At 36.4% G+C, this 72,089-nt stretch overlaps 1 protein-coding gene across 1 annotated transcript; it reads right to left on the minus strand.

The window, feature by feature from the left end:
* Positions 1-32,525: 32,525 nt before the first annotated feature.
* On the minus strand, positions 32,526-42,295 carry LOC131164788 (adenine phosphoribosyltransferase 3). The gene is made up of 6 exons (XM_058122239.1): positions 41,676-42,295; positions 41,459-41,569; positions 38,777-38,869; positions 36,955-37,104; positions 36,153-36,211; positions 32,526-32,861 (listed from the first exon to the last, which is right to left on the minus strand). The coding sequence occupies exons 1-6, from the start codon at positions 42,028-42,030 to the stop codon at positions 32,805-32,807; spliced, it is 825 nt and encodes a 274-aa protein (XP_057978222.1). The 5' UTR covers positions 42,031-42,295; the 3' UTR covers positions 32,526-32,804.
* Positions 42,296-72,089: the final 29,794 nt, after the last annotated feature.

The raw sequence follows: 72,089 nt of genomic DNA on the forward strand, positions 1-72,089 counted from the left end.
GTAATAGTAATATAGGAACGGTCTATAATTATTAATGCATGGCATGCATGTAGGATCTATAAGCTCAGTAAGATCGAATGACCTTAGGGAACACCCTTCGGTCTACCGACACCAGATTTTTTTGGTAGGGTAAAAAGACCTTAGAAAATACCCTAGGTCCCAACACTAAGTGCACATAGTCCCCAACATCACTTATCATATCAGGGGAATTAACTGATGCAATTGGACATAAAATAAAAAACACTGTGAGAGGTCGGGTGACTAAAACCTTGGTGTTCAAAACACCTCGGGCACCTAAACCATTGAGAAGTCAACGAGTTGACATCGTTTTGGGCGACCAAACCTGTAATGAACGTATCGCCCTCGGGCGACTAAATGCATGTCAGAGTGCTTTTCACCAACCCGAGTGACCGAAGTGGACCGTTCAGTTAACCAAACTTAGTTTCGGGTACTTGAACCTCGGATAGAATGCTTCTAACTTTTGTTTAGCCAACCGAACTTGACTTCGGGCACCCGAACCGTTAAAAAATTGATTTTTTGATAGAGTTTATTCGGGCACTTAAACCTCAGACCGGGCACTCGAATCCCTATGTATATATATATATATATATATATATATATATATATATATATATATATATGTTCATTTGCAATAATATTAGCAAATTGATTAGGGCCAAAATTCTCTCAAAATCAAAAATCCCCTTTTAGCCTATACTACTCCCAAACACTCGTACACTCCATTCTCCTTAATCTTTTAAGTATTGTGAGTATATCTAAAGTGATTGTGCTTAATCTTCCTAGCTAGTACTCTCATTTGCTATATTGTTTGGTTGATTTTATTTGAGAGTATAGCATTAAGTTCTTCCACTAATTTTATTTGATAAATCTTGTGTGGGAAGACTTAGAAGGTTGTGGTGCTTGCATTGTCATTGCAAGACACCTAAGCCTATATTTTGTGTGCAAAATATTCTTTACAAGTTATATACTTCAAACTACTCTTGTGCTTATTTCATTGAAGGAAAATATTTTGAGTTAGTTTGAATATTTGATCAGCATATTTGAAACCCTAATCAAGTATTAAGATTTGTTATATCTAGTTTCAAAGAAATAGCTTGTTAGAACACTCTTGTGCTTGATTGTTTATAGACATAACTTTGAGTGTTTATTGTACACGTAGAGCACCGAGCTTATAGTTTATACATCATTAAGGTGCATTGATATTGTGCGTAGTGGTACATATCAGCTTGTGTAAGAGGCATTTGTTTGTACGTAAATTTTATATCATTGGTTGTATTCTAGGCATGGGCCTGAAGAGGGAGACTAGCCCTGTGGAATAGTCCCGGATTGGCTTAGGCCAGGTTAGGAAAGTTAGGTGCACCATCCTGGTAAGGTGTGTATTGGTTGAGGTCATCCCTATTAATTGACTTGGTTGTAACCGATGCCGCTCCACCCGTTAAGTGAGCATTAGTGGTAATCCTCTAGCTTGCGAGCTGAGGCGGGAACGTAGGCATAGTTGGTCGAACCTCGATAACATATCGTGTGTGCACTGTTTATATTTCCACAATTTATATTTCCGCACATGTATGTTATGTTGTGAAAGCTGCTCATGATTTAATTTCTACACATTATATTTATCTGTGCATATTGGAACTGTATAGACAGACCCTTTTGTGTAATATTGGTTGTTGGATTAGTTAAACCTAGGAAGGAAGTTTAAAATTCCAATTCACCCCCCCCCCCTTCTTGGGAATACATCAAAGCTAACAATTGGTATTAGAGCCTCGTAGCATTAACTTAAACGTTTTTGCTAAAAGATCGAGATGGCTCACATTGGTGTATTCTCATTTGGAAAGGGACGATCACCACCCAATCCTCCATTGTTTTGTGGTGTAAATTACACCCATTGAAAAATTTGAATGGGCATATTTGTAAAATTTATGAATTGGAGGGTCTGGCAGGTGATTGATAAGGGAATTTGTATGCCAGTAGAAAATGATATTAATTTGATGCATGCAAATTCACATGCCATGGATTTATTGTACTGTGCTTTGGATTCTAATATTCTACTTGAGATTATGACATGTTTTAGAGCAAAAAGAATCTAGGATGAGCTAGAAAATAAATATGGAGAGCCCAAAGAGAAGGAGATCACTCCTCCGAATGCTCCAAGCTCATATGATCAGGAGGAGGTAAATCATGAGCTAATAATCAGTGATGAGGTATTTGATTCTCACTCTAACTCGATTGATGATTCTTATACTGATTGTTGTATTGTGTCACATGCTGAATCATCTGTTGATAATATTGTTAATATTGTATGCAATGATTCTTATGAAAAGTATTGCAGCGTATCGTATGATGAATCATCTGATAATCTTTGTGATAGTCCTGTTGAACAAGCACGCAATGATTCATATAATTTGTGTGATATATTTTTTATGATGAATCATGTGATGAGCTAAATGTTAAAAGCATGCCCTCGTATGGAGAACTAGAAAAGGCTTCATTTAAAGTTCATAAGTTTCTAGTTAGATTATCTAAGCAAGAAATTGTGGTGAAAAATGAAAGTAAAAGATTGGCAAAACAATTAAGAGATTTGAAAAATAATTATGTCATCTTAGAAAAGAAAAAGATTGTGAAGATTTTGAAAATCATCTGCTTAGTGAAAGAGATAAATGATTATTCTAGAAATATAATTAAAACTGAAAATGACAAGAATAATCATAATGAATGCTTCTTAGTTAAAATGAAAAATATTTTCAAAAAGGGTTCATGTTTTGTTTATCAAACCCATAGTAATGCCTCAATGAGTAAAACCAGAATAAATAAGCATAATCCTTCACGCATATATAAAGTTTGCTTATCTTGTATAAGAAAATGGCACGTTTGGTTTAATTGTTTACTTAGATGTGCCAGAGGCTTGGACAAAGAAATGATGTGGATTATCATGAAGGCAAAGCCCATAGGACTTGAGGGAGATCAAGATCAAATAAGAATTAGATATGCATTTTAAATTCTTCCTTAAGTTCCTAGGTTTAAGGGGTAGTGATTTTCAAAAGGCTAGGAAGTGGTCTTTGCTTAAAATGTTAAATCTCAGTAGATGCATTCATTATACACTTTCACTATATGCTAAGAACATTAGAAAATATAATCATTATGTAGTCTTAGATAAAAATATCCAATTTAAATTTAACACACACATATATATATATATATATACCATAATGATTGGATAAAATATGAAAACATTGGTTATAGCATACTTGAATGAAAATCCACTTCAAAATGGACATGGCATCTTTGCTAGGTAAATAATTTGAATTGCTTAACTCACACACAAATATGAAAATCCTAAGTTAAGCATACATTGTCCATCGCACAAGTTTGCGGTTTAGAGGATCCATCTCATACTATATATCATTTAATCCTAAACCCATCCTTGTATATAAAATCCTTGACAAAGATAAATCATCACTCTAGGTATAAGCACCAATGATAATAAATTCCATATCTATTGAGTGCTAATAAAAAGTCATCCTCCTTGAAATCAAAATTTGAGGCATCCACCAGGGGAGTGTTCCTTTTAAGTTTAGACTATAAATCCTTTAACTTTGGTTCACTTCTTCCATAGGAAATCTTTAAAAGATCCATCCTCTCTTTGGTTCGTATCCTTGCTCCAAAACTGTGATCATAGTCGAAGGATATATTCCAAATTTCTAAAGAGCATTACTCAAAATACTCATATTCTCCTATATGCTCTTTGCCAAAATAGTTAGGACATTTCTTTTAGACTGCTTATCTTGTATAATGTCCTGGTACCATCAAAATACTCTTCTAAACATATTAATAATTTAACATTTAAGAGTATTTATCCCTGCTAACTTCATAAGCTCTCAAACATTAACATAATTTTTTTTTTTTTTTTTTTTTGCTTCATATCCTTAGAAATGAGTTGAGTAGCTAAGTTGATCGCCTAGGTCTCAATCTAGAAGAAGAAACATATTTTAAAGGAAACCTATGCACGGTCACAAAAAGTTCAAAGCCATTCAAATTTGTACCTCTCACACGTATTGAGATTCATAAGAAAAAAGGTAAGATAGGCTTAGCTCACAAAAAGGATATTCATTGTGACTTTTTGGTCCGTCAAGCTTATAATCAAAATGCCAAGTTTATGTCATTGAATACCCTTAAGTCACTTGGCCAAGAAACTTAAAGCATATGATGGCATAAAATGACTATAGTACATAATTGAGGGGGAGCATTACATGACTATAAAGATCAAATGCTCTCATTATCTTATAATATCTATGCCTATATGCCTTTATGAATTACAGCATTGCACTGAACTCATAACTATCCTCAACTCTTTACTACGCATATTCTTTGATGGATAGTTTATATTTCGTAAAGTGTTGATTACTACTGGATTGCATGTCTGTGTTGAAAGTCTCCTGCATAGCGGATGCAGTTGATATGTATTGCATTATGGTAGTAGATATAGGTTCTCGTGTGCCTTGAACTGAATCATATATTGCTTGTTTGAACCTATCAGGTACAGGTTTTATAGGAAAATGTCTGATTTACAGACGGGATGCTGCTGAAATTTCAATAGGATTTTTCCCAAAGTAAAGCCGTGTACAAAGATGATTATGATAGAATAAATGTTAAAATCTTTTTGAAAGGATGAGTGAAAACTGAATATAATAAATTTCATCCTAACATGATCATCGAATAGTCAGAGGACTTTAGCTCCATCCCTAGAAAAGACCATAAGAAACTTATATGCATCACTTTCATTTATTGAATATCGAGGCTCTTCTGAAATCCCTGAACATTATATCCTGCACTTGAAACTTTATGATTTGATGTGGAATGTTCTTAGGTCATGAACTCTATTGCATGCCTTAATATATATTTTCTAATGAATCTATGGTATATAGGGACAAATATACTGATAAGGATAAATGTAGTTGATTAATAATCAGTATGGTTGGTTTAAAGGATTCAAAATGATGGCTTATACTACTAGGCATAACAAAATAGTTCTCTATCTAGTATAAACTATTTACTACATCTAAGTTATAACTCAAATTGATAGGGGGAGCATCTTAGATTAAAATACTCATCTTATTATGCTCTCAAATACTTTTAGCTTGGATTTGTTATTGAATCAAGTGTGGCATGTGTTTGAATGAAATGCTTTATTGAAAATCTTAAGCTGAAATATGTTAATTTGTCACAATCATTTGTATTTGCCATATGATCTTACATATGAGTGTTAAGTTTTTATTTTTTTTATCATTATGGTTGTGGTTTTCTGGTTATATTTTGGTATGTGCTTCATTGACAAACCAGAAAATTTGTGCTTGCTTGTTTTAAATAAAGTGTCTTTTTCAGCAAGCATATGCCCCCAGTATTTATTGAAAATTTTAAGGGGATATATTTATATATATATATATATATATATATATATATATATACACACACACACACATTTATGAAAGCAAGAATTGAACTTATATAGAATACATTTTATGCTTTGCTTGTGTGCTTAAATACCTTCATGACTTGTGCTTTCTCTGTATTAAATTTTTAAGTCATGAAGTTATATTTTTTTTGTTTGTTTAAAAATTTACTAAGGGTGTTGCATTGCATAACTGGTTCATTGATAATACATGAAATGCATTTGCACTAGTTAGATCATTTTTATGCTCAAACCTTCTATTTGGTATCATATGTCGTGTGCTTTTAACTCAAATCTTTCACGAGTCATATGATATGATTTAAGTTGTTATGGTTTGTGGATAATTCTGGTCTAATTATGTTTGTTATGTCCTTTGAACTTTTTAAATGACTAGTTATACATTTTGTGTGCTTAATTACTATATTTCATACTTTATGAGGTTATCTCTGTCATTCATTTCATATTGTATGGCTATTCATATCTCTTGGATGATTGAGTGTTATACCTCTGCTTATTATATTGATCATACTAGACTGTTTGAGTTAAGTCAATTATTGTAAATTATTTGTTGAACTCAATCAGGTCATTTATATACAGATATTCTGTTGGAAAATGTTCTATTTACAAACGGCATGTTGTCCAAATTTTTAACGATTTCTCAAAACCATATTTGTATTTGAATGATAATTAAATGTTTATTTAGGCCCTTTTCGCTATTGCCAAAAGGGGAAGAAGTAGGCAAATATTTGTCATCATCAAAAAGAGAGAGATTGTTGACCCTATTAGTCATACCCGGTTTTGATAATGACAAATACTCTTTGTATTTGATGGCTTTCAAGTTTGTGTGCAGGATCATGCTAACTGGATCATATTGATGGCATGCGGCCTACAGTGGCTTGAAGTAAAAGAAGACCTAGAAGATTCATTGTTGTAATTTTATAAGTTTAATATTGGGTCCGCAATAGTAATATAGGAACGGTCTATAATAATTAATGCATGTAGGATCTATAAGCTCAGCAAGACCAAATGACCTTAGGGAACACCCTTCGGTCGACTGATGCCGGATTTTTTCGGTAGGGTAAAAAGACTTTAGAAAAGACCCTATGTCCCAACACTTAGTGCACATAGCCCCCAACATCACTTATCATATCAGGGGAATTAACTAAGGCAAAATTGGACTTACAGTGAAAAACATTATGAGAGGTTGGGTGATCGAACCCTTAATGTTTAGAACGCCTCAGGCGCCCGAACCGTTGAGAAGTCAGCGGGTTGACTAGGTTTCGGGAGACCAAACCTATAATGAACGTATCGCCCTCGGGCGATCAAACCCATATCAGAGTGCTTTTCACCAATCCAGGTGCTCGAACAATCACGTTCAAAAAGTCCTTGAGCAACTGAAGTGGACTGTTCAGTTAACCGAACTAAATTTCGGGCACCCGAACCTCGGATAGAATGCTTCTGACTTTTGTTTAGCCAACCGACCCTAACTTTGGGCACCCAAACCGTTAAAAAATTGATTTTTTTACTGAATATATTCTGGCACCAAACCTCAAACCGAGCACTTGAATCTCTCGAGTTAAATTATTTTTTATTGAAATTAAAGGGGGTAAACTGAGTTAATTTTTCTAAACTTGTTTTGAACTTTTCTAATTATCCCCATTGAGTCCCCAACAGTAAAAAATTTCCCCTTACCTATATATATATATATTTATGTTCATTTGCAATAATTAGCAAGGACTAGCAAATTGATTAGGGCCAAAATTCTCTCAAAATCAAAAATCCTCTTTCAGCCTATACTACTCCCAAACACTCATACACTCCATTCTCCTTGATCTTTTAAGTGTTGTGAGTATATCTAAAGTGATTATGCTTAATCTTTCTAGCTAGTACTCTTATTTGCTATATTATTTGGTTGATTTTTTTTGAAAGAATAGCATTAAGTTCTTCCACCGATTTTATTTAATAAATCTTTTGTGGGAAGACTTAGAAGGTTGTGGTTCTTGCATTGTCATTGCAAGACACCTAAGCTTATATTTTGTATGCAAAATATTCTTTACAAGCTATATACTTCAAACTACTCTTGCGGTTATTTCATTGAAAGAAAATATTTTGAGTTAGTTTGAATATTTGATTAGCATATTTGAAACCCAAATCAAGTATTGAGATTTGTTATATCTAGTTTCAAAGAAATAGCTTGTTAGAACACTCTTGTGCTTGATTGTTTATAGACATAACTTTGAGTGTTGATTGCACACATAGAGCCCTGAGCTTATAGTTCATACATCATTGAGATGCATTGATTATATTGTGCGTAGTGGTACATATTAGCTTGTGTAAGAGGCATTTGTTTGTACGTAAATTTTATATCATTGGTTGTATTCTAGGTGTGGGCCTAAAGATGGAGACTATCCCTGTGGAATAGTCCCAGATTGGCTTAGACCCGGTTAGGAAAGTTAGGTGCACCATCCTGGTAAGGTGTGTATTGGTTGAGGTAAGCCCCATTAATTGGCCTAGTTGTAACTGGTGCCGCTCCACCCATTAAGTGAACATTAGCGGTAATCCTCTAACTTGTGAGCTGAGGCAGGGACGTAGGCACAGTTGGCCGAACCCCGATAACATATCGTGTGTGCACTGTTTATATTTCAACAATTTATATTTCTGCACGTGTATGTTATATTGTGGATGTTGCGCATGATTTAATTTCCACACGTTATTTTATCTGCGCATATTGGAACTGCATAGATAGAACCTAGGTTTGTGTAATACTGGTTGTTGGATTAGTTGAACCTAGGAAGAAAGTTTAAAATTTCAATTCACCCCCCTCTTGGAAATATACCAAAGTTAACAGTGGGTATATTTTTTTAGAATGAAAGACCGGGTACTTGACAACTTCTAGATGTTTCATGCTATGGTGGAAAGAGAAACAGGAAAGAAGTTGAAGTGTCTCCGATTAGGCAATGAAGGTGAGTACATTTCCATAGAGCTCAAAGCATACTGTGTTGTTCACGGTATCCAAAATGAGCAGATGGTCCCACAAACCCCACAACAAAATGGTGTAGCCGAGAGGATGAACTCGACCATCATGGAAAGAGTCAGAAGTATGCTCAGTTTGGCTAAACTACCTAAGTCATTCTAGGGTGAAGCAGGTCGCGCCTCTTGCTACCTTATTAACATATCACCTTATATTCTATTGCACTTTGAAATTCTAGAGAAAGTGTGGTCTACCAAGGAACCTTCCTACTCTCATCTGAGAGTGTTTAGGTGCAAAGCATTTGCACATGTATCCAAGGAGCAGAGACAGAAACTTGACGTGAAGTCAACTTCATGCATCTTTGCTGGCTATGGAGATGAAGAGTTTGGATACAGGCTATGAGACATGAAATCAACTTCATGCATCTTTGTTGGCTATGGAGATGAAGAGTTTGGATACAGGCTATGAGATCCAGTGGCAAAGAAGCTAATAAGAAGTAAAGATGTCATTTTTCAAGAAAATCATATGTATGAAAATTTTGGAAAGTCCACAGAGTCTACTAGTTCCAATTCTAGCGCTCAAAATTTTATTCTTTTTCCTGCACCCATATAGTTGCCCACAAACAATGAAGAAGATCTGCAAGATGAAATTTCAGAAACAAAACATAAAGCAAATACTGAGGGTGTTGAGCAGGGGGAGCAACAATCTCCTGTGCCAAAAGTTATAGAACCAGTAGTAGCTTTTGAGCAAGGGGGGAACAGCAATCCTCTCTACCAAAAACTACAGAACCAGAAGTGGCTTCACCAATTAAAAAGCCTCAACCAAGATGATTATAGAGAAATTGCACGTTAATTCCATCGAAAAAATATCTAGAGTCTGAATATATTCTCATTATTGATGAGGGAGAGCCAAAGAGTTTTCAAGAAGTTCAAAAATCATCCAGACAGAGGTAAATAGTTGCAAGTTATACACGAAAAGATGAGTTCTTTACAAAAGAACCAGACATATAAATTAGTAAGACTTCTTAAAGGAAAGAAAACACTAAGAAACAAATGGATGTACAAGTTGAAGAAAGATGGCAATGGAAAGATCATCAAACATAAGGCTCGGTTGGTCGTTAAAGGTTTTCAACAGAAGAAGGGTTCAACTTTGACGATATTTTCTCACCAATGGTGCAGATGACTTCAATACGAGTGATACTTAGATTGACAGTAAGTTTGAACTTGGAGCTTGAACAGTTAGATGTTAAGACAGCATTTCTCTATGGAGATTTACAAGAAGAAATCTACATGGAACAACCTAAAGGTTTTGAAGTTTCAAGGAAGGAGCATATGGTCTGCAATTTAGAAAAGATTCTATATGGCCTCAAGCAAGTGCTAAGACAGTGGTATAAAAAGTTTGACTCATTCATGGTGGGTCATGGTTACAAGAGAACGGCAGCGGATCAATGCGTCTACATTCAAAAATTCTCTAATGGTAACTTCATTATATTGACGCTTTATGTTAATGACATGTTGATTGTTGGACAGGATGCAAGTATGATTACCAAACTAAAGCAAGAACTGTCCCAGTTATTTGACATGAAGGACCTAGAACTAGCTCATCAGATATTAGGCATGAAAATTGTTCATGACAAGAAAGCCAAGAAATTGTGGTTGTCACGAGAAAATTATGTTGAGCAGGTGCTTGAAAAGTTCAACATGAAGAATGCAAAGCCAAACACTACTCCATTGGCAAATCATTTCAAGTTGAGTAAAATATCGTGTCCCTCTTTAAGGAAAAAAGTAGAAGAAATGGAAGCAGTTCCATACTCGTCAGTAGTTGGTAGTCTGATGTATGCAATGGTCTGCACAAGGATGGATATTGCCCACACGTTAGGTGTTGTGAGCAGGTTTTTTTCAAATCTAGGCAAAGACCATTAGGAAGTAGTTAAGTGGATTTTTAGGTACTTGAAGTATACATCAAAGATGTGCTTGTGTTTTAAGGGAGCAGAACCAATCTTAAAAGTATATACTGATTCTGATATGGCAGGTGATCTTGATAATAAGAAATCTACATCAGGATTTCTTTTCACTTTTGCAAAGGGAGCAATCTCATGGCGATCCAAGTTGTAGAAGTGTGTTGTCTTATCTACAACAGAGGTAGAGTACATTGCCGCAACGGAACGGAAGCGGTTTATCCAAGAATTGGGTGTCATACAGAAAGAGTACAAAGTACATTGTGATAGTCAGAGTGCTCTAAACTTGAGCAAAAATTCATTGTACCATTCCCGAACAAAGTATATTGACATTCGCTATCATTGGATATGCAAAGTGATGGAACAATAGTTGTTAAAGTTAGTGAAAAATCACACAGATAATAACCCTACAGACATGTCTGCAGACATGTTAACAGAAGTAGTGACTCGTGAGAAGTTTGAGCTATGCAGAGACATAACCAAGATGGATACCAATTTAATAATGGTTGCATGCATTCTCCTCTGATGGGTATGGAGGAGAGAATTAATGGGTCCATACCCTAATTAAAGCAAGAGTTATTCTCAAGCAGATATTTAGGTGGTAGTTTTTTTCCATTCCATTAATCTCTTGCAAATGGTTCTCCTTAAAATCACGAGCAAAAATTCAAGAATGATTGCGACAGTTATTCTTGAGTGATTAATCCTCCTTTGTGTATAAATAGGTGTGTGTTATGAATGTAAAACATATTAGTGAATAACAGAGTTGAGGGAAGTGAGCGTAAAGGTAAAGAGAGCTATGAGAGTTGAGAGAGTTTAAGTGAGAATTTTGTCTCCTCCTCCTCTGTATTCTTCAGTAAATACATACTATAGTTATCTCTCCAGTGGATGTAGGTTGGAATTAGTCAAACCATGTATATCTTGGTGTCTTTCTATGCGTATTTTCATCTCTAATTTTTGTACAGGTTTCCTAACAATATCTAAGTGTCATTTTCCTTTTGTCCATGCATGGTTAAAGATGAAGATGCTGGCTCACCGTTTTTTTTTTTTTTTTTTTTTTTAATGTATTCAATTTACTCATTTTTTTTCATTTTTATTTTCATTTTCATTTTCCATGTATTTTCTCATTTTCACTGTATTAATGGATAAACACATATGCAAATTTGAATTGAATGAGAAATTATACCTAAGAAAAGACCAAAAAGGTTACTAAAATTATAAAAAAAAAAAAAATCTTAAATTTGTTATATAAAAGCCTCAGACAAAATGGGGTGTTTACACCAAATATTACAACTTTGCTTATAAATATTTCTAAACTCTTCCCCTCAAGATCCCTTGAGTTTTCTCTTCTCTTCTCTTTGATTTTTTTTTTTAAAAAAAAAATTCTTTTCACCGCTCTTTCTTAACGCTCTTCAAATTTCGCTTCGGCGACCTCCTACTTAGCTCATTATTCTCTGGTATTTCTTCAAATTTCGTTGTCCATTCTGATTTTTTCTTTTTGCTCCGCAGTTCTCTATCCCCTTCGGTAAATCGTAAATCTCTCAAGACTCTCCTTGGCCCTCTAAATTTCTCCACGCGATCCCTCTCCCCCTCTGTGAATCTCCCCACTTTTATAAGCCTAGAGTGGGCCATAAATTATAAGATAAGCTCGATTTGGGCTTCAATAACTATGGGCCTCAAGTTATAGAGTAAGCCCAACTTGGGCTTCAATTCAAGTATAGGCTCACTGTGGGCCTCAAGTTATTACAAAAATTCACCTTCACCCATTAATTAATGTCAAGCTCTCATGCTAAGTCTGAGTAATGGTGGTTGCAGGCATGGGTAGTGCGGCTGATGGGGAATGAATCCGAGTGGCTTGAAGATAGGGGCTCAGGATTTCTCCTACTCGTGTGTTTTGAAGTATTATGCTGACTCATTTTGTAAAGTGGATCCGTATATGGATTGACATGTAAAAAGTACCGCCAGTATTTTATTTTGCTCCTAGTGAGGTGGGAAGATGAGATGAAGAGAGGCATGAAATTGGGAGGAAAATCCACCCAATGAGAAAACCTACTGAAATCCACACAAATGGCACTTGAAAAATGGAGTGCCCATAGACATTACCTCTTTAGGAGCTCCTTTGACATTCTTAAATGTGTCAAATAATAAGTCATTAGTGAAGGTTGAATGACGACATTTTAAATGGAATCTCTTTACCTAATTTAGGGTTTAGGGTTTAGGATTTTAGGGTTTAGGGTTTAGGGTTTAGAGTTTAGTTTAGGGTTTAGGGTTTAAAGTTTAGGATTTAGGATTTAGGATTTAGAATTTAACATACAAAATACCAATGTCATGCATCAATACAGGAATCTGAATATGACAAATTTGGAGCAAGAAAAAAATCCAAGTTTACAATGCCAAGAATAATTCACCCCATCTATTGCTCTAAATCTGTCTCGAAACAACAAGTATATTGCCATCCCATCTCACTAAGGGATTTACCTCCTACTGGCCATTTGAATCTACCTTCTAACTATAAAATTGAGAAAAATACATATAAATGTTGGAATGAAAAATAATAATAAAAAAAAAAACTATTCTTATGTCTTTGTATTTTGAAAAAAATAAATCTTATTTTTAATATAAATATAATAACATAAGCTTTCTAATAGAGTAATATAAAATAAAAAAAATAATATATTTAGATGGCTATGAACAATTGGATAAAAATACTATGCTTATAGATACACATGCATCCATAATGTATTTATTCATTTACTTGTTTATACTCTAGGTAAGTTCAAAAAAAAAAAATAGCTGTATTTGGTGCAAGTATATTTTTAACTCACTGTCCCAATCCGCCTAATGTCAAAAAATTCATACCAATTACTATCCATGATCTATTTTAGAATACCAAATCTACCCCTAAAAGATTGAATAGGCATGAAGCATCCCCATGACGTCTGTAACCAGCACCTAATCGTGCAGCCAATAGCCACGCCCCGTTCTAGTCATTGCCTCCAAAATAGAGAACCGCAGGAGAATGATTAGAAACCCCTAGCATGTATGTGTGCACGTATAATAAAAACATGTGTAGAAATCTTAAGTATTTTTGAATATTTTGGAATAATTTAGGAAAATATATATTATGTATTATTGAAAGAAATTTATTTAGGAGATTATTTTTATATTTAGATCTTTCAATTGTATTATAAATATTGTAAATTAATTTGTACAAAATTATTCAAGAAATACACAAATTTCATTCTATAATTTTTATAAACCTAACCATCAGAAATCGCCAGCTAAAGTAGAGGTTCGATGACCTCTGAATCTCACGAGGTCCTCCAACAGAGTTCCACAAGGTTCGAGAACTCCATGGATTCCTCTTCATCACCAAGGCCCTCGTCACCTTCTACCAAACGCTACCATAACAGCCAAGACAACTGTCGTTTCTCGTCGGGATCAAAAAACTATTCCAACCGCAGTCGTAGCTGTAGTCCCATCAATGGCTATAGAGCCCATCACCAGGATTCAGATCGCTGCCGTCGTCGTCGTTCGGACTCCTACGACCGTCTAGATTTCAGAACAAGCCCTAAAAGGTTCGGCAATGGCGACCATCGCAGGAAAAAGAGTCATGCGTATCTCGATCGTGATTTCAGGGGTAGGCATGGCGACTATTCGGGGTCTGACGAGGGGCTAAAGGTTCTAAGCTTCAAGGAGTACCGGAGACTCAAGCGCCAGAAGCTTAGGAAGATGTTGAAGAGGTGTATTTGGAGCTTTACGCCGAGACCTCCAAGGAACAAGAACGAGGATGAGACGAAGAGTAGGGCGATGGAGTTCCACGTCTTACGCTCGAGAATCTGGAAGGAGATCTACGTATGGATGTTTGGAGAAGGTTTGGAGAAGAGAAGGTAAGAGCCTGCAAGAAGCCATGGCTCCGAAGGGTTCCAACGTCAGAGAGACAAATGCTAGAGGCAATTGAAAAAGAAGAGGCAAGACAGGAGCAAGACCTTGATGTTTTTGGTTCCGACGAGGAGATTGGGATTGATGAGAAAATGTTCAGGCAATTGGCGGACCAAACCTCGTTTATAGAGCTTCGTCTTCCATAAATATTTTTTCAGATTCTTTAGCCCAAAGAGGTAACATTTTGCAAGTCTTTAATATAACCTCTAAATCCAAAACTCATGGATTATTGATTCTGGTGCTTCTAATAAGATGTTTATAATCTTTTCTCATCATATTCACCCTGTGTTGGAAATTTGAAAGTTAAAATTGCAAATGAATGACTCTCGTTCGTTGCAGGCAAAGGGAATATCTGACTCTTTGACTCCATCACATTAGAGTTCGTTCTTCATGTTCCTAACTTATCCTGCAACTTACTATCCATTAGCCAGTTAACAAAAAACTCCAATTGTTCTGCTAAATTTCTTCCCTTTCTTTGTGTTTTTCAAGACCTATCATCGAGGAAGACGATTAGCAGTGCTAAGGAGTATGAGGGACTCTACTACTTTAAGGAGGCTAATGTGAGTGAACAATGTAAAACTACTATTTGTGATTCTGTATATGTTTCTAGTGATAGTGAAATTATGCTATGGCATTTTAGGATGGGTCATTCAAATTTTTAATATTTAAGACATTTATTTCTTTCCATTTTTTCAAATAAAACGTCTTCTAATTTTCAGTGTGAGATTTGTGAACTTGCAAAACATCAGCGTAATTCTTTTCCAAAATCCACATACAAACCATCCAAACCCTTTACTATGATTCACGGTGATTTATGGGAGCCCTCACGCTCTCTTAATCGCACTCACACGAGATGGTTTGTTACTTTTATTGATGATCATACTCGTATTTGTTGGATTTACTTGTTCAAAGATAAAACTGAAATCCGTTTTATTTTCACCAGTTTCCACTCCATGATTCAAATACAATTCCAAACTTACATTCAAATTTTACATACCAATAATGGTACGGAATATTTCAATGATATCTTGGGACATTATCTTCAAAAAAATGGAATTGTTCATCAAAGTTCCTGTGTGGATACCTCTCAACAAAATAGGGTTGCTAAACGTAAAAATTGGCATATTCTTGAAGTAGCTCAAGCATTGATGCTCACTACAAATATGAAAAAATATTTTTGGGTTGATGCCATTTTAACAGCTACACATCTCATTAATCGAATGTCTAGTCGAGTTCTTTCTTTTGCCACTCCTCTCTAAAAACTCTATGAATGGTTTCCCAACACTCGGCTCCACTCCAATCTCTCTCTGAAAATCTTTGGATGTACTGCATTTGTTCATGTTAATGCTCACAATCGAGATAAATTGGAACCTCGTGTCATTAAGTCCGTTTTTATTGGTTACTCTCCTACTTAGAAAGACTACAAATGTTATGATACTGTCACAAAAAAAATAATAATAATAATTTGTCAACCTTAATGTCACATTCTTTGAAACCACTCCTTACTTCCCAAAGCTCTCTCTTCAGGGGGAGAAATGGAAGTGAAGATCGGTTCTTTGATTTCTCTGTTGATGAATTCATGCCATACATTGAGTCTACCATTGCATCATTTCCTGACCTGTCATGTATAAAACATCACTTAACCTCAGGGGGAGATGCAGAAAAACAAAACAATACATAAATACTTGTTTACTTAAGTAACCCAAACACAAAGAACAAGGAGAATCTCATACTTAAGGCACTAAGAGAGTTGGAACCGATTATAGCTTCGAGCAACCATAAGTCCACACCCAATCCCGATCAAGTAATAGATAATCATGAGCCCCCTTCTGATAAGCCTCTACCTGATGACATCAATTTATCCATTATAGTCAGAAAACAAATCAGGTCATGTACTCAATATCCTTGGTCAAAATACATGTATTATAAAAGTTTGTCTACAGAATATCGTACTTTTACTTCTAACCTTGACAGGATAAAAATTCCAAAGAATATCCAAGAAGCCTTGGAGATTCCTAAATGAAGGGAAGTTGTCATGCAGGAAATGTGGGCTCTAGAAAAGAATGGAACTTAGGATGTTATGAATTTGCCGAGAAGGAACAAGCCAGTTGGTTGTAAATGGTTCTTCACAGTGAAATATAGAGCCAATGAGACAGTTGAATGATATAAAGCCAAACTCATTGCAAAAGGGTTTACACATACCTATGGCATTGACTACACAGAGACATTTGCACCAATGGCAAAATTGAATTCAGTTTGGGTCCTCCTGTCCTTGGCAACTTCCTTAGATTGGCCACTACAACAACTCAACATTTAGAATGCATTTCTAAATGGCAAGTTAGAAGAAGAAGTCTACATGATGATACCACCAGGTTTGTAACGACCCGAATAATAATGGGATTTAAATAATTAAGAGGAAGGGAAATGGAAAACAGTAACAGAAGGAGGAGGTTGGCGACATTGCACTTTGAAAGGAATAATCGATGGAATCATCAGGACTTCGTCGACGAATACAGGGGATTTTTCAACGAAGGTATAAGAGAATTCGTCAATGAATACAGGGGATTCGTCAACGAGGAAATACCGAGAGAGGTTTTGAGCCAACTAAATTTCGTCGACGAGGACTGAATTTCGTCAACAAAATTATTAAAAGATTCGTCAACGAATGACGTGGCTTGTCGATGAATTCCCTGTTCTATAAATATCAAAATCTGGATTTTTATCTTCATTATTAAGTTAACCCTCTTCTCTCTCTCTTCCCTTCGGTTCTCTCTCTCTCTTTCGTCGATTTCGGGCTAAATTTACACCGGATCAACAATCCAAAGCCACCACAATGCTCCTGGGGAAGTTCTCTCAAAATCTGAAGGAGCGGATCGTTGGTGAAAGTAAGTTGGAAATCATCCCTGAGTTAAGGTAAGGCTTTTTAAGCCAAATTTGGTCTTACGATAGTTATAAGATATGATCTACACGTGGAAATACTGAAGTTTAATATTGGGAGTTTTCATTTTCAGGGTATTAGCCAGGAAATCCTTCGGGTGTTAGACTAGAATATTTTGGGGGCTTTCTCAATAGCCAGGTAAGGGGATAAATTAAACTAGTATTTTATAAAAAATGTATGTATGTTATTATAGAACTTGATTTCGGGGAAATGAATATATTTATATATGATTTATATTTGGAAAAATACGGTTAAAATGATGGTATGTTAAATATGCAGAAAACTTGTTCAGTGTGGCATGAGTATAAAATGTTATGAAATACTGTTTTCTGGAATGGGATTATGATACGGATTTTTATAATGGGAAAACCGGCGTACGGGCTGAGATTTTTATATATGTTTGCCGGCGTACAGGCTGTGCTATGATATGTTTGCCGGTATATGGGCCGTGCTATGATGTAATTTGCCAACGTACGGGTTGTCCTATGATTTGTCGACATATAGGCCGAGTTATGATAAAATGTGTAATACCGGCGTACAGGCCGATGATTTTCATGATATACGTATATATACAAAATGATATGATTGATGTAAAAATTAATGATATGAAATATCCATGTATCACAATTTCAATATATGTTATATGGTATCAAAACCTGGTTGGCTTGGTCTAGGCTAGCACTTGCACAGTACCGTTGCTATGTGTCCATGGTCTTCGTGATCATGATATTTGTGTTAACGCCGCTGTACGGAGTGGTGTGAGATTGGATAGTCGATGTGCTTTTTAAGAAGTGTGTGATCGCCCTTGGTGTACGGACCAGGTCAGGCAGACCTATCAGACTTACAGACTATACTTTTGACTTGGCAGTGGTCGGCCAACCATTGTCAGGTCCCACCTTCGGGCCACACAACCCAGTCATGTGGGGGTAATACATGACAACAACTAGCTAACCTACTAGGAAGATTTTTATATTATTGTTATATGAGATGAACTATGTTTATGAAAATACAATATGTTCTGCCATGATTTGATATATATATATATATATATATATATATGTTTTCCCAGATTTGACAAAACAGTTACTGAATATGTTCTGTATGGTATATGTATAACATGGAATACTCATGTTGCTACACACTAGTATTAGTTTATTTCCCTTACTCAGATGTGTCTCACCCCAAAATTTTATTAACTTTTCAGGAGCCCTTGATAGAAGAGCGGGAAAAGCCCCGCTGATCTAGAGCTGTAATCTGCTTTTTTTGAAGGGTAAGTTTTAGTAGGGACAGTTGGATTTTTGTGAGAAGTGTCCCTAGATTTTGCTTCTTTTGGGATGTATATACTGAAATACAGTGGATGTAGTGATTCTGGTATTTATAGTAATGTGATGGATGTTTTGTATTTATTATATTGTGATTATATGTTTCCAGTTGCTTAGGCTTCCGTTATGTGTTCTGATGTATCCCTGGTACCCACGGGTCTAGGTGGATTACGATCTGCTGAGCTGGGATTTATGATATTGATTTTATATTTAAAAAAATGTGAAAATTAAGTAGGTCGTCATAGTGTGGTATCAGAGCCTAGGTTGATAGGTTCTGTAGACTTTAAAATGCAGCGAAAACAAGACCAGAATTTAAGAAATGATTTAAGGTTGTTCTACAGTCTAAAGGCAAGACTTCGGTGGTAGTTTCTGTGTTTTTCCTGGGGTGACGATTTCAGGAAAATCATAGTAAGCTATTGTCGGATTGTGTTCCTAGAATGCAGGACTGGGGATTGAAAATGAGTTAAAAATGTTGAGATAAGTGGTGAGGATAGGTGGGTAAATTATAAGGATAGAATTTCTAAGTTGTGTTTGTTGTTTCCAGGATGGATCCAGGAGGAGATAATGCCCATGCGAGTGGCAGTGATGAAGCAGGACCATCAGGTGTAGCTGGGACCAACTCTGACGCGGTATTACATAGCGTGGCTCAACAGGTTATGACAAAGATCGCTAGGAGCTCGAGGGAGCAGAGTGGACCACTTGTAGGCCATGGGGGCACTATCGAGAAGTTTACAAAGATGAATCCTCCTACATTCTCGAGTGGAGTTGATCCTGCTGTCGCCGAGAACTGGATGCAGGAGAGCGAGAAGGTCTTGGTCGTGTTACAGTGTACTGAGGAACAGAGGGTCCTCTTCGCCACCTATAGATTGACACGAGAGGCCGAGAGGTGGTGAACTGCGGTGAGACTGTTGGAGCAGCAGAGGGTGACTCTGATAGCCATGACATGGGACCAATTTAAGGAGTTGTTCTTCGATAGATATTTTCCAGCTACTGTCAAGAAGGCTAAAGTAGAAGAGTTCCTGAATCTGAAACAGGGATAGCTATCCGTCCAGTAGTATGCGGCACGTTTCATCGAGCTCTCTCGTTTTGCCTTGTACATCGTTCCTGATGAAGTGAAGAAGGAGAGGAAATTTGAGAGAGGCTTGAGGCGGAGTATATTCAAGCAGGTGGTGGTGCTGCGGATCCAGGACTTTGCTAAGTTAGTCGACAGGGCAGCCTTGGCAGAGATTGGTGAGTGTCTTGATGCAGAGGAGCAGAGACAGAGGAAGAGATCTACATCTACCGGCTATCGGCAGGGTCATAGACCGGGTCAATGGAGGAGAGGAAACCATGGCAGAGGGTGAAGACAGGAGACGGGAGGACGCAAGGTGCACACAAAGCAAGGTCCTCCAGTCTGTCAGATTTGTGGTAGGAGGCACTGAGGAGAGTGTCGAGCTAGTGGTGTGGTGTGTTATCGCTGCGGTAGATCGGGGCACATGGTGTAAGACTGCCCTACCCCACCAGATGTAGTTCCAGCTCCCAAATCATACCGATGAGGTTATTAGGTGCCACGTGGGGGCCAGCAGAGGAATACAGCTCCAGCCGGGGTGTTACTCTGACACCGGGTGAGGCTTAAATAGCAGGTGACGTGGTAACAGGTATGGTTGTTATGCTTTCTTTTAAAGTTATAGCATTGTTTGATTTAGAAGCTACACACTCGTTTGTGTCTTCGGGGTGTGTTAAATTATGTGGGGCTGAAACACAACTATTAGATGTTGAATTGTTGATATCTACACCGACTGGGTTAACAATGAGGTGTAGTAGGGTGCTCTGAGGTTGTCCAGTTGATATTCAAGAAAAGACTTTGTCTGCTGATCTGATAGTGCTAGACATTCACGGGTTTGATATTATATTTGGCATGGATTGGCTAGTAGCTATTTTTGCTAGCATAGATTGTCGAGCACGAGAAGTGATATTCAGACCTCCGGGGAAAGCAGAATTCAAGTTCGTAAGGTCGCGAGTGTAATCCCTGCCTCAGCTAGTTTTAGCTATTCAGGCCAAAAGATTACTGGTGAGTGGTTGTCAAGGATTTGTGGTGGTTGTGAAGGAGATGTCAAAGAGTGAATTGAAACGTGCTAGTACGCCTGTAGTAAAGGAATTTATAGATGTCTTCCCGGATGAGTTACCAAGCTTGCCACCCGATCATGAGGTAGATTTCCCTATTGATCTACCTTATGGTACAACGCCAATTTTTAAAGTACCATACCAGATGGTGCCAGTAGAATTGGCAGAATTGAAGAATCAATTGTAGGATTTACTTGATAAAGGCTTCATACGACCTAGAGTATCTCCGTGGGGAGCTCCAGTTTTATTTGTGAAGAAAGACAGGACCATGAGAATGTGTATAGACTATAGGGAGATTAATAAAGTGATAATCAAGAACAAGTATCCTCTACCTCGTATTGATGATTTGTTTGACCAGTTCCAGGGTACATGGGTGTATTCGAAGATTGACCTCAGATTCGGCTACCATCAGGTAAAAGTGAAAGCAGAAGACGTCTCGAAGACGGCTTTTAGGACCAGGTACAAGCATTACGAGTTTCTTGTTATGCCGTTTGGTTTGACCAATGCTCCTACTGTATTTATGGACTTGATGAACAGAGTCTTTCACCAATACCTAGACCAGTTTGTTGTGTTTATTGATGATGTACTAGTCTATTCGAGGAGCTATGAGGAGCATGAGACGCACTTGAGGCAAGTTTTGTAGACACTTCGGGAAAATAAGTTGTACGCCAAGTTCAGTAAATGTAAATTCTTGCTTGAGAAGGTCGTGTTCTTGGGGCATGTTGTATCTAGAGACGATATTTCTATAGATCCTAACAAGATTGAGGTAGTAGTGAATTGGGCTAGATCGAGAAATGTCCAAGAGATCAAGAGTTTCTTGGGGCTAGCTGGCTATTATCGTCGTTTCGTTGAGGGATTCTTAGCCCTATCAGGACCTTTGACACGACTGACGAGGAAAAATGTCAGATTTGAGTGGGATGACAGCTGTGAGCAGACTTTTCAAAAACTGAAGCAAAGATTAGTCACAGCACCAGTATTGATTATCTCATTAGGGGATAAGGGGTATGTCATTTACAGTGATGCGTCCTTAAAGGGACTTGGCTATGTATTGATGCAGCATGGCAGGGTAGTGGCGTATGCGTCCAGACAGTTGAAAGAATATGAAAAGAACTACCCTACACATGATCTTGAATTGGCTGCAGTGGTACACGCATTGAAAATTTGGAAGCATTACCTGTACGGCAAGCAGTGTAAGATTTTCTCCGACCATAAGAGCTTAAAGTATTTCTTCATGCAAAAGGAACTGAACATGAGACAGAGAAGGTGGTTGGAGCTAATTAAGGATTTTGATTGTACCATCAGTTATCACCCGGGGAAAGCTAACGTGGTAGCTGATGCGTTGAGTAGGAAATCTAGGGAACTAGTGTTGATAGCTATGGAGATCTAGCATCCGATCATGATGGATCTGAAGAGACTTGGCATAGAGTTGGTAGAGAGTGATCTTCCAGTGTATATTGCCAGCCTAGTAGTACAGCCTACTCTACAAGAAAGAATTAAAGCCGCTCAAAAGGAAGACCCAGAATTAACAGAGGTGATGGATAGAGTGCAGAATGGTCAAGGGGAGGAATTCAGTATTGCAGATGACGGAGCTTTACGGTTCCATTCCAAATTATGCATTCCTGCCGATACAGAGATCAGGAAGACTATTTTAGAGGAGGCTCACAGATCTTTGTATACAGTTCATCCCGGTAGTACGAAGATGTACAGAGATTTGCGAGAATCGTACTGGTGGAGTGGTATGAAGAGAGAGATTGCCAAGTATGTAGCCTAGTGTTTGACGTGCCAGCAGGTAAAGGCTAAGCACTAGAGGCCGGTAGGACAGTTGCAGCCGTTATTTATCCCAGAGTGGAAGTGGGATCATATATCTATGGACTTCGTGTCAGGACTGCCAACGGCATTACATGACCAGAATGTCATCTAGGTGATTGTTGACTATTTGACTAAGACCGCCCACTTTATACCTATCAAGATCAGCTACTCCCTCAACCGTTTACGGAGATCTACATTCAGAAGATAGTTCGTTCTCATAGGGTTCCTGTATCGATTGTGTCAGATCGAGACCTGCATTTTACGTCATGTTTTTGGAAGAGTCTGCAGGAGGCACTAGGGTCTCAGCTATCTTTTAGCACGGCATTCCATCCTCAGTCAGATGGGCAAACTAAGAGGACGATACAGACATTAGAGGATATGCTTTGTGCGTGTGTATTGGATTTTTAGGGTAGTTGGACTCAGTTCATGTCATTAGTAGAGTTCGCGTATAATAATAGTTACCAGTCCAGCATTGGCATGATACCATTTAAGGCTCTATACGGTAGGAGATGTCGTTTTCCTTTGTTTTGGGATGAAGTGGGTGAGCGGCGAGTAGTGGGGCCAGAGCTTGTGCAGCAAGCGTGTGATAAGATTCCGCTTATCAAAGACAGGATCAGTGCAGCTCAGAGCTGACAGAAAAGTTATGCTGATAATCACCACAAAAATCTGGAATTTGATGTTGGTAATCACGTATTTTTGAAGATAGCTCCGAAGAAAGGGGTTATGCGATTTGGGAAGAAGGGTAAATTTAGTCCTAGGTTTATCAGTCCATTTAAGATTCTAGATAGAGTGGGGCCGGTAGCCTATAGGCTAGCTTTGCCACCTATGATATCTAGGATCCACGACGTATTCCATATTACTATGTTGAGGAAATATGTTTCAGATTCTTCTCATATCATCAGTTATGATGAGTTGGAGTTTAGTGATTCACTAGTGCATGAGGAGGTACCAGTACAGATTCTGGATAGGAAAGTACAAAAACTGCGTAACAAGAAAATTCCTCAAGTAAAAGTTTTGTGGAGGAATCATGCAATTGAAGAGGCTTCTTGGAAATTCGAGGAACAAATGAAGCAGAAGTATCCGCATCTATTCCAAGGGGTCTAAATAGGTAAAATGTAAGTAGTTAGGTAGTATTTTCTTTTATAGGTACATGTAATGGTTTAATTAGAGTAGCATTTTAGTTTTGGGAGAATTTTTCTTTTGTTTATATGTAATCTCCTAGGACTCGGAATGTAACCACGGTATTCATCCGCCATAAGTGAGGGTAAGTAATAAAATAAGTAGACATTTTTCTCGTTAAGGGATGACGAATTACGTGAATAGTAAATTTTGATGACGAAATTTTTTAAAGAGGGGAGAATGTAACGACCCAAATAATAATGGGATTTAAATAATTAAGAGGAAGAAAAATGAAAAACAGTAACAGAAGGAGGAGGTCAACTTCGTCGACAACATTGCACTTTGAAAGGAATAACCGAGGGAATCATCAGGGCTTTGTCGACGAATACCGAGGATTCGTTAACAAGGGTATAAGAGAATTCGTCGACGAATACAGGGGATTCATCGAAGAGGAAATACTAATAGAGGTTTTGAGCCGACTGAATTTCGTCGACGAAATTATTAAAGGATTCGTCAACGAATGACGTGGCTCATCGACGAATTCTCTGTTCTATAAATATCAAAATCTGGATTTTTATCTTCATTATTAAGTTAACCCTTTTCTCTCTCTCTCTGTTGTCGATTTCAGGCTAAATTTACGCCGGATCGACAATCCGAAGCCACCATGACGCTCTTGGGAAAGTTCTCTCCAAGAAATCCTTTGGGTGTTAGACTAGAATATTTTGGGGGCTTTCTCAGTAGTCAGATAAGGGGATAAACTAAGTTAGTATTTTATGAAAAATGTATGTATATTATTATAGAATTTGATTTCGGGGAAATGAATATATTTATATATGATTTATATTTGGGAAAATACTGTTAAAATGATGGTATGTTAAATATGCGGAAAATCTGTTCAGTGTGGCATGAGTATAAAATGTTATGAAATACTGCTTTCTGGAATGGGATTATGATATGAATTTTTATAATGGGAAAATCTGCGTACGGGCCGAGATTTTTATATATGTTTGCCGACGTACGGGTTGTGCTACGATGTGATTTGCCAGCATACGGGCTGTGCTATGATGTGATTTGTCAGCGTACGGGTTGTGCTATGATGTGATTTGCCAGCGTACGGGCTGTGCTATGATATGTTTGCTAGTATACGGGCTATGCTATGATGTGATTTGTCAGCGTACGAGTTGTGTTATGATTTGCCGGCGTACGAGCCGAGCTATGATAAAATGTGTAATACCGGCGTACGAGCCGATGATTTTCATGATATATGTATATATGCAAAATGATATGATTTACGTAAAAATTAATGATAAGAAATATTCATGTATCACAATTTCAATATATGTTATATGGTATCAAAACCTGGTTGGCTTGGTTTAGGCTAGCACTTGCACGGTACCGTTGCTATGTATCCATGGTTTTCATGATCATAATATTTGTGTTAACGCCACTGTACGGAGTGGTATGAGATTGGATGGTCGAAGTGGTTTTTAAGAAGTGTGTGATCGCCCCTGGTGTACGGACAAAGTCAGGCAGACTCATCAGACTTACAGACTGTACTTTTGACTTCGTAGTGGTTGGCCAACCATTGTCAGGTACCGCCTTCGGGCCACACAACCCAGTCATATGGGAGTAATACATGACAACAGCCAGCTAACCTACCAGGAAGGTTTTTGTATTATTATTATATGAGATGAACTATGTTTATGAAAATGTAATATGTTCTGCCATGATTCGATATATATATATATATATATATATGTTTTCTCAGATTTGAAAAAACAGTTACTAAATATATTCTGTATAGTATATGTATAACACGGAATACTCATGCTACCACACACTAGTATTAGTTTATTTCCCTTATTGAGATGTGTCTCACCCCAAAATTTTATTAACTTTTTAGGAGCCCCTGATAGGGGAGCGGGGAAAGTCCCGCTGATCTAAAGCTGTTGTCTGCCCTTTTTGAAGGGTAAGTTTTAGTAGGGACAGTTGAATTTTTGTGAGAAGTGTCCCCAGATTTTGCTTCTTTTGGGATGTATATACTGAAATACAGTGGATGTAGTGACTCTAATATTTATAGTAATGTGATGGATGTTTTGTATTTGTTATATTATGATTATATGTTTCCTGCTGCTTAGGCTTCCGTTATGTGTTCTGATATATCCCTAGTAGCCACGGGTCCAGGTGAATTACGATCTGCTGAGCTAAGATTTATGATATTGATTTTATATTAAAAAAAATGTGAAAATTAAGCAGGTCGTCACAAGGTTTCAGTAAGAAAAGTGAAGAAAACAGAGTACGTAAACTCAAGAAGTCCTTGTATGGAATCAAGCAATCTCCCAGAGCATGATTTGACAAATTTGCGAAAGTGATAAAGAATCAAGGATATCGATAAAGGCAATCAGATCACACTATGTTCTTCTAACAGTTTGAAAGTGGTAAGAAAACAATTCTGATAGTGTATGTTGATGATATAATCTTAATTGGAGATGATACAGTGGAGATGGAAAGATTAAAGAAAGTGCTAACTATTGAGTTTGAAGTTAAAGATCTAGGACAAATGCGGTTTCTTGGGAATGGAAGTTCCTAGATCAAAAAATGGTATCAGTGTCTCTCAGCGAAAGTATATCCTAGATCTCCTTATTGAAATAGGCATGCTAAGATGCAAACCTAGTGAAACCCCGATTGAAGCAGTAAAGAGGGTCGAAGACTGCAAAATACCAGTTGAGAAGGAGAGGTATCAGAGATCGGTTGGCAAACTAATTTACCTATTGCATACCAAACCCGACATTGCGTTTGCAGTAAGTATGGTAAGTCAACACATGTATTCACCAAAAAAGACTCATCTAGATATTGTGTATAAGATCCTTAGGTACCTTAAGGGTTCTCTGGGCAAAGGACTCTTCTTTAAGAAATGTAAAAGCAAGGAAGTAGAAATTTTTACAGATGCGGATTGGGCAGGATCAGCAGAAGATAGAAGGTCTACCACCGGATATTGCACCTTTGTATAGGGAAATTTGGTAACTTGGAGGAGCAAAAAATTGAATGTAGTGGCTCAAAATAATGCTGAAGCTGAATTCAGGGTAGTTGCATAAGGGATATGTGAAGGACTGCGGTTACGAAAACTCTTGGAAGAATACAAATATTGGTGAAATTCCCTATCAAACTCTATTGTAACAACAAAGCAGCCATCGCTATCTCTCTCAATCCATTTCAATATGACAAGACTAAGTATGTAAAAGTGGACCGATATTTTATCAAAGAGAAGGTTGAAGAAGGAATCATCTGTCTGACTTATGTACCTACCACGAAACAAACTGCAGACATCTTTACTAAAGGGTTAGTCCGCCAGAGTTTTGATGATTTCATTTGCAAGTTGGATATGATCAATATTTATGATCCAACTTGAGGGGGGGTGTAAAAATCCCAAGTATCTTTGAATATCTTGGAGTAATTTAGGGAAGTATATATTGTGTATTATTGAGATAGATTTGTTTAGGAGATTATTTCCATATTTAGATCTTCCGATTGTATTATAAATATTATAAATTAGTTTGTACAAAATTATTCAAGAAATATAGAAATTTCATTCTATTTTCAATATGGCTTTAGGGTTTACCACTGCTCCTTGTTAAGACATTCATCCTCATGACTGATCCATCATCTTATCCAAATCATTCAAGAGAGTACTACAATCATCTGTAAGCACAAACATATATACAATAACTCATATTAGGTAGAAGTCAAAACTGAGACCTTGTAAGCACAGGTGCTCAAACTTAGCAACAAATTGAACGATAAACATGACACATCAAAACAAGCCATCCCCTTTCAATCAAAGCTCTTCGTTCATTCATCCCAGGGCCCAAGTCTTATGTACCAGCTTTGGCATAAAAGACAACATTATGTGTATCAAGAACTAACAAAATTTATTCACTACACTTCCAAGTTAAGGATCTGACGGTTCATGTGATACCCTGTGGAATAAAGACTTAAAAAAATTAGATGTTACTACCCATATCAATAAGGTGCACATTTCTTTGCGGGAGTCTTCCTATAAGAACTCTACAGTTAAGCATATTTGGCTTGAAGTAATCTTGGGATGGGTGACCTCCAGAGAAGTTTTCTCAAGAAGTGTGTGAGTGAGGACGAAACACATTGAAAATGACACGTATTGGTCTATGGGGCCTGTCATTAGTCTGATAAGGTCCGCCCCCTGTTGTCTGGTCCAAGTGAAAGAGGAGAGACGCAGTGCTCCCTGACAGACCCAAGTTGGGGCGTTACAGTTTAGGTCAGTATATGAAATCATATGGTGTCGAATTCCTCCAAGGCAAAAATATAAGATAAAATTAGCATTTTGCAACCAAAGTCATCTGATTTGAGATACCACATGGAGCAATCTATTACATAATGAGAGTCAACACCAAGCTGCAAAGGATGACCAACTAACCAGCTATATTCCCTTTTATTTTTTATTTGTTGATTATTCTTTTTTATTATTATTTGTACATTTTTTTCTTATTAAGATGCCTTCTGTTTTGCTAGTGTGTAAATCAGTTAGTTTGTTAGGTTTTTTGTGTATAAGTCTGCTGCTTGTATCTGCACATAAACTTAGTGAATTTACAAAGAGCACTTCTAAAATTCCATGCCTCACGCTCTCTGAGCTCTCTGATCTCTATCCTCTATTTTTTTTTTTTTTACATAGTATTAGAGCCTGAGAGTGCCATTCATGGAAAATCCCCTGGAAAGCTCAGCCGATTCTTCTTCACACCATCTCGCGAACCACTCTATCCATTTGAACACCTCCCCTACAAACTTTATCTCTTACCAGAATTTTTCACCTACCTTTAGTGCTTTTTCCACCTCTATTTCCACTGTGTTTGAACCTCAAACCTACACACAAGCTATGGAACACCCTGGCTGGTGTTAGGCCATGAATAATGACCTGGAAGCTTTAGAATAGAACCGTACTTGGATTATCACAGATTTACCTCCTGGAAAAGATGTCATTGACTGCAAGTATGTTGAAATTTGTGTATTTCCAAGAGGGGGGTGAATTGGTTATTTAAAAATTTCTCCTCCCAGGTTTATCCAAATCAGTAGTATTATGCAACTTAGGATCTATTTATGCAATTATAAACTCAATCATTCACAATACTAAATTACAAACATTCAAATGTTGAAATTTAAATTACGAAAATTAAAAGCAAGCACAAGAAATGTTATCGAGGTTCGGCCAATACTACCTACATCCCCGCCTTTAACTCGCAAGTTCAGGGATTCCACTACGTCTCACTTAACGGGTGGAGTGGCACCATTTACAACATTTTACCAAGATGGTGCATCTAACTTTCCTAACCTAGTCGAAGTCAATCTGAGACTTTTCACAGGACAAGTCTTCCTCTTCCAAACACACGTCAAGTATACAATAGATAATCAAATAAATTTTTGCATACAAACAAATGTGCTTCTACACAAGCAAATATGTATCACAATACGGTACAGATAAATATGCACTCACAGATGATAGAATTTATGCTCAGTGTCAAATAAAGTGTGCTAATCACTCAATCTGATGTTAATATGCAATCAAGTCCTAGAGTGTATTTCCAAACAATCTTTGAAGCAAAATATCAATATTAATCAATCACAGCAGGTTTCAAAGAGTTCCAATAAGAGTATTCAAAATATCTCAGAAATGATTTTCTCAAAATATTTGCTCAAGAGATATTTGAAAAATCAGTAAGCTTGTGAAAAAGATTTTACACAATCGAAAACACACAAGCTTGATGAGTCTTGCAACAATGATGCAAAGACTCACTAGCTACAAAAGTTTTCCCATACAAAGATATATTTGTTAAATCGGGGGAAAATCTTAGCTAAAACTCTCAAATAAAAACAATCAACCAACTAAAACAAAAGGAGTTTAAGCAAATGAAATCAAAATGAAATCACTCAAAAACACTCTTTAGAAACTTGATTTATCAAGAGAATAGCAAATGAAGAGTATATTTGGGTTTGTATATGAAAAATGAGCTCTCAAAATTTCAGAGAAATTTTCTCTTAATGATAATGTTAATCACATATTAATTGTGCAAATGAACCCATATATATAAAGAATGCCAAAATTATAAAAATTGTTTAAAATATGTTTAAGAAAAATTAACCCTATTTAACCCCAATTAATTTCGATAAAAATTAGGCTAATCTAAGACTTTCGATCGCCCGAGCAGACACATAAGCAAAAAGGTGTTTTTAAAGCTCAGGTGCTTATGGACAGATTCGGGTGGCTGAACTAGGTGATTGCCAATCTGTCCGAGATTCAGTCACTCGTCCTCAAATTCGGTCCGCTGAACTTGCATGTTCGGTCACCCTAGGGTATTTTGAACGTAAACGTTCGGGCGTCCGAGTTGTTGGAAAAAGTCAAGACTTGTGTTCGGTCGACCGTGGACGTTTAGTTCAAATTTGTTCAGTTGCCCAAGCTATAGTCAATAGTTTGACTTTTCAACTGTTCAGTCGATCGAGGCGTTTTCAACGCCAAGGTTCAGTCGCCCGAAACCTTTCCATTTTTAAACCTTAAGCCATATTTAACCCTTGTTATTTTCCTAAGTGAAGTGCAGAGACCTAGGGGACAAACTATGATCTAGGCATTTTAATTTAGCCTAAAAACTTGAAGTCGGTCGACCGCCCTAAAGTCATTTGATTAACCTACGGTTTGTCTACGGCATTACTGAGCTTACAGATCCTACATGCATGATATGCACTAATTATTACAGACTATGGCATATTAAATATTACAAACCCAAACAAATGAAATATAAATTACAAACAATAAACAATTTGATCTTCATTTTACTTCGAGTCTCCATATACACCATATGAAATTGTCAATTTATGCAAGACTCAACATACACACAAACTCAAGGCATAGATTAAATACCTTGTATTTATCATTATCAAAAACGAGATAGGATTCAAAAAGTCAACAAAGTATGTCTACAAAACCAAGTTTAATTATGTTGGGTTAGTTAGAGATTGAAAGCAAGACTTGTTGTCAAAGGTTTTACACAACAAGAGGGCATAGATTACATGGAGACTTTTTTCCCTGTAGCTAAACTTGTGGCAGTGCAAGTTTTGCTCTCGGTGGCAGCCGTTCAAGGATGGTTTCTTCATCAATTTGATGTTAACAACGTTTCTCTCCATGGAGACTTAGAAGAGAAGATTTACATGTGCAAACCCCCGAGAAAAACAACAAAGGAGGACCTCACCAAGTATGCAAGTTGCTTAGGAGCCTTTATGGCCTTAAGCAAGCCTCAAGACCATGGTGTTAAAAATTCTCCTCCTCTCTTATTGCTTTTGGTTTTCAGCAATCTCAAGCCGACTATAGCCTCTTTACCAAGCTTGATGGTGCCGCTTTTACTACCTTATTAATCTATGTAGACGATATTATTGTGGCTATAAGTTGTCCCACAACCATCACAGCTCTCAAGTCTTTCCTTAATAGCCAATTTAAGATCAAGGATCTTGGTTCCTTACACTATTTTCTTGGCTTTGAAGTTGCCTGGTCTTCTAAAGGAATTCACTTATGCCAATGTAAATATGCATTGCATATTTTGGCTGACTAGGGAACCCTTGGCAGCAAACCCACCAAACTGTCTATTAACCAGAATTTTAAATTGAGCTAGGATTCTAGTGACCCCATTTCAAATCCAAGCTCTCATAGGAGGCTCATTGGTCACTTATTGTATCTAACCCTCACTCGTCCTGATTTGTGCTACGTTGTTTAGCTCCTTAGTCAATTTATGGACAACCGAGGACTCAATATTTAGTCGTTGCTCACAAAGTCTTGAGATGCATCAAAGCTGCCCCAGGATAAGGTATTTTGCTACCCTCTACCTCTCAACTTTAGTTCCAAGCTTATTGCGGCTCGAATTAGGTTTTATGCCCCAACACTCATCAATCTATTACAAGATATTGTATCCTTCTTGGTGATTCACTTGTTTCTTGGAAAACAAAAATGCAAACTGTGGTATCTCGTTCATCGGCTAAAACCAAGTGTCATTCCATGGCCTCAACTTGTTCCGAAATCACTTGGTTGTGCTACTTGCTTTCTAATCTTCAAAATTCCACATCCACAAGCTACAGTCCCTTATTGTGACAACCAAGCCGCTCTGCATATAACTGCCACTTCAATTTTCCTTGAACAGGCTAAGCATATTGAGTTAAATTGCCACCTAATAAGAGATAAAATTCAAGGAGCTATCACCATAGCTCATATCACATCCCAATACCAGCTAGCCGACATTTTTACAAAGGTATTGCCTTCTTACCTTCTCCAATGACATTTATCCAAGATGGGAATATTGAATCTCTGTTCTCCATCTTGCAAGAGGCTATTACATAATGAGGGTCAACACCAAGCTTCAGGATGACCAACTAATCAGCTATATTCTCATTTATTTTTTATTTGTTGATTATTCCTTTTCTTATTATTTGTACATTATTCCTTATTAAGATGCCTTTATTTTTGTTGGTTTGTAAATCAATTAGTTTGTTAGGTTTTTTGTGTATAAGCCAGTGACTTGCATCTGCACAGAAACTCAATGAATTTACAAAGATCATTTCCAAAATTCCATGCCACACGCTCTCTGAGCTCTCTCATCTCTATCCTCTAGCCCAAGACTGCATACCTACTAGATGATAGAATGCAGCTCTACTATGCTCCAAGAGCAAATTCAAACTCAACAGAGCTTGAGATCTAACATAAATACTAACATTTACGGCACACACAAGTTAACAACAAACAAAACCCCATCAAAACCCACAAGTTGTTCGTAAAATTACATGGTATTATGGCTATTTTTTGGCAAGGCTCAAGCTGAGAAAAGGAACAGGATAACTTGTGCAAATTCATCCTCCAGTTTTTTTAAAAAAAAAATTATAAGAAAAATATTGCATAAATTCCTAGAACATTTCTCGATGTCAAGCCCTTTTCACAAATTCAATGTTTCTAAACTATTAATGACGGATCACAACCATCAGGGTCTATCAAAATTCATTAAAAATGGAAAAGCAAGGAACATGAAAGCAGATTCTAAATGAGAAGTAGCCAACAATAACTCTCTAATGTACACTTTGTCAATGCTGCAGCATTCCAGCATTTCATCATTTGCTACTGTTCATTCATGTGACTCCACAAGTACAAATAAAGGCTTGCCCTTCAAACGCTCACGACCCTGCAGGATTCCAAAAATCAAAAATGATAACAAAAAAATCCAATTACACAGACAAGATTATGCTAGAAGTATAGTATTTCAAGATTCTAAGATCAAAAGAAGGGTTTGTTAAAAAGGAAAAAGGGCACACAGAAGAATATAGAGTTTTGGAAAAAGCAACTAATCAAATTTGTACAGACCTTAAATAGATAACAAATGCTTTAAACCAATGGGAGCCGCAGGATTAATGCATAGTGGAATGATGTGCCATGCCAAAAATTTGCCCAAAAATATAAATCAAATTATCATCTTTGCATGCACAAAAATTGACGTTAAGTTATTAAAATATATCATTAAGAACAAAAAAGGGATTAGGATGAAGTTGTTTCACCCTTTTGGCATAATCAAGGACTTAAAATATAAGACTAGAAACAGTGAAAACAAAAGAAAAGAGATTTCTATCCCAGCTTTTTGGGGGAAAGAAACTTTTCTGTTTTTTTTTTTTTAAAGAAAAAAATAAAAATAAAAAAATCATTTTGAGGGGTACGCTATCACTTAGAATCTAGAGGGTGAACCTTTGACTGGCAAGGATGTTAAACCCAAACTTGAGCATTAGATGTTGTAGTTACTGAGACAGCCTCTCCAACAGCAGAGCTAAGAATGCTAACACCATGACCTCCCCAAACCCCTAAAATATGGAAGGGGAGCCTTGTGGACTGGGTTTTGTATTCTCTTTTCTCTCTTCTTTTTCAATCATTAATAACATACATCAACATTAAGGCAGTTTGCACTTGAAATATAGTGAAAGTATGCCACAGTATAACAGGTAACAGCTGCTATCTGATTGTCAATTACAGTGCCTTCATATTCAAATTAAGCCAGCTGGAAATGAACCCAATTTTATGTAATCATGTAGAAAGCAATAAATCAAAATTTTGAAAGACCATATAAAAGTGAGACAGAAAGAATTTGACCTTCAATTTTTTTCCAGCAATCACTAACAAATTAATAATCTACTGGTGGAAAGAACTCTTTTCAACATCAAAATGAGAGCAAGATTTTCCAAATAGAAAAAGTCAAAATACCGCCAAAAGGAGTTTGGTAAAATTGTTCAATAAATTATTGCAATCACACCTTTAAGAGCTTCTCAAACCCTAACCCACCAATCTTGTAGTAAGAAATAACTATATAAAGCCTCTAATTTTCAAAGTAATGCAATTTTTAATGGGGAAAAAGGATGAACATTTTGAGCGTTCAGACTCTTGCATGTGGCTAATCTACATTATTTATGCCATCATGGACAGTGTCATTAAAGGCAAAAAGGCTCCATCAAGGCCTCAACATCACGCATTTACCAAAATAGAGTCCCTAAAAAGGACTTATCTCCACAAGGGAGGTGCTAAAATGAATGTGCGCATGCATATGCAAACCTTACCTAGATAATATAGCAATTATCAACAATCTCATCAATATCACTTGATAACAATAAAATTCAACTACATAATTGGATTAATGTCTAGTGCGATCAGCTGGAAGATTATGCATTTGCTATGTTGAAGAGTGGGATTAGACTCCAAATGATAGCAATAATAGTAATAAAAATAACATAAACACAAACATTCATCCTGCATTTGGGAGCATAGCCTTCGGACCTTAGATTTGGATTAGAGTGGATTTAAATTTCAATATAATTTGATAGTACATTTTATCCAAATCCAATACATATCCAAATCCAAGGCTTCTCCAAACATAAAGTCAGGTATCTCTCAAATAAAATAAAAGGGAACAATTCAGTAAAGCTTTTGGTGCTATGTGGTGGCTCCCAAAGAAAAGATAGTAGAAGGAATTAAATGGATACTGTCTTCTAGTCTTCTTATAGAGAATTAAAATGTATTTTGTAAAATTCTTACATAATTAATCCCTCCAACTAAAATTCTTCCAGATCCCTACAGGCTGTGTGCACCACTTTTAATATTTCATAATGGAAAGTAGAAGAATGAAAACCAACAAAATTATGCTACATCAAAATGCTGCACTATAGAGAAGGAAAAAAGATGTTCATTCGATTCTATGCCATTAAAGTTTATGCTACATTTTAGAATAATAAATAAATAAATAAAAGGGCGTCCACAGGCCACAAGGCTCCCCACTTTGCAAGGGTGGGCCTTGGATCAACGGTAAGGTTGCTTCTTTTGACCGGTTGGTCATGGGTTTGAGTCCAAGGAAGCTACCAAAAGCAGGGATAAGCCTGTGTACACTGAGGTCCAACAAGAAAACAAATGACAAAGTATGGTCCAAGCCACCAAAGGGCCAAGTCCAGCTTTACAACAGAAATATAGTCTTTAATAAGAAAACCAAAATTTCCAGTTGCTGCACACCACTTGACAAGACATTTAAGTTGTATAAACAGATGACACATGGTGAAGAATAAGGGAGACATAAGTGTTGGGATTCACAAATAAGAAATATGAAATGAATTGGTGGAAGCAGGGTTTATAACCATCTGGATTCCAAAAAAATTCAGTGGTTCACAAAAAGAATGTAAAGGCTTCAGTGGAGCCAACTTAATGCATTAGTAGGTCAACTTATAAACAGCACTAAATAAAAGAATTTTCAAATTCAAAATCTTAAGGGCAGATCTATGCCTGCAGATATTTTTCCCTAGACAGGAAGCTCAAAATGTAGATAAACTTCCATTCAAATGTCTGGTGTAATGTTTGAATAAAGAAGAAAAAAAATTCAAGTTCTCTTCATATTTCTGCAATCTGTATTTAGAAATATTTGTCATTCAGGCGTAACACAATGTTAATCATAATAATTGAAGTAAAAATAGAATCCATAGCAAACTGTTAATGCTAGTTTCTACAAGTCTCGTCTCTTTAATATCCCAGCCTTTTGCTCCTGTCACTTGACAATCTGATGGAACTGATGCAAGACAATATTTACCCAAGAAGAAAAATCATGGGATATATTAATGTTAATTTCTGGTCGTTGCATGGCACGCCTTCGGTGCCCTTTAATGAATTCACTCTTTTTACTCGTAATATATTATGTGTGTGTGAGTGAGAGTGCATGTGTGTGAATGTGTATGTACCCAAGCACAAAGTTTTTAGCACTCTAAACCACACAAAAAGGACCAAAAGTCCTGTTACCACTGACATTCGCAACACAAAGTGGCATATCATCCATAAAACACCCACTAAATTTTTAATGGCACATCAGCAGAAAGACTTAGGTTTGATGTGCAGTAACTTAACCAACATTGTCACAACCAGCAGGAATGGAAGAAAAATGAGTTTAAATAAGACGCACCTTTAAATCTGGCACTTCAATTACACATGCACATTCAACTACTTCTGCTCCAGCTCGTTCTAAGAAACAACATATTTATGCCAACTAGTCATTATCTAATTAAAAGAAAGATGAATAATATCTGCAAAAACTGAGATTCATGCAAGGACATCAGTTAAGCTAAAGGAAAGAGGTCAACCTTACAAATCAAATAATTAACCAGCCCAAAAGCCCATGACATTGCAAATATTAGAGATCTAAACAATCCTCAACAGAGGTGAACTTGTTAGGTGCACCATTGAAAAGAACATCAAGACTCACAGCAGATGAAAAACAAGTTAATTGATAACTTGAAACATGAAGTTTAAAATAAAATTTTGCACCACATCTTCATGTCATAGTAGATATTTTGTACTCATGATGAAGCCAAAATAGAGTCAACCACTCACTAATAGAAGTAGGATGATAAGATGCAAAGAAAAAAAGAACTATTGAATAGGATGATTAGAAAAATAGAGCATGTGAAGTTGTTAGTGTAGCTTTTTACTTGATTGAATCTGCTCAGCTTCCTTAAAATACCATCTCATTTATTAAAAAACATGCAACCATTAATCTTGCATCCAGAATGATAATGTTCTTTACCTTTCTAAGATGGCCAAATCTACCAAGATTATTATCGAAGTATATAATGAATGCAGACACACAGTTTTCTACTATGCATTTGTTTGCAAAATATCACGATCATTGGACCTAGCACAGCACATTTGGCATGTGAGTATCTGTACCCATTAGCATTCTTGTTACATATTAAAAGAGGGCCCACCCAGTAAATTCATAGCCGCACAGAGAGTTCCACCAGTAGCAACCAAATCATCAACCACCAAAGCACGCTCTCCAGGTTCAACTGCTCCAATGTGCATCTCAAGGCAATCCTTTCCATATTCCAAAATATACTCTTCCGAGATGACAGGACCTGCCATTATAGCAATATTTGATTAGAGTGACGCAATGAGCATAAATCTATGCTTTGCCTATAATATCTGCAGTTAAAAATAACGAAGATTTAAAGATACGTATGAGTAATAATTATGTTAACCATCCAACCTGTTCCAGAAGATCCGAACTGAGGTGAATGACATAGGGAATATCAATATAAAATGTAATATTTGAGAAATATAAAAATTCATTTTCAAGGAGCACACCATGCCTAAGATGATGGTTTGACATAAACCTATGTAATATTAAACATCATTAATGCATTATAATACATGCTTCATATTGATGTCCTCTCTAAATAGATTTAAACAAAAAACAAAAGAACATTAAAAAAAATGTTGAACAGTCAGGATTGGAAGCGGCAACATAACAACACAAGATACCATATACTGCATGCAAGAATTAGGCCCAGTGAAAGAGAAGAAAAACATGGACTGAGGAACAGTTAAGGATAGATGACCCATCAAGGCAGCTCCAAGCAGTCCATCAATCCGCCTAAATTCAAGGTCTACATTCTTATGTCTATTAGTCATCATACAATTCTGGACCAGACAACTAGTGTGTAAACAGAGAAACTTACTCCCCAATGTTAATTTATGGTGTTCCACCCAAGTTGCTGAACTTGAGCACAAGCCTTGTAGGTTTTAGACATCATCAATAAGATTATTTCCATCCAGATGCACCAATTTGCTTTCATGTAGTGCATGAATCAAAGAACATGAACCACCTATTCTTCCAAGGTTACCAAGCTCCTATTGGTAAGAAGGTTTAGATAAGACCAATAACAAATTCATATGACAATTGCACTCTAAAGTACTTACAATAAATAATGAAAATTTACATTAAAGATATAAAATTAAAATTAGCAGAAAAGAGAAAATAGGACTTGTTACTTCAGACAAATTGAACATTCAGAGCAATTTTTTTTTTTTTTTTTGGGACAACCAAAATTGAGAAGCATTGATGCAAGATCAGAGTTGCCTTTCCCAAGGAGTTGCCTCAAGCCAAAGACAGGTAAGATCTAAGTAATTCAGGATGTCATGGAAAATGAATCAAGCTTGGCACACAAAGGCCTATCAGCTAATAGGAAGAATTGTAAAACCCACATCTAATTAAACAATATTAAATACCACCAACAAGGTATAGTGACAAGTTGAACTCAACTAGTCTAGCACCTAATAGTAATTCTAAATTCTTCAAGGCATAAGAATCATACCAAAGAAATGAAGAAAAACTGGCTGGTAAAATCACAAAATTAAGTATTACGATAGGAACATGAGACAGTAGTCAGCAAGTAGTGCTTGAAATATAGTCAATACTTCTTATAATATTCTTTGCAAGGAAATATATTAACAAAAGTATTCTAATATGAAAAGGCCAGAAGACAGCTTCAAGCATCATTGCAAGGGTTCGACATTACAGTAAATCATTAACTCAAAGTGATGAGTAAGCATGGAAAATGATAAGAATGGACAATCAAACATCATGTGTGAGTTCACAGAAATTTAAAGAAATGCAGTAGTCTAAGATACTACAAATTTGACAGCAGCATAAGGAAGAGATAGATCAGTGTTTATCAACTGCAAAAACAAATGTGTCAGTGAATGTAACTATTCCACAAATAAATCACCACAGGAGGAAGAAAATACCAGGCAATTTCCTTGGTTTTCTCAAAGGAACAAACTTTGCACCAATTGCCAATGCAAGGGGTGGGCCAAATATAAAACCACGGGCTTCAATTCCTGGGGAAAAAATTATAAGTCAGAGCACAATGCCCAGGAATCAGTCAAACAGAACATGCTCTACACAAATTATATTCCTTCAACTAAAATGCAGTGGACTAAATTCAGAGTTATAAAGGAATCATGTAGAAAAACAGCTAACTGGAAATCAAAAAAGATTGGGAGTCCAAGAATTTTTTATTTTTTCACTTCATATTTCTTTTATAGGCGGGCTGGGGGGGCTAATAGAGCCTTTCCTTTTATCCTTTCTGACCAGAATGACATTAAATACATATACACTCAGTATGAATTAACAGCCAGGTGCCAATCTGTAAAGCATGATATCAAATAAAACCAAAATGTCGTAAGTCCAATAGTTCTTCAGATGGGAAATGAATCATCAAATGTGAGATGATGAACCAGAGATACCAAAATGTAAGATACTAAATGCGAACATACACATTCATGATAAGGATGAATTGTGCAAATACAATTCTCAAAAATAAAAAATTAAAGAAAAAAAAAAACAAAAATCATTGCAGTACTAGTTAATCATGGCCTGGCATTGTCAGGATGCAGAATTTTATTTTTAAGATACAAATGTCTCAAGTAAAATATGCATGTGTAGCACATAGCTCAGCAAGCTAAGCAGAGAGATCCTACCTATAAGAGTTAAGAAGTTAAAAGGTAATTGGAACAATGCGCTGAGAACACAGAGAACAAGGGAACTTCCAAATAGAAAATAGCATAGAAGGTTCCAGCTATAGACTCTAAAAATTTAATTTAAAATAGAACACGAAAGGCAGAACCAATTCAACAAATTGAAATTCATAAACAAACAATTTGCAAACATACGTAAAGTTGAATAAAGATTAAAAAAAAAAAAAGATGAAGTGATTCAGGCGATCTTTGGGGACACAAAAATTGAGAATTAGGGATTATGAATTTTAAATAGTGAAAATTTGGACAAATTTCAATACAAAATTGTATGATACTTTACCAAAAATGTTCTTGAATGCAATCACAGAAAAGTTTCAAGAGAATCAATGATGTAGACATCCCCACAGTTGCAACTGCTGCTTATGTTGGACCCACTAAATTGGAGTTTTCTTAGAAACCAAAATTTGTGTGTATCCATCTATATCAGGATAATGTCAACCAGAATGGCAACTGATAACACATCTTGATCCTTATCCCTCTTCTCCCAGCCCACAGACCAAACCCCTCCCCCAGCTCAAAATAAATAAAGAAATGAATAAACAAATGTAACTATTCATTTGAATCTATTTTTTTGAGAAGATTCCATTTAGCAAGAGAAAAGAAATCCTCATTTAACACAATAAGACAAAAAACGTCAACATGAGCACAGAAGGTGACAATTACTAAAGAACGAAAATGGAGACAAAATAAGAAAAGTATTAAGCATTGGACTAGACAATTTTAATCAAATTTTAACTAAATCAAAACCAGGGCCCCTATTAATGGAGACACAGAAAAACCTTTCTAGCTTCCTATGAGTATGTGGGGCACCAACAAGGAGTGCTGCAGTGTGGTACACATGCAATAAAAAAAATCATGTGTTTTCGTCAATGTGTGGCAGTTGTCAGAGAAAATGAACGACAGTATTGTTTGTTGTCTATCCCAAAAAATCCTTCAATGTGCTCTGAATTTTCATTCATTAATTCCATCTATTAAAGAATTAAATATGCAATAGCCTTTTATTTTAATATAATAAGATTTAGAGTGGGGGGCGGGGAGGAGGGAAGAATATACATGATGTTCCACGGTTTTATCATAGGACTTCACGGTTAACCCAACAAGTTGAATAAATCTAAATCCAACCTACACAGAACATAATGGCAGGGGAAAAGACAAAACCCATTGCACAGCCCCAAACAATTATAATATTTCAATCAATAATCCATTGTCTGAAAAACCCAAATGGCATAATGATGCAAACAAAAAAAAAGCAGAGGACTTGGGGATGGTAAAGAAAGAGACACAAACGAGGCTCAAGAAACAACTCATCAAACAGTGCAACTGTAGAAATCCCCATTGTAATGGAGCCAAAGATCAACCCAATCTGCTAAGCCCGAAAAAAAATTAAAAAAAAAAAAAAAATAGATCAACCCAATCCAGGCCTACACCCCATGGATCCCTCCTCTAACAAGGTCGGTAAATCCATTACCAACCACCATCCTGGCAGATCAGATCCTGAGCACATGCCGCAGCAACTAATTCTGAGCCACCCAACTCTTCACCGAAAGCCATCAATGGCACCACCCCCACTAACAAAGCTCAAATAGTCAAAACAAAAAAGAATCACCCACGAACCCCCACTTCCAAAATGCCCTTCAAAAAGCACAGAAAAAATAAAAAGGCAAAAGCAGAAACTTATGCAACCGCAGCATTTCCCGCAACCTCCAAACCCACCTTCTTTATTTATAATAATAATAATAATAATAATTATAATAATAACAAGGACCCCACCACATACTGAATCTAATGAGAGAATAAAAAGCTCCCAAAAAGCCCAAATAAATAAATAAATAAATAGAGAGAGAGAGAGAGAGAGAGAGAGAGAGAGAGAAGGAAAAAAAAAAAGCATACCCGCAACAACCGAAATGTTCTCGCCTTTGTATCGCTCCACAAACAAATCGACTGTGTTCTTGAAAGCCTTTGGATCGAGCAACAGAGTGGTGATGTCTTGAAACATAATCCCTACGATAAAAAAAATGAAAATCAAACTACCCACAAAAAAAAAAAAAACCATATATCAAGCAGCGAGAAAAATTAAAGAGAAAGAGGGCCAGAAAGAAGGGATAACCTGGTTTGGGAAAATTGGGCACAACGCGAATCTGAGTTTTGATACTATGGATACGAGGGTCTTCGTCCTTACAAGCCGACATTGTACGCGAAACAGAGGAAGAATGGAGGGAGGTGGAGGAAGAGAACAGCCTCTTTCTGGGCTTATGTTTGTTTCCCACTAGAATTTGGTAAGAGTGAGAGGAGCAGAGAGAGAGGGAGGGGACTGCAGCGGGGAAGAAAACTGCAGAGTGGGAATTTATAGAGAGAGGATGGGGATGGGAGATATGAGAGAGTTTTGGTGAGGGCTCACTGCACAAGAATGAGAGAGAGAGCGATGGGTAATCTCCTCGACAAGTAAGAGAGAGAGGTGGCATCGTAAAGTTTAAACAAAGGGATTGTGTCACGAGGTCCCCTCTCTCTCTCTCTCTCCAACTCTGTACGTCTTCTCTCTGTAGAATCTCTACAAACTCTGTTTCTTTCTCTCTCTACGATCAAACTCTATTTGTGCTGTGCAGACGCAGAGCGAGAGAGAGAGAGAGAGAGAGAGGGGTGATGCGTCTGCTCTGGAACTAGCCGGCTTCCTTTTGGGGATTTCGCGCGCTCCTTGAGCTACTCAAAGTCGCACAGCCGCACAGGCACATTTAGGCATGTGATGTGTCCTGCCCCTTAAATTATTCCGGACTTGCCCCTATTCATTTCCAAGGACATTATCGACCTTTCCTTATCACAAATAATAAATTCTAGAATATCTTCGTCCCCTTTAAATTCTCATTCGTTTTTGGGAATAAATAGTTATAGTGGTAAATTTTAAAGCAAAAAACATTAGCCTTTCTATTTTAAATAATCCATCAACCAAACCAAACCAAACCAATCAAGTAATCAATCACTCAATCAAATCAATCAATTTTTCAAGTACCTAATCAATCAAACCAATCAATTTTCCAATCAACTACAAAATCCAAACTAAGATGTAAGATTCAACTTTTGTTTGTTTGTAAATATGAAAATTTGATTCAAGTTTTGTGGTTAATAAATTTGTTTTCTCAAGATAAAGTGTAATATAAAATCCAATACTCTTTCCAAAAATTTAGACCTTAAATAAATTTTCAATTAAAGAGTCTTTGGGTATTTCACCAATCAACGTACTCTCTTACGGTTTCAGTAAAGTATGAATCAACCAACATACTTTCTTTCGGTTTCCGCAATCCCAAAAACAAATTTAGCTTAAGTTTACTTAATATCCAATCCACATAGTATATGATTAAGAATTTAAAACATTCACGCTGTTTATATATGCTGAAGATAAAAAGCAAAAGAAAAAAAGAGTGAGACCATGATTTTTACGAGGTTCGGCTTATCTCTAGCCTACGTCCTCTCCTTTGGCAAACCACCAAAGGATTCCACTATATCAATTCCTTTGTCGGGCGGAACAACACCATTTACACACTCCTTTAGTAGGTTAGAGTCCGCCTCTCCAAGTGATATCCCCTCACTCGGTCACTCCTTCAATTAGGCTAGAGCCCGCCTCTCTAAGTGATATCCCTACGCTTAACCAATAATCCAAACACTTTAGAATCGTCAAAAATACAAGAACAAGATCAATAATCTAAGTACAAAGAATTACCCTCAGATAGGGTGGATTAGTACAATTTCAAATACTATATACTTCAATCAAAATATCAATATGAAATACAATTGAAGCTCAAAAGAGATTTCACCAAGTTTTCCTTCTAGATGGGAATCAACAATTCAGAAACATAGAGAATTATTGATCAGTTGCTTCTAGAAAATCTCAGCAATTCAGATGTGCAAAGATGAGAGCATGAGAGCTTTAAGAGTGTGAGAGTTTCAACTTTAAGAATTGATTTTCAATTGCTTGGTATAATTTGATTTGCAAAACCATGTATTTATAGAGTGAGTTTCCTTGTCTCCCAAGTTTCTTGGAGTGTCCTCAAAGTTTTTATAACATTTAAATTTTAAAAAAACTAATTTTTAGAATTTTTTCGTTGAAATTCAAAATTTAAATTCCCGTTGGGTCAGTTGGCTGAACAGACGACTAGGTAGGTGTTTATACAGGGTCAGCCAGCTAGACAGGCGACTAAGACCTTTTTGTCTGTTTGGAATTTAACTCAATTAAATTTCAGTCGACTGACTCGATCACGTTTAAAAATGTTAGTTAGCTGGGCTTGTTAGTCGGCTCACTATTTCTAGTTCAAACTATCAGTCGGCTGGGCAGTTATTCATTCTGATAGTTTGTCAGTCAGTTGGCCAATCTCAGTGTTTTTTGGTCAGTCGACTAACTAGTTAATTTTCTGAAAATCTTTCATTTTTTATTTTTAAACCCTTTTGCTATTTGAAAGATTTAGCTATAACTTTGTCAAATACATTTTCCAAGGTTTTAAAAATATGATCTCTAAGTCCATAAATATCCCTTAAAGAGTTTCAACAATATTTCAAAAGATATTTAAAATATGAAGCACTTACATAAAAACTTCTAATACTTTGAACATTCTTGGCGCTTGAGTCTTCATGCTTGTCATTTCTTTGATCTTTCTGTTGCTTTGCTTTCTTTTGCCTTTATTACTTTTCTTCAAGCTTTTATATACGTTTAAGCTTTCTCTCATTTTAAGCTTTAAAATATCATTTTCTTCATATGATCATCCTTCTTTGAAATATAAGCTTGCATTTGTATGTTTGATCCTTGTGAGTCCTGAAATATCACTACTCAACAAATATATTAAGTTTCACTTGTTTGTTAACATCAAAATAGGATGTTATGAGGTGTCGGGTCCTTCACCCTAACATCTTCTCACCTACTCGTCATATCCAACCGAGACCACCCTAGATCAACTTATTCACAAACTTGTCGTGAATACATTTAAGGCATTAAACGGTTGAAGAATCTTCATATGTGGAGAACATGTGTCGTGTCCTTGACTTTTTGTGATATTTTTTTTGTGGAGCAGGCATTAGCATTTCATTTCACGCCCATTTTTATTTCTTATTCTTTCTTCTACTCATTCTTCATTTTCTGTATTTTTATGATCAATTAGGACAGCCATTACACTTCTTTTGCTATCTTCATACCATCAATGGGAATTGAACTCAAATAGGGTCTATGAACTAAGTTTATCTCTAGGGGTGGCTCAACCTTCACATCTTGAGTAGGCTATAAGACCTAGGTTTCACACTCAAAAATACGATACATAGCTCAAGGATATCTCACCAGGTGTCATAGTCGTCACAGGTGTTCTCTTAGTGCTCACAGGCAACCCTAAATGCAATAAATCACGTGAATGTGTTTATTCAGCCTCGTGGAATACCGTGTAGATACAAGAAATTATATAGCCAGATTAACGCGAGTGTACTACCAATCAATTCTTCATTGAGTCATAAATAAAAAGAGAAACTACGGATAAATGACTCAAGTGTGCAATTCTTAAGTTATACGCAAGTATGTGAAGGGTATAAGCCAGTGTTAAACATGACATAATTCAGTGTAATTCCTCACTACTCTTCCTTTCTTTCTTTCCTTTTTTTATTATTTTTTTAATGATATAAAACGCAGTACGTATACGTGCACAGTCACATGCGAATGCTCACCCTTCCCCCCCACCCCCCAACTAAAGTGGAACATTCTCCTCAATGTCAAAGCATAGGGGAAATAAAAAATGGTGCACGGAAAAAGTAGGGCGTACATGAGTGGCGAAGTAATGGAAAAGAAAAACTAAACTAAAAGAAAATGGACCTGAAAACTAACTAAAAATAAAATAAGGTGAAATAAAATGAAAAGAAAGAAAAGAAAAACATCATAATTATTTGGCGGAAGCTCTGGAGGAATTTTGTCTGGTGGGTGTAGGTCTATAAATTGCACTAGGAGGTCTCCAAATTTGAGCCGCCACAATGAGTCAATCTTCATACATGCACGAAAGTCAGCCTCAAATGAATTAATACTCGTCAAAATACCAGACAATACGTGTGCAAATCGATTTTCTTGTTTTAACAAGAAATGGTCATTATTTAGCATATTTTTCAGGAAATTTACTTCTTTACGAACTAGTGTTTGAGGGAAAGTTATTGGAATAATTACCTTTAGTTCTTCAAAAGCATTAGCATTAAAAGTTTTACTTGGTTCCTTGAAAATAGGACTCTCACCAGTATGCTCACCCTCTTTATCGGGAGTACTAATCATCTTACCACTGCAGGAATCTGTTTCAGCATTGGGCTCCTTGACATCTAATTCAGTCGGGAGTGACGGTTTCATGGTTACCAAGCTCTGAGTATGAGGTGCCACAAGTTGGTACTCCTTATTTAGTATCAACCTCCTCATTAACTGACAGTTTCACGTCTAGGTTCGTTTCCTCTGATTTTTCTTTGGATTCATCTGTTTCAGCCGTAACTTCTAGTGCTGAAATAACTAATTGTCTGTTAATGAACATTTCAAGTTGGGGAACTTCCTTCCTGCTTTTCAAAGTGTTGACAACCTCTACTATCTCAAAAGGATCATTATGTTTTTGTTGTTGTGGCTGCTGGTATTCTTAAGGACCAGGTTGAGGTTCCACAGGCAATTCCTCTTCTTCTAAGATGTCCAACTGCTTGCTTATCACATTAATGGTGTCCCACAATTCATTATAATGATTGACTTGAGTCTCTATGAACTGCTGGAGCATGTTCGCCATCTGTGTCTTGCTATCCTCAAAAATTCCTGACGGCGTACCGCTCTGAGGGATCTATTGTGGCTGGTATTGAGGCAGAAGATTGTCTGGGTAGTATGTTGGTTCATATGCCTCTCCACCACTGATTGTGCTAATAGGGTGTACAATCTTGGGTGCCTGATTGTATCGTGTATTCCACTGTGGTACACATTCAGCTAGGTAATCAAAAAATGATAGTACCTGATTTGGATCCTCACTGAAGGGCTCTCCATTACACATGGTCTGGACAAAGTGCTTGCAATCAAGGGTAAGAGCAGTATAAAAGTAATCAGCTAACCTCCATGAGTCAAACCCGTGATGTCGACAAGTACTTAGCAAATCCTTGAATCGCTCCCAGCAAGCCTGAAATGTCTCGTCACCCTACTGCACAAAATGAATAATCTGTTCCTGCAAAAATTGAGTTTTCTATAAAGGACAAAACGCATGCAAAAATTCGCGCTCCATATCAACCCAATGAGTGATAGAGTGAGATCTTAAGGAATGAAACCACATCTGTGCCCCATTCTGCAACGAAGCAAGAAATAAATGCAGTTTATTAGATTCATCAGTTCTAACATGAGAAAAAAAAATATATTGCAGGTTAACTCGAACTCTAACAAGTGCTAATAAGGGCACTCAGATTCCGTCTCGTAGAATTGGGGTAGCAATGAAGTCCTCCCGCGCTACATCATGAAATTAAGCTCTTCATTAGGCAAAATAGTGGAAGAGGATATAGTGGCATATTCAAGCTGCAAAAAGTCCATTATCGTGTGCAGTGCAAGTGCAGCCATATTTATGTTGTTTTTTTTTCAAAACTCAATTTTTTTTTTTCTGGTTTTTTTTTTTTTTTTCATAAGACTAATTAAAATGACGGGAAAAACACTAATTTGAGACTAAGACCGATATTCCCCGACAACGGCACCAAAAACTTGACTCACTCGGAAACTATCCCTAGTATAGGAGTTATGTCGTGTAATATTCAGCCCAATGGTTAGATCGTCTCCTTAGGGAATGCATTTAATTTTAAATTTCACGTTCTTCCAATCGAAAATAAAACGTTACTAAAATCAATTCAGATTCGGGAGTTTTCAAGATTGTGGAGACTTATTTTGACCAATTAAATAAACACACAAATTAAAATCCTAAAACTAGCATGCATTGAATTAAAGAGCAAGAATGGAAATCCTAATCTATTTAAGGAAACATCGAAACACGCGATAACTAAAGATGGTAACTTAGAACATGAAATTAAAACACGCAATGGAGACTCAATCAGATTCAAATGCTCACACTAAAAACTAAACCTTTAATCAAAACACGATCTTCAATCAAAATGCAAACACAACAAAAATCTAACGCTTAAACGATAACGAAACACAATAAAAATGTGAACTTTGATAAAATCGATCCTAACTAAACCGAGTTTCGACAAAAATATTAAATTTTGGAAAAACTTCAAAACATAAACACTTTTTTTCTTTTTTTATATTTTCTTTTTTTATTATTTTTCTTATTATTTTTTTAAGAAATAAAATGGGATTTAAATTAAAAGAAGGATAAATAAAAAGCAAATAATCTAAATTCTTTAAACCTAATAACAACTTAAATTAAGAGCAAGATAAGTAAATAAGAAAAAAAAATTAAACTTCAATAAAAAATTAAAATCACTTGAACAACTATTTAAATAAACTCTTCAATAATTTTAATAAATAAATAAATAAAGTAAAACAATTATTCAGTGGCAATTGAAAAAAAATGGAAGAAAATAAGAGAGAGAGAGAAAGAGAGAGAGAGAGAGAGAGAGAGAGAGAGAAGAAAGCAGAGGAACTCGGGGAGTTGTAGTAGGATGGCCAAAGGTCTACTGGTGGATGTCTGGTCTGGCTGCTGTAGGAGCCCGGCTAGCTGTTTCTAGGGAGTTTCTAAAGAAAAGCTTTGGACTGAGTGCTCGGGTTGCAGGGCTTTCGACTAGAGTGTTCGGATAGCCTAAAGAGGAAAGGGGGTGTTCTGCTCTGGTCTTGGGATGCAGCGGCTGGAGTTGCAGAGGAGTGGTCGTGGCTGTTGTGGAAAGTTGCAGAGTCCGAGAGAGAGTTGAGAGGCTGAGGGAGAGAAGAGAGTAGGAAGGGGAGAGGAAGCCAAGCGATAGAAGAAAGAAAAAATAAAGGTAGGAGTCGAGAGAGACCAAGGAAAAAAAATAGAGAAAGGGAAAGAAAAGAGGGGAAGGGAAAGGAAAGGGAAAGAGAGGGTGCCAGGGGCACACCTAGAACAAAGGAATGAGAAGAGATAAATAGGGAGGGGGAGGTTTTTCCCTATGACCCATGAGAGTGAGCTGGGTGTGACCCGACTAGCCAACTCGACCTGACCTGCATAGCTGGGTCACATCAAGTCTTTTTATTTTATTTTTTTTATTTTTTTTTAATTTTCTTTTCTCCGCGATCATGGCCAATTTTGACCTTCCTGGAACTAGTTTCTCTCAAAACTCAAAACATGGAAGTTGTAGATAATCCTCTCATATTTCTCTAGATATTTAAATTATCTTGATCAGAGCTCAAACGAGAAAGTTATGTGCGAATTACGAACTAGTGCTGGTTTTGGCTCCTGAGAATTTTTCTGCAATAAAAAATTGCCAAAAATTCATAAATTGTTCAATAAAACTCATAAATTATAAATAAGGCACTTTGTTAAAATATTGGACAATTAGGCATTTAATTAAAAATAGAAGCCTTAATGCCCACATTAAGATGCCTAATTACGCAGTTTTAGCGCGTAATCAATGTCAATGCATAAACTCGTGCCAGAGCAACATTTCTTTGTTGTCCACTACGAGGTGCCTAGTGACCTCCTCTGTATGGTCTCGGAGGAGATGATGTCGCAGGTGGTGCTCGGCAGTCTCTCGCCATATGCCCTGTCTAATAGCACCGATAACAGATTATCTCCTTGAGCCGGTATTCTCCCAAATATCTTCTGTAACATGTGGGGGCAAGGAGGGGGCATATGTATGCCCTATCCTGCTCAATATCTTCCTCCTGATCTCCATCCCCCTCTACTGTCATATCTCCTCCAAGGCCTTCTATTGGACCCAGCTTAAAATCCTGAAGGTACCGGCCTCTTCCCCTGACTCTGCTTTGCAGTACCCCTCTGCATGTCACTCTCAATCACTGCAGCTCTGTCAACCACCTCTGCAAATGTTTGAGCCTTGAAGCCAATAACCTGCTCAAACAGATTCTACCTCAAGCCTTCCTCAAATTTCCTCGCCTTCTTCTCCTTATCCGGTGCCAGATGTGGGGCGAACTGGGATAGTTCAATAAACCGGATTACATACTGCTGAACCGTCACCTACCCCTGTGTCAGGTGCAAGAACTCTACCACCTTTGCTCTCCTGATAGTGGCGGGGAAGTATCGATCGAAGAACAAATCCCTAAATCGGCTGCACGTCACCGGTATAGGGTCTGATCTCTATTCCTCAATCAACCGCTAATCTCTACCAACGCTTTGCTTCCCAGTCAATTTAAAAGTCGCAAACAATACTTTCTGTTCATTTGTATATGGAAGCACTGCCAACATATCCTCAATGTCTTGGACCCAGTTCTCTACTGCTAGAGGGTCTACTCCTCCAAAAAATGATGGGGGTCTCATCCGCGTAAACTGCTTGATCGTGCAGCTACGCTCCCCAGAGCTTCGAGCCATCTCAACCATCACTTGTTGGGTGACGCTGCACAATACTACTTCAGAATCTCTGCCCCCCATACTAGAAGGTCCGACTCTATCACCCCCAGTATTTGTGTCACTACCCCTAGGGTCCATTCTGAAAAGGAAACAACCAGTCTCAAAATTCTATCACCATTTCACAATCAATATATACATTAATCTATAACTCATATGTCATCCTCCTAAAATCATCTATCTCATCATCCTCAAATATCATTTAAGATTCAATCCTACCGCTCAGAAACAAGAACCAGTGATAGTGTCCATGATTTTCCTGAAATTATCACCCTAGGAAAAATAGAGAAACAATCACAGAACTCCTGTCTCCAGGTTGCAATATAGAATCCTAAATTCCCAACCTCATCCTTTAACAATCTCCTACTCATTTCACATTTTATCCTCTTTCTATTTCCTCAAAATTCATTCCTATATTCTGGTATTGTATTCTGCTGTTTACAGAGTATGCAAAACCTAGCCAACCTTGGCTCTGATATCAAACTGTAACGCGCCGAATTTCATAATATTTTTATTTAATTTTTTTTAACCACACCAATTAGCCACGTCATCAATTTTGATACCACGCATATAACTCGACCCACATTGGGTACAGGGTATACTAGGTCATAACATAAATAAATCACCTAGCAACGAAAGTCATCATATATAAACAAGCCATAGAAAATACACATACCAGAGTATATTTCACCCAAATCCATACACATATCCAAAGTACATTCCCAAACATAAAAACCCTAAAAGTTATCCAACCCCAACTAACACACTCACCCTGTATATCAAGGTCCCTGCTCCACTATATCTTCGAGCTCTATCACCAGCTCGATCTCGGTCTCTTAAAAAGTTTAATACTTGGGTGAGACACATCTCAGTAAGACGGAATAAATTATTAACAAAGTGTGGCAATATAAGTGTAGTTGTAATAATAAATAAAAGCTCTTTCAAACTATTAATCATATAAGAAAATAATGGTATATACATATAATCACATAGATATTCACAATAGCTTTTATAAGCTTATCCATATTTTCAAATTCATTCATTTCCCATTTCCTTATTCTTTATTTTTTTTTCCTTTTTCCCTTTATTTTCCATGTTTCTTTTAATAGGCCTATGAGTATCCTCAGTACCTTGTACCATGCCATGTTTGTAACTCATGACCACTTTCCTTTCACTATCCAGCCCATGGGTATCCTCAGTACCTTGTACCATGTCGTGTCTATAACATATAGCTGCCCTGAGGATTTTTCTCCACGCTATGCTTCCCCCCATGGTAAGGGTTGTGCGACCCGAAGGCTAGATCTAACCGCGATTGGCAGACCTGGTTAGATCAAATAATACCATAAGCATGTCTGTAGTAACGAATGGCCTGCCTCATACCCTGGTCCGGAATCCAAGGGGCAATATACAACCCTACTCTAGCCAATTCGCACAAGCACGCCACACACTCTGCGAGTCCATGTGGTTGCACTTTTCATCCGCTTGCATCGATACCGTGCTCGATATCATAATCCATCACTGGGGGTTTACATATCCATCCATCAGGTTTTTTTTTATTTTTTATTCCTTTTCACCATTTCACTTTCTCATATTATCATTTTCCACTTCCATATATATACATACATTGCAATTGTTACATTGCAATGTTTACATTTCCAATATTCACATTCATTATTCACAAATTAGTATTCATATGTCAATTTCCACATTTCAGTATTCCCAACAGTTCACATCCTGTTTCGTCTCATAAGAATATATACATACATACATACATACATACAAAATATATTCCATTTCACATATTTCGTCAATTCTAGTAGACATATATCAATATTCCGTATTTTCTTCATTTCATAAAATCATTCCCATATTTCACATATCTCTATATATACATATACTAATATATCATGTTTACCTTGTTTCCATAAAATCATTTTAACATCCATTTATCCCCTTTCCATTATTTTTCAGAAAATCACGTTAACATTTCCAGTTTCAACCATTTTCCAAGTGTTGAATCAGGTGTAATCCCAATAGGGGGGTGAATTGGGTATTTAAAAAATTCTTTGGCACTGATTTACCTCTTAAACCCTTCTTATATATTTACCAACAACTTCTTATTACTCAATTATGTATGTGTAAGGATATCCAACCTATACATGCAATATACACAATTTAAATGCAGTGCTGAAACATAAAGAGTAAAGGGAAGAGAGAAGACAAACACAGTTGTTGACCTTATAGGTCACGCCCGGTTTTGATTATGACAAATACTCATTATATATCTAATTGGTGTTTGAGGTTTTGTGCAGGAACTAAGATTGTTAAGATCAAGATGGGCACAAAGCAAGTAAAGTTTGAAGACCGATTATCGATCTTAATTGTAATATAATTCATTTTGTGAAAATTGGTATGTAATAGTAAGTAGGGCTCTGGTTTGTAATAAGCCCACACACATCACATGTATGATTTATTACGTAAGCTCAAACAAACCGTTAATGAGAAATGACCTTAAAAAGACCTTAGGATTTTCCCTTCGGTTGACCGACACCGGACTTTTTCGGTGTCTTCAAAATTGGACCCCAAGTGATCCTAGGACACACACATTTGCACACGTGTTTGTTATACACTTAAATAGGGTTTGTATGTTTCAAAATGGGACCGAAATGCACACTTGGTGCACTTTTGGTCGACCGGCCAACATAGTTCATTTTGGCCTGGTTGACCGAACCGGACCTGGGTCAACAGTTGACCAAGGTCCTAGTCAACTGAACTAGGTAGTTCAAAAAGCTCCGGTCGACTGAAACCTCCCTAGGTCAACATTTTGACCATCTGGTCAACCAAGCCACTTTTGTACTCCAACTTCCTGGTTGACCGAGGGTCCTTGGGAGAAATCCCAACGATCTAGTCGACCGAACCAACCAGTTCAAAATGGTCCGGTCGACCGAACTTCAGAGATTTGAAAAATCACCCACTTTCGGTCGACCGAGCCCTTAGTTCAAAATTCTCCTAGTCGACCGAACCATGTGAGTCCTGGTCTACCGAACTTGTTCTAGTCGACCGGACCTCTCGGGTTGCACCTAATTTTTTAACGTAGTTAATATTTTTAAACAGGGTTGAAATGTTTTAAACGTCATTAAACTTTTCTAACAATCTCTAATAGGTCCCCAACAGTCAAAAATTCTGGTATGTCTATATATACCCCTTCATTTGGGTAAATTAAAGAGTTGATTAGAAAATACAAAAATCCAAATTTCTCTCTTGAGCAAAATATTTTTTACTACTCATATTCTTGCTAAATCCACTCAAACTTACCTTCTTTATCTCTCTGTATCATTTGTAAGTGTATTGAGTGTTATTGTTTAGAGGTTTGCTCTCATTATTTGAAGTGTTTTGAATCAATTTTTCTTACGAGAGCATAACCTAAGTATTCTTAGGAGGCTTTGCTAATAAGCCCATCCTAAGAAGACTTGTGTTGAACTTCCGAGTGTTGCATTCTCATTGCAATATCTTAGGAACTTTGTATTTGTTTTTGGCTTGCAAAAATATTTTCAAACTTACTCAAATATCTTGTGGTATTCATATTGACATTTTTGTGGAAAGATATTTGTGTTTGATATACTAATCTTTGTGGAAATATTTATTTAAGTTTATATCACTTGCTCAATACAAAGATTGCTTAGCTTTTGCAAACCAAGCATATACACTAGTTAAAGTGATTGACACATTCTACTATTTGAAATACTTGAAACTTGCATGATATCTTTGTCTGAGCATCTTGATTGAGAACATATTGAAATACAAAGATTGCTTGTTGACACTCTCACATATGCATTACATTGATAGAAAATACCTTTGAGAATTGAACTATCTAGACCACACTGAGCTTACATTTTAAATCATCTATGGTATATGTGATTGAGCGCATTTGGGTACAAATATGCTTTATGTGAAAGCACTCTTATATTGTACCTTTTGATTGTATATCTGAGAGATTCCAGGCGTGGCCTAAGGGGGCAGTAATCCAGCCCGATAAGGATTGGTGTAAAGGTTGAGGTCAGCCCTGTGCTAATTGACCTGGTTTGTACAGGTGCCGCTCCACCCGTTTAAGTGAGTAAGTTATTGTGATAATCCTTGTGCTGGTTAGCCAAGACGGGGACGTAGGTAGTTGGCCGAACCTCGATAACATATTTGTGTGTCACCCTTCTCTTTACTGCTTTCTGGTGCTTGTGTAATGGATTAAACTTCTTTATTTAATTTCTGATATTACTCGCACTAGATTGACCATAGGATTGTGAACATACTATTCTTAGGAGGAATACCTAGGGGATAGATTTTAAAAATACCAATTCACCCCCCCTCTTGGGATCACGGTAAAGCTAACAACAGTTTTACGAGGTTCAGCCGACTTGGCCTACGTCCTCGCCTTGAGCAACCACTCAAGGATTCACTAAATCTCTGCTCCTTAAATTGGGACGGAGCTTCCCTTACAATCCGCTGCTTACAAGAGGCACAGCTTCCTCCTACTCTGCTGCTTACAAGAGATACAACTCTCTCCTCACACACCGGTTCACACATCGAACCGTGTATACAATAGAATCTGAAAAATAACACTCAAAAATGCTTCTAACAAAAGCATGTGAGTACAAATCAATTTTCTAATACATTAACATATGATATAACTCGAAGCTCATGAATGTTGAAAATGATACAATCATTTTAATGTATGATATGCTTCAACACACAAATCCCTGGTTAAAACTCTCAAGTAAAGATATATTTAAAATGTTTTGGAGTATACTAGGGTTCTTAGTTCACTTTGCAAAAATGCACAAATATATTTGAAGTGAACTTGTTAACAAAATCTTTGTCTTGAATATTAAATCAATCAAAATCACAAAGTTTTTCTTTCAAGTATTCAATCACAAACTGAGTATATTGCTTTTTAGAAATTATCCCTCAAAAATATATAGTTATAAGTACCAAGGATATTTAATCAAGCGTTAAAATATATTTAAAATATAGATCCTTTATAAAACACACACTTAAAACAAACCTTTCAATTAATCGCACAACTTAAATCAAGTAATGATCTTGTTTAGAATTACTATGTATATGTATAGGCACTTTCAAGATCAACCTTTTAATCAAAATAGGGTTTTCAATAATAAGCTCAATGAATGATATATATATGTATATTTATATACTCTTGAATCAAAAATCAATCAACCAAGTTAAATAAACTTTATCTAGTAATGATTTTTTCAAAAATCAATTTTTATACGAATATGCTCACTCAAGATCAAAACTTTTCTAATGATAGTTAAGAGCACGTAATGGGATGAGATGAGAAGTTCTTAAGAATAGTAACTTGAAAGATCAAACCTCAATAGTAGATTGAAGTACAGTTAAGTAAACAAGTTCCCTTTGAGAATCTGAGTTGATTTGCCCAAGCTCGAAGATTAGAGATTGAAGTGTAGGCAATCGTATAGCAATAGGAGCAAATTTTCAATGTTCTTTCAACAAGGTGTGTTCTTCTCTTTCTTGTGTGTCTAACTTCAGTTGTAGGGTTTAGATATTCAGTATATATAGTGTCTTACCCTTATATTTTGTAAAATGATAATTTTTGTAAAATGATAATTTTTTTTAGGAAAAGTATATATATTTTTTGACAAAGCTTAACAAAGGTCTGTCAATTTTGAAAAGTTAGGAAGGTTTATGAAATTTTTAAAATTTCAATCAAGGTCTATGTTTTTTTTCTTTTTTTCTTTTTTTGATATCGTTGAGTGTCCTGGACTTACGTACCAGACTAATTTCACACCTACGCCAGCCATGCCCTCGATCAACACATTGGAGGTAAATCGCGGATGTGTGCTGTAGGCAGCAGGGTTCGAACCCCAGACTTCACCTTTGTCCAAGGCCATTTGATGCAAAACCTTACCACCTGAGCTTATGCTTGGGAGCAAGGTCTCTATTTTTTTGTCAAATCTTAAGGTGGTGAGTATCTTTGACCCCTAATTTGCATGTGTAGGATTTTAAATTCAAAATTGATGTGCTATTATATTAATGATTGAATTTATGGAATCCACATTATTAAGTCCATTTAAATTAAATTTTCTCTTTTTATTTTTGTGAAATTTTTATAGTTGATGGACCCAAATTTTATATGGTGGATCATCCCTTGCAATTCTTTATCATGTTCGAGACTTTGGAGTTTTAACTTTGTGTTTTATTTGTGTCAATTCTGTTGACTTTTTGAGTCCGATCCCTATTTTGATGCTAACAAAGCATATATTTCTTATGTGTGTATTTAGCATGTGAACGGGTCCATTAATTTAACACACACATAAGGAAACGACGATGAAAGCTTGTAGGACTTAAAGACTATACGATCAAGCACATTCCATGAAGTTAGAAGAGCAAAAAGACGAAGAAAATGTTTATTTTATGTAATTGCATTTAATTTTTTATATCTCTGGTCTGTAATAATGTATGCATCTACATGATATGTTTTAAATGCTCAGATAACCATAGAATGACCATAGAGACTGAATGACCTTAGGGCTCCCTTTGGTCGACTGAAGGTCAATCGATGCCGGATTTTTAGGGTTATTTTTCAAAGGCCTTATACTAACTTAGGTCACTGAATATTTCATAAAAATTTTCCCTATATGCTTTAGTTATCACATGAATAGGGTAAATTTTATAAGAGAAAAAGAACCAAAATGTATGAAAAATTCATGTTCGGTCGACTGTACTTGTTAGTACAAAATCCTCCTAGTCGACCGAACCAGTGTTGGGTCAACAAATTGACCACAGCCCAGTCGATCGAACTTATCCAATTCATTTTCACCTAGTCGACCGAACTCCCTAGGAGTCAACTATTTGACCGTACGGTCGACCATGCCCAGATTGCATGCCAACACCCTGGTTGACCGAGTTCCCACGTGTGGAACTCAACGGTCTGGTTGACCGAACTAGCTAGTTCAAAAGGTTCCCGGTCGATTGAACCACGCTAAAAAGAAAATTGCCCCTAGATACTCAATGTCCGGTCGACCGAACTCCTAGTTCACTTTATTCCTGGTCGACCGAACTCAGCACAACTCGGTCAACTGAACTTCCTTCGGTCGACCAGTGCTCTCGAGTTTGAATTTTTTTTTAAAAAAAAAAAGCTTTAAAATGTCATTAAAATTTAATTAATCTTTTCCAAAATACCGAACGTGTCCCCAATGGTCAGATTTTCCAAAAATTCTATAAATACCCCCTCATAATTCCAGATTGGCAACTTTGATTAGCCTAATTTTTCTCTCAAATATTTTCACTAATCAAAGTTCTCCCACATACTCTTTTACTTGAAAAATCATTTTGGGGTCAAATATTTTCATACTCTCCAAACTCTCTTTCACTCTTTGGTTAAAAACATTCTTTTTAAGAGAGTATTGTTTATTGGGCTGATTATTTTTAAAGTATGATTATTGCAAAAATGTTTTAAGTATAAATCTTATCTTCGCCAAACAATATTATTGCAAATCTTCATTGGAGAAAATATTTGTTTTACATTTGATCTTTGAAGCTTTTATTGCATGTTTTATATAATATCAAAGATCTTACATATTAGTTTCTGGAAAAATACTTTTAGAACAAACCCTTGATTCTCCGGTGCATTTGAAATATATTTTTAGGAGAATATTTTATCAGGGTTCAAATCTTTGGAGCATTTTATCATATACATCTTTCTTCAAAGATTAGAATATTTATTTAAAAAAACACACTTACTCTACTGAGCATAAATCATATCATAAGAGAATGCATATATTTATGAGCTTAGTTTGTACATCCATGCTTGTATTTAGAAACGTTTTCATATATACAAAAGCGTTTTTATTGTAATGGTTGGGTTCATCCCGTTAATTGAACTGGGGAGTCTCAGCCTCGTAAATGTGACTGGTTCGGTTCAACCCGAAATTGAACTGGGGAGTCTCAGTCCCGTAAGTGAGACTAGTTTGGCTTAGCCTAGTATTTGAGCTGGGGTTTTCCTCACCTCGTAAGGAGAGGACGTAAAAGGCTTCTGCTCCGCCCGGTTAAGTGAGCAGGTATAATGGAATCTTTGGGGGGTATGCCCAAGGCGAGGACGTAGGTAGTATTGGTTGAACCTCGTTAACAAATCTGTGTGTCATTCCCTCTATATCTTATTTAAATTCCCGCACTTAAATTTCAGTATGTGTATGCTTGTACATGTTTTTTTATAACCATCTTGCATGCATACAAAACTAATTTAAATGAGATATCCAACACAAGTGTATGTATGCACACACTGATAGCTTAATCATTGTACGTACACGTTTTCAATATTGATTAGGATATGAATAGTGGTGAATTGGCGTGATTATTTAAATTAGCGAAAAATGTTTTAAAACCCAATTCACCCCCCTCTTGGGATTACACTAATTCCAAAAAAATTAATTTTAATAAAATATAGCATTAGAATCTAAACTCATGGACTGATAGTATCTTTTTAAAAAATACTTGCAAGAATCAAATTTTCTTGTAAGACCTAAAACTTATCAATTATATAACGTCTTGTTAGCACTTGATCCAACTAAAGTGATGTGGAATTGACGCATGTTGTTGAGATTTTATGAAAGTATACCTCTTATTTTATTGACACCAAAAATTAATACGATATTATATAGTTAGTAAGTTATAAAATTTATGTAAAATTATAAGCATTTATCATCCTTTTGTTTTTTTTTTAGGAAAAAAAAAAAAACACTTGTGTAATATTTGTTTAGGGTTTAAAGGGATTTTAGATGCAGTAATGTTTAATTTCATTTTCAAGGACAATATGGACCTTTCATTATCTCAAATAATATATTTTAGAATATCTTCTCTCCTTCTAAACTCTCACAAGTTATTTGGAATAAATACATTGAATTTATTGGAGTGATGGAAAACTCAAGTCATTAATGCACTATCTATAATTAATGCTATATGAAATATCATTTATGTTAAGAGCATCGAATCTTAAATTTGGAGTTAGATAAATTTAAATATAATTTAATATTATATTTTGTTGAAATTTACATGAATCCAAATTCAAAATTTCTCCTAAATATATGATAATTTTTTTTGGATTAAGTAGTTTGGAATGCGAATATTGTATTTTATGTGTATCTATTTCAATAAAATGCAACATTACTATCTAATTCCAAAACCTAAAATTTATGTACCCAAACACAATATCCTTTTTTTAAAAAAAGAATTAATTGTTTCACTTTAGATTTAAAACTCATCAATTATATAATATCATGTTAACACTTATCCAACTAAAGTGATGCGAAAGTGACGTGGAACATACGTTGTTAAGATCGCATCAACGTATAACTCTTACTTTATTGAAGTCAAATTCTAATTGAAAAAAATTGATTATTATAAGTATTTATCATCTTTTTTTTTTTTAATTTAAATAACATTTATGAGATATTTTTTTAGTGTTTAAAGAGGTTTTAGATACAATAATGTTTAATATCACATTTTATTCTTCTAATATTAATAATACATTATTCACTTTTGTTTGAAAAGTATATTAAATGGATTATTTTTCATGTAGCTCGAATAGGGCTAGTATCTGCAAAAATAATGATGCCTTATTTTATAATAAATCACATATAAGATTAAATAATTCATCGAACTTAATTTTGATATACGACTGAAAAAACTTCAATACAATTAAAAGAAAAGAAAAATGTTGCATTAATTTATTGTGGCAAAAGAGATAATTTGAGATAGAAAACTATTTTTGTAGAGATTATCGAGGATGAAGTGTAAATAGTTAAAATGAAATTAAAATCATCAAAGATTATAATGGAGTTTGGTGCTCTGCATAATTATTTTTTAATTAATTGTAATTAATATTTTTTTAGTTTTTCATTGGAGGCCCTCCATGGACCGGATACAAATAGGGAGAAATTATTAGATAGACCATGTCTATTACTCATCCATATACTAACCCACTAGAGTAGTGCTACAATTGACTCATAATTAACTTAATTTTCAAAATAATAAAAAAATTCATGATTAATTTCTTTTCTCGTAAAAATTAAGTACAAAAGAAAACATATTGTTAGTTTCCCTTCTCAGACAAATTACAAAGAAATGCATGGTTAAAAGTACCCAAAAAAAAAACCTAGTTAATTTTCATTGTAACTAGTAGAGACCAATGCAATGCACATGACTCTAAAATCAATTTTTTCTTCTATTATCCATTTTTGCATATCCAATGATTGAATAGTTTTATGAATATCTAAAAATTAAATAAATTCAATTATTTTTCTATGAAAAATTAGCTCAGTAATTTATAACATTTATTATTAAATAGAAGATAAACTTTTCAAATACACAAACAATGAATCTAATAAAATCATTATGTTGGAATTGATGTATTCCCAATAGGGGGGGTGAATTGGGTTTTAAAAGTTTTTTGACTAATTTAAATATTTGCCGATTCACCACAGTTCATATCTTATTCAATATTGAAAACGTGTATGTAAAACGATTAAGCTATCAGTGCAGACATACACGTGTGCAGTATATATCATTTAAAATAGATGTGTAACGCCCCAACCTGGGTCTACCAGGGAGCACTGCGTCTCTCCTCCTCCACCTAGACCAGACAACAGGGGGCAGACCTTATTGGACTAATGATCGGCCCCACAAACCAACATATGTCCTTTTCAGTGTGTTTTTGTCCTCACTCACACACCTCCTGAAAAAACTTCCTAGATGGTCACCCATCCCAAAATTGCTCCAAGTCAAGCACGCTTAACTATGAAGTTCTTATGGGAAGGCTCCCGAAAAGAAAGGTGCACCTTGTTGATATAGGTAGTAACATCTAATCCTTTTAAGTCTTTCATCCATGGGGTATCACATTCTCCCCCACTTATAGAACGCAACATCCTCGTTGCGAACCCACATTTCCAAATCTAGGCGACGTGAATCTCATCACACTTCCAGCTGAGTGTTGGCTCTGATACCATTTGTAATGCCCCAACCTGGGTCTGCCAGGGAGCACTGCGTCTCTCCTCCTCCACCTGGACCAGAAAGGTGCACCTTGTTGATATGGGTAGTAACATCTAATCCTTTTAAGTCTTTCATCCATGAGGTATCACATTCTCCCCCACTAATATAACGCAACGTCCTCGTTGCGAACCCACATTTCCAAACCTAGGCGATGTGAATCTCATCACACTTCCAGCTGGGTGTTCGCTCTGATACCATTTGTAACTCCCCAACCTAGGTCTGCCAGGGAGCATTGCGTCTCTCCTCCTCCACCTGGACTAGACAATAGGGGGCAGGTCTTATCGGACTAATGACTGGCCCCACAAACCAACACATGTCCTTTTCATTGTGTTTTTGTCCTCACTCACACACTTCCTGAGAAAACTTCCCAGGTGGTCACCCATCCCAAGATTGCTCCAAGCCAAGCATGCTTAACTATGAAGTTCTTATGGGAAGACTCCCTAAAAGAAAGGTGCACCTTGTTGATATGGGTAGTAACATCTAATCATTTTAAGTCTTTCATCCATGGGGTATCACAAGAGGTGTGCATACAAATAATTATAACGATAAATGAAAGCATATACATGTGGAAATTTAAGTGTAGAAAAATAAATAAGATATATATATATATATATAAAGAGAGAGAGAGAGAGAGAGAGAGAGAGAGAGAGAGAGAGAGAGAGAGAGAGAGAGAGCAACACAAGATTTGTTATCGAGGTTTGGCCAAACCAGCCTACATCCCCACCTTGGATGTACCCCCTAAGGATTCCACTAAGCCTGTTCACTTAAACGGGAAGAACATAAGTCGTTTACAATCTTTCCTTACGGGCAAGGTAAACCCGTGTTGACCTTATTGGTCACGCCCGGTTTTGATTATGACAAATACTCATTGTATCTAAAGAATGTTTGAGATTTTGTGCAGGATCTAAGGGTGATAAGATCAAGATGTGCACGAAGCAAGAAAAGCTTAAAGACCAAATCATATTCATTGTAATGTATTTATATTGGTCTGTAATAGTAAGTAGGTATTTGGTTTGTAATAAGCTCACGCACATCACATGTATGATTTATTACGTAAGCTCAAACCAAACCATGAATGAGAAAGAACCATAGAAAGATCTTAGGGTGCACCTTCGGTCGACCGACACCGGATTCTTTCGGTGTCTCTATTATGGACCCAAGTGCCTCTAGGACACTCACACTTTCACATATATGTGGTAGGCACTTACATAGGGCTTTATTGTATCAATACGGGACCGAAATGCACACTTGGTGCACTTTCGGTCGACCGGCCAAAGTAGTTCACTTTGGCCTGGTCGATCGAACCTGCCCTGGGTCAATAGTTTGACCAAGGCTCGGTCGACCGAGCCCTTACAGTTCATTTGACCCCGGTCGACCGAACCACCTGGGAGTCAACATTTTGACCTCCCGGTCGACCGACCAACTTTGTACTCCAACAACCTGGTCGACCGGAGGGTCCTCGGGAGAATTCCCAGCGGTCTGGTTGACCGAACCATGCAATTCAAAAAGGCCTGGTCGATCGAACCTCAGAAATTTGAAAAATCGCCTTGCCCCGGTCGACTGACCATTCAGTTCAAAAGTCTCCTGGTCGACCGTACCACTTGAGTCCTGATTGACCGGACCTCTCGGGTTGCCCTGATTTTTTACCGCAGTTAATATTTTTTAAATAGGGTTAAAATGCCTTAAACGTCATTAAACTTTTCCAATAATATCCAATAGGTCCCCAACGGTCATATTTCCTTCCATGGCTATATATAGGTGATCATTTGTAAAGATTAAAAAAAGATTAGCCACCCTGATTAAGGAAAATTCTTTGAAAATCCAAAACCCTATAATACTCATATCCAATCCCCATTCACTCATGCTTACCTTCTTTGATCTCTTAAATCCTCTGTAAGTCGATTGAGTGTTTATAGTTAATAGGTTTGCTCTCCCATTCATATTTGATTGATTTATTTTCATTGAGAGCTAAACCTAAGTATTCTTAGGAGACTTAGTAAATAAGTCTATCCTAAGAAGCCTTTGGTAGATCTTCTAAGATTTGCACCTTCATTGCAACATCTTAAGAAGATTGTATTTGCTTTTGGTTGCAAAACATTTTCAAAATACTTTCAAATATCTAGTGTGCTTTGTCTGGATAAATCTTTAAAGAGATATTTGTTTGTGTGAGAAAAGAAATCTTTGTCGCAATATTCATTGATTTATATCTATAGTTGAATACAAAGATTAAACTCTTTTTGCAATCCAAACTTATACATTGCTAGAGCTTCATATACATATATGTATTGAGAAAACTTGCTGATTGAAATATATGAAGTTTGGATAATATCTTTGTTTGGGCACTTAGATTGAATATCCTGTGATACAAAGATCATTTAGGTTTGCACTCTCACGCACTCATTACAACGATAGTAAATCTATTTGAGAGTTGACAACTTAGACCATATTGAGCTTACATATTGAATCATACTGTGGTGTTTATAATTGCGCGTATTTGGGTACACATCTGCTTTACTTGAAAGCTTATTCATTGTACCATTTGATTGTATTTCAAATACTGTTGTATTTCCAGGCACGGGCCTGAAGAGGGAGACTAGCCCTGGAATAGTCCCGGATTGGCTTAGACCCGGTTAGGAAAGCTAGGTGCGTCGTCCTGTTAAGGCGTGTAGGTTGAGGTCAGCCCCGCTAATTGACTTGGTTAAGGTTGAGGTCAGCCCTGTGTTAATTTGACCTGGTTGTAAACGGTGTCGCTCCACCCTTAAGTGAGCTATTAGTGGAATCCTCTAGCTTGCGAGTTAGAGGCGGGGACGTAGGCACAGTTGGCTGAACCCCGATAATATATCGTGTGTTTGCTTATATTTCTGCATTTTATATTTACCGCACGTGTATGTTATGGGTGAATGATGCGTATGACTTAATTTTCACAGTATATTTATCTACGCATTTGAAAACTGTATAGACTGATCCTAGGTTGCGTGCATACCGTTGTTGCATAGATCAACCTAGGTGAAAAAGTTTTAAAATTCCAATTCACCCCCCTATTAGGAATACACCAATTCTAACAACCCGAAGTCACATTATAGAGCTGACCCCAACCTACACACCTCTCCTTACGAGGTGAGGAATACCCCAGCTCAATTACAGATTGAGTCGAACTGGTCTCCCTTACGGGGCAGAGACTCCCCAGTTCAATTACGGGTTGAACCCAACCGGTCTCTCTTACGGGGCAGAGACTCCCCAATTCAATTAATGGGATGAACCCAACCGGTACATTAAAAATATTTTTCGTACATATATTGACTTTTTGGGTCATATCCTATTTTAATTATGACAAATACAAAGTATCTTACCTATGCATTGAGTATGTGTGCAGGATTATCAATTTGCATGCATGGTTGGTAAGAATTAAATTGAAGTCATGAGGAGCTAAAATTCATTATCACCTGACGTATGGCATGGAAATACGAAATGAAAAAGGGGTGAAGACATTGTCTATATTGTGTTGTAAATGCATTTAAGTCTTGGGTCTGTAATATTTTAATATGGTCTGTAATAACTGCATCTGCATACATGATAGGAATGAAATGCTCAAGACCATAGATGGACCTTAGGTTTTGTCGACCGACGCTGAATTTTTAGGGTTTAAACTCAAAGGACTTAGAATGACCTTAAGACCCTCATTTTTGCATAAAAATGTGCCTTATTGTCTTAAAATTAATCATCATATGAATAGGGACAATCTTATAAGAAGAAAAGGACCGAAATGCCCAAATTGGCATGTTTGGTCAACCGAACCCTAATACTCATGGCTTTTCGATCGACTGAGCATCCCTGGGGTCAACAGCTTGACCCTTCAGTCGACTGAATAGAAATGTAAAGCAGCGCCCTAGTCAACCGATTGGACACGTGGGAAGTCCCAACGCCTTGGTCGACCAACCTCTATATTTAATATGACTTGGTAGACCGAAGTTTCTGAAGTTCGGTCAACCGAACTCAGTCTGGTCGACTGAACCTCGAAGTTCAAGAATCGCCTCAGGTATGGTTGACCGTACTTGTAGTTCAAATTTATCCTGGTTGACCAAACATGGCACCATGGTCAACCGAACCACAAAAGTGGTTGATCGAACCTCTCGGGTTGGTCAGCTTTTTTAGCGAGGTAAATGTGGGTTAATTTTAATTAAACTCACTGAACTTTTTTTAAAATACCCAGCGTGTCCCCAATGGTTATAATTCTTCCCAACTTTATAAATACATCTTCATTTGCAAAATTAAGAGGGGATTAAGGTTTTGAGATCAGCCAAATTTCTCTGAAAATCTTTTTGGCCAAAAATCATGAATACTCCCATATCTTTCCAAATTTATTGCCAAAATCCACTCCTTATATTCATTAGTCATTTATTTTGAGTGAGATTGTTTTTACATACTCATTATACAAAGCTCACACTCTCCCTTATTCATATTTGATTGTGCATTGATTTTTAGAGAGTTGCTTAAGGTTTTTCCCATAATATTTCATTCATAAATATTTGATTGGAAAAACCTATTACTTGGTTTAAGATCTTGCATCCTCATTGTAAGATTCATAACTTTGATTTGTGCTTTCATATTAATATCTTTAGCAAGCTTAAACCCTATTGTCTTTTGTGCTTTACATTTGAAAAACATTATTGTGATATTTTGTTAGGGTGATAGAGAGCTTGTGATTAATCACATCAAAAGCATATTGGCTTGACATCAAAAGCCTCACTCTCACATACACACATTGATATACATTCTATTGAGAGATAACACATTTGATAACAAAATCTCACTTGAGCTTAATATCCTATCATATGTGAGTGCATTATTTAGTTGAGCATATTGGTACACATTTGCTTAATGTAAGAAGCATTTTTGTTGTACACAAATTGTACTAAATATTTGTTGTATTCCAGATGTGGGCCTGAAGAGGGAAACTAGTCTTGGTGAATAGTCCCGGATTGACTTAGACCCGGTTAGGAAAGTTAGGTGCACTATCCTGGTAAGGTGTGGTTATAGGTTGGGGTTAGCCCCATTAATTGACCTAGTTGTAAACGGTGCCACCCCACTTGTGAAGTGAGCTAATAGTGAAATCCTTATGCAAGTGAGCCAAGGCGGGGATGTAGGTAGTATTGGCCGAACCCCGATATCATATCGTGTGTGCACTATTTATATTTTTGAAATTTATTTACTATAAATGAATGTTATATTTAATATATGGTGAATGCTACGCATGATTTAATTTTCGCATATCATTATCTGTGCAATTGGTGTATGATTAGAAAGACCCTAGGTTGTATTATACTATTATCTGGTTTAACCTAGGAAGAAAGTTTAAATTTCCAATTCATCCCCCCCACCTTAAGAATACACCAAAGTCGACAACATATGAAATGCTTCTAAAAATACAAGCAAAGATGTACGCGTTTAAGCTCAAAATGCATTCTCTAATGAAATGAAATGTTGCTTAGAGAGTAAGGGTGTTTTTCTGAGAATAACATTTTCAATCTTTGAAAAATAATGTATATGATATGCACAACAAAGATTTAAACCCAAATGAAAATTTCTCCACAAAAATATTTATCAAAGCAACGCAATGTGAAGAGCCTTTAATCTTACTCTCAAAGATTGTTTTTCAAAAGTGAAGGCTTGAGAGAGTAAGTGATTTTGAAAAACAAAATTCCCAAACAAAAATATATGCTTTCTTACAAAATATTTTCTGAATAATAATAAAGAGATATTGGAGAGTATAAAATTTTATGTCAACAATGATTTTGTAATAAAAATATAAGTGGGGGAACTTTGATTAACAAGTGATTAAAAATATTTGAGAGAAAATTATTTGCTAATCAAAATTGCTAATTTTGGCTTATGAATGGGCATTTATAGATTTTCAAGATAATATGACCATTAGGGACATGCTAGGTATTTTTTAAATTATTTAATTAAAAATTAATTATGTTTAAGCTCTTAAAAAATTTAGAACCAGAGAGGTTCGGTCACCTGACCTTCAACGTCGGTTGAACAAACACTCACAGCCGATTTGTTTTTTGAAATAAGTTCGGTTGGCTATGGGTGATGACTGGCTGAGCCAAGACGATTTTCCAAACCTTCGTAGGTTCGGTCGCCCGTACCTAAGGTCGGTCTGCTAGTACATAAGGGTCAGTTAGCGAAAGTGTTTTTGAACCATAAGGTCAGTCGACCAGGGGTAGTAGAAAAGTCAATATTTTAGGTTTGGTCGACTGTGGAAGGTATGTTCATTTTAGGTCGGTCGCCCACGGCATGGTCAACATTTTGACTTCTAGCCTACAATGTGTTTGGTCAACCGTGGTGATTTAGATGTTACTAGGTCGGTCAATTGGGGCTATTTAATTAATCCAAAAAATCCAACGTCGGTCGACCTAATCTTCCCAAAGGTATGTCTACGACCTATTCGAGCATTAAGTCATATCATGCAGATGCATGGATTATTATAAATCAAAGATAAAAAATAAATGCAATACAAATACAATAAATGTCTTCTTCTTCTTTTGCTCTTCAAGTCTTCATGGAACAGTCAGGATGATGTGAGCTATAAGTCCTTTGTGGCTTCCATCTTCCTCTTTTGTGTGTGCATTCCGAATTATGAACCTATTCAAAATACTAGGTAGACACATTAGACACTTTTGTTTGTCAACATCAAAAATAGAGATCGGACTAAAAAAACCAACACACTAACTAAATTGGCACTTCAACTCAATTCTTTTATTAAATATTTATACTAACTGTATTTTTTTTTTTTTTTTGTAATATTTATGGAAAGGGAAATAAATCATACATTTTTTGATTTGTTTTGAAAAAAAAAAAAAAGTTAATTATGATTTACTTATGTTTTCTATAGATGACGTGATAGACTCGATCTACCCAACAATTTCTTCACAATAGGAGGTAGCAAAAAAAATTACATCAATTTATTGTGAGAAACTAGATAGAAAATCAAAGTTGGAAAAGTTTTTTATTTGGGAGGGGGGCACAGAGGATGAAAGTCTAAATTTAGAGTAAAACAAAAATCATCAAAGATATTTATTGAGTCTGATGTTGTAACCAAAATATTTTTGAATCAATTGCAATATATTGGGCCCATAACCCATAGGTCCCAAGATCAAAACTTTGCTCTAATATGATTTTGTGAGGCCCTAACCTTGGTCTGTTAGGGAGCATTGCGTCTCTCCTCTTCCACTTGGACTAGACAATAGGGGGGCGGACCTTATCATACTAATGATTGGCCTCACAGATCAACACGTGTCATTTTTAGTGTGTTTTATCCTCACTCACACACTTTCTGAGAAAACTATCCAGAAGGTCATCCATCCCAAGATTACTCAAAGCCAAGCATGCTTAACTGTGGAGTTCTTATAGGAAGACTCCTGAAAAGAAAGGTGCACCTTATTGATATGGGTAGTAACATCTAATCCTTTTAAGCATTTCTTCCATGAGGTATCATAGGGGTCTTCCCATCCCTCTTAGGATTCGAAATCGAGATGTTTAACATAAATCAAAACTTAACTAATAAAATGTCTCTAATGAGACATAAGAATTAATTTCTTTAAGAATCTATTAAAAAAAATGAAGGGGTCTTGTCTATTGATTATGCTATAAAAGGTTGCTTCCTTAGAATTTATTATGATTGTTGACTCTACGAGTCCAATCTTGTTTTGATAATGACAAATCACTTGATATTTGATCTGTGCATTGAGTTTGTGAACATGACTTACACTAAGCATGCATGGAAAGTTAACAAATCTTGGCAAGATCCATGGAACTCAAAGAGTACAAGAATCAAGATGCAAGCGGCAAAGTTCAAAAATATCTTGGGAAAGGGTATTTAGAACTCATGTACTTATATTTTCGTATGATTTAATTTGAGGCTCATTATAACTTAGAATGGTTTTAGGATTCATGCATTTCATGTACATCATTAGGAAAATCTCATGGACCTTGAAATGTTTTCAAAATCATGAAAAATATATTTTATGAAAGACTCAAGAAAAGGAGCCAAATAGATTTTTAATTAGAAATGAAAATTTGAGAAAATTGGGACTTCGGTCGCCTAAACTCAAACCTCAGGTGCCTGAAGAATTTCTTCGGTTGCCTGAAGATTAAGTTCAGTAGCCTGAAGAATTAAATGGAGAAGACAAAACCTGGCCGAGGCTCTTCAGTCGCCTGACCTTGGAACCTCAGGCGCTTGAAGTCACCACTTCGGTCGCCTGACCCTGTATTCCAACATGATTTTTCAAGGCTTAAGGAACTTCGGTCGCCTAGACCTTTACCCGAAGTCGCGGGGCTGCTAAAAACTAGATTTTTATTAAGTGAACTCACGAGCCATCTGATTGATCCAATGGCTAAGATCAATCCTAAGGGTCATTTACTATATATAATATATGTCTAAATCCTAGAAGAAAGCTAAGACACACAACAAGAAAAATATACATTTGATTGCAAGACTTGAACCCTAGAGCTGATTTTTTGCACTCCCTCCATCTTCATTAGGCAAATCTTTTCGGAAAATCAAAGGGGTTTCATTATCTCTTTCAACTGTACCTCAATCATCTAGTGATGTTTGATCTTTCAAGTTTTTATTTTTCAAAAACCTCTCATCTCATTACGTGTTTATCATTAGAAAGAGGTTTTGATCTTGAGTGTGTATACACATATAAAAACTGATTTTTGAAAAGATCATGTCTTGAGAAAAACTTGTTAGCTTGGTTGATTGATTTGTGATTCAAGAGTATATAAACACACATATATATTGTTCATAGGGCTTCTTATTGAAAAACCTATTTTGATAAAAATATTGAAACTTGAAGGAAAACTTTGTGATTTTTATTAAGTTGTATTCAAGTCAAAGTTTTGTTAAATAGCTCACTTCAAACATACTTGTGTATCTTTACAAAGTGATTCAAGAACCCTAGTTGACTCCAAAGCATTCCAAATATATTTTCACTTGGAAGTTTTGATTAAATAGGGATTTGTGTGTTCAAGCATATCATACATAAAACGAGTTTATCGTTTTCATAAATTCATGAGCTTCAAGTTATATCATATGTTAATGTGCTAGGAAATTGAATCATACTCACAAGCTTTTGTTAGAAGCATTGTTTTGAGTGTTATTTTCAGATTTCATTGTAAACACGGTTCGGGTTGTGAACCGGGTGTGAGGAAGAAGCTGTACCTCTTGTGAGTAGCGGATAAGGAGGGAGTTGTACCTCTTGTAAGCAGCGGTTTGTAAGGGAGGCTCTGTCCCACTTTAAGGAGCAGGGTTTTAGTGAATCCTTGAGTGGTTGCTCAAGGCGAGGACGTAGGCCAAGTTGGCTGAATCTTGTAAAATCATGTTTGTCTTCTCTCTTCCCTCTACTCTTTATTTTTCGCGTTGTATTTAAATTGAGTATATTGCATGCATAGATAGGATTGCCACACACATACATAATTGAGCAACAAGAAGTAGTTGGCAAATTTATAAGAAGTATGTAAAAGGAAATTAAGTGGCTTAAAATTTTGTTTTAATATCCAACTCACCCCTCCTCCTCTTGGGATTACACCTGATTCAACATTTGGTATCAGGGAGGGTTTACTTAGACTTGATAGTTAATTTTTAAAATGATCACATGACACACATTGGTGTAACTCCATTTGGTGAGGGACATTCATCCACTAGACCACCCATTTTCTGTGGTGTAAATTACACCAATTGGAAACGTAGGATGAGCATATATCTACTGAACGTAGATTGAAAGGTCTAGAAAATTGTGACTAAAGGAAATCACATTCCCATGAAGGTCATTGATAATATTAATGTACCTAAAACTGAAGAAGAATATACTGAAGAGGATTGGAAGTTAGTTCAAAGTAATGCCACAACCATGAATATACTTTTCTGTGCCCTAGATGTCAATGAATTTAATAGGGTAATGACATGTAACTCAGCTAAAGAAATTTGGGAAAAATTAAAAGTTACATATGAAGGCACTAAGGAAGTAAAGGATAGCAGAATAGATATGCTTACTAGTGAATATAAAGCATTTAAAATGACGATTGATGAATCCATACAATCCGTGTACACTAGATTCACACACATCATTAACTCTTTAAATGCTCTTGGAAAAACTTACCCCTCTTATGAGTTGATTAGGAAAATACCCAGAGGATTACCTCCAGTGTGGGAAGCAAAGGCTACTGCAATAGTAGAAGGGAGAAATCTCAAGGAGATGTCGGTGGACGAACTCATTGGATCACTCATCACCTATGAGCTGGCGATAAACGAGAGAAAAAATGAACAAAGCAAAGCTAAGAAGGTCACTACACTTAAGACATCACCAAGCTATTCAAGTGAAGGAAATGATTCTGAAACGGATGATGACATGACCTTGCTAACAAAGAAGTTCGAAAAGTTCTTGAAGAAGAACAAAAAGTTCAACAGAAAATTTCGGAACTCTAAATCGTAAAAGAGGAGAGCAGAGCATGAAGAAAAAGAAGGAGGATCCACCAACATGCTACAATTGCCGAGAAGTTGGACACATCAAGCTCGAGTGCCCCAAACTCATAAAGCTTCAAAGAAAAAGAAGAAGGCGCTGAAAGTTGGCTGGGATACACACAACACTAGCAGTTCAGAATCTGAATCTAGCGACGACGAGGTTGCCAATCTATGTCTAATGGCACATGATGACCTTGAGGTACAATCATCTCATTCATCATCTTCATACTACTCTAGTGAATCTAAAAATGAAAATGATATGATGTCATATGATGAACTGAAACAATAATACTTATACACTATTAAAATGCTTGAGAAGAAAACAAAGAAAATTTCTGAGTTAAGAAGCAAAGTCAAAGAAATTTCAAATCTTGTTGAACACCAAAATGAATCCCATGCATCTTTCATAAAG

This window comes from Malania oleifera, chromosome 9 (assembly GCF_029873635.1).
Source record: "Malania oleifera isolate guangnan ecotype guangnan chromosome 9, ASM2987363v1, whole genome shotgun sequence".
Lineage (NCBI taxonomy): Eukaryota > Viridiplantae > Streptophyta > Magnoliopsida > Santalales > Ximeniaceae > Malania > Malania oleifera.

Coding starts and splice junctions, on each gene's coding strand:
- LOC131164788 (XM_058122239.1), bottom strand. CDS start 42,030: ATGCCACCTCTCTCTCTTACTTGTCGAGGAGATTACCCATCGCTCTCT. Junction 38,870..41,458: donor GAACATTTCGGTTGTTGCGG/GTATGCTTTTTT, acceptor TTTTTTCCCCAG/GAATTGAAGCCCGTGGTTTT. Junction 36,212..36,954: donor TGCGGCTATGAATTTACTGG/GTGGGCCCTCTT, acceptor GTTGTTTCTTAG/AACGAGCTGGAGCAGAAGTA.